The sequence below is a fragment of the Malaya genurostris genome, chromosome 2 (assembly GCF_030247185.1).
Source record: "Malaya genurostris strain Urasoe2022 chromosome 2, Malgen_1.1, whole genome shotgun sequence".
NCBI lineage: Eukaryota > Metazoa > Arthropoda > Insecta > Diptera > Culicidae > Malaya > Malaya genurostris.
The window spans coordinates 179,579,796-179,651,884 of record NC_080571.1 but is presented as its reverse complement, the minus strand read 5'-3'; the positions used below and the strand labels follow the sequence as shown (position 1 = coordinate 179,651,884).

The window sequence follows — 72,089 nt, the reverse complement described above, 5'->3', positions numbered from 1 at the left end:
TGAATCTCTCGAGAGGATTTTAAATATTATTGAAGAAAAAGCTAATAAATTGAATACTGGAAAAATTGCTCTAGCGCTTTCGAATACAATTTTCAATTTTATTAGTATTAATAATTTTAAGTCAGCATGTAATAAACATCTGAAATCACTTCAAATCATACTCTATCAACCGCAACGCGAGATAGATGATAAAAACCTAATTAACAGTATTATCCAAGAAAACCACGACTCTGCAATTGGCGGACACGTCGGAATTAACAGGCTTTATCGAAAACTTAAATGTCATTATATATGACCAAATATGAAAAAATCGATTGCAGATTACATCCATAATTGCATAAAGAAATAAACATACCTTTAGAACAACAGAAAATTTAATTCAAACACCAACACCACAAAAATCATTTTTTTCAATATCTATGGACACAATAGGACCATTTACAAAATCAAATTCAGGAAATAGATACGCATTAACAATTCCATGCGATTTATCAAAATATTTCATAGTAAAACCAATTCCAGACAAACAAGAAGAAACAATAGCCAAAGCTTTTGTCGAAGACTGCATTCTAATTTACGGAACCCCATCTATTATACGAACAGACCAGGGAACCGAATATAAAAATGAAGTTTTTCGCAAAATTAGCGAATTACTCAAATTCACTCAAAAATTTCCGACACCGTATCACCCACGAACTATCGGAAGTCTAGAGAGAAATCATAGATGTCTGAATGAGTGCGTAAGACAGTTCGTCAACGAATCACAACTGGGACGACTGGTTGCCTTACTACACGTTTTGCTACAACACAACTCCTCACACTGACTTTCCATACACACCTTTTGAACTGATCTTTGGGAAAACAGCATGAGTACCAAACGAATTGAAAACCCCAGAATTCATAGAACCGATATATAATTACGATGAATACTATTCAGAATTAGAGTACAAATTAAAAACTGCAGCGTTGAAAGTAAAAGACCTTATAGATAAAAGCAAAACTAAACGAAACTCAGATAAAAATAAATAAATCAAAACCCTCTTCCATTCAAATAAATGATAAAGTAATGTTAGAAAATCACAATAGAACAAAATTTACAAAGGTCCTTATATTGTAAAAAGCATAGATCACCCAAATGCAACTATAGAAAACCTAGAAACAAAGCAAGCTCATACAGTTCACAAAAATCAAATTGTTAAATTGTAATCAAATACAACAATATTATCACATATTACAACAAAAAAATTTTTTTATTAAATCTTTATGAAAAAAAAACGAATTTTACTTAAGAACAAATTTTAATTACTATATTTTATATCATATTATATACCATATAATTATACATATACATATATCATTACTATAGCATAATCAAATTATATAAAAATACGATTATACAACTATACAATTATTAACTCCAAAACATTATCTCATTACTATATCCTTGTTACATTCAAAGCTACCTTATTGTCATTTCTTTACATACCATTATATCACACAAATTACACAAATTTATGCAAGGTGCACATAACTGTGAAAATGTAACTGTTATTTCCCAATAAAAACGGAAATCTAAAAAACAGCCTGAGGTTACGAGAAGGGTCCTGTCATACTTGATAAAATACATTGGATGACAAATTAGAATTAGAACACTCAGGAAACGCGTTGCACGATAAGCAAATTATTCTAAATGGCTTATGCCTTCTGTATATCGCATTCAGTTTTCAAAAGAACGATAATACGTACAATTAGAACCCATAAACACTTTCACTACAAAAAATGTTTGAGAATAAGTTCATTTTCAATTCCAAAGGTGCGATGTGTAGTAAACACTAACGATCCTAACAGTAATCCTCAACTAAACTGAGTGGGAAGACATGGGTATTGGGTGAAGATCGATGCACGCAGAGACAGAATCAAAGGGGAAGATTTCATAGAGATGAATATGGATCTAATTAGAAAAGGTATTACTATGTGTCATGCTGAAGAAACTCATTTCATCGGCGTAAATCATAAAACTACAAGGATCAGCCCCATGGGGTTGTTCGAGCCGTTGATGTGGAACAAGGCAACCAAAATTTCCAATGATTGACATTTTCAATTAATCGTCACACTTTTGAATCCGCAAATGCACAAGAGTCTGCTTAGATTGATCCTTATTAGGAGTCAACACCGAACACGCGAACCCAGAATATAGACCTTATTGTGATTTGTATTTGTTTCGTAGCCGACGAAATTACATCAATAGCCCAAATGTATACAATTAAATGTTTGTACATGCTTGCGATACGGATATCGATATTTAAGCTTCTCTTCACCAAGCTTGTGTTCAAGTTTTGTATGCAATCAGTTATTTTTATAGCGTATCTCTACCATTACTACCATTTTGCGATTTCGATTGAAGCGATAAAATAATACTCATTATCAATCGAGTTCATCTTATATAAATTAGAAATTAGTCTTATGCACTCAAAATTTACACTGGGGTAGTTGTCAATTTCTCAGGCGAAACGACATAAAATGGGATTTCATCCAATCTTGCATGACACAAAATCAGAACATACCAATAAGAGCTTCAAATCGTTTATGGCACTTTTTGTCTTGCTGTGTAGCAACAACCTACCTCTAGCAAGCTACGCATAAGACTGAAACGTTAGCTATAATTTCGCTTCTATTTGTAGATTCGCGTACTTCCAATAGCTATTAATCAACATTTCAATGATATAAAATTAAAAATACATAGCTATGAACATTCAAATCAATACGTAGAAATATTTCCAATCAAATGGTGACATAATATTAATAATTGAGCTGTAATTGTTCAAAACCTGACCACATTTCTACGTGTATTTTTCTTGAGTTTCTAGTTTGCACCGCTATATAGAAAACAAAAATGTGTTCCACATTAATACTACTAGAGCTATATTATTCAAATGGGTATAAAATACTGTACTGTTTGATATGACGAAGAGTTGACGAGATTAGTAAATCCGACTAGATCTTCAACGCTACGAAATTCTCGATGATATCAATGATGATGCTGACATCATACACCACAACTGAGCGGAAGAGACGTTGTCGTGTAATTTACAACAGGGATTCAAGATCTAAAGACTGATTAATCATTTCATGAAACGACAGTCAATGATCCCGTGAATTGTTGAATTAATGATTTTAGTTAACTTTCAAACTTTAAATTAGCTCTTATAATCGTTTTCTTACAGACAACCTGTTCCTTTTTTTAAATTTTTTCTCAAAAAACAAATGACAGTGCTTTTTAAACTCTCATCAGAAATCGTGTTAGCTGCGAAAACCGTGTAAATAAAAACCGTGTTAATTCCGGAATCCGTGTAAAAAAATCCGTGTAAAAAAATCCGTGTATAAAAGAACCGTGCGAAAAAAACCGTGTAAAAAGAGACCTTAGTGTATTCTGCACAGCTTTGGTTGATACTGATAATCTGCTTCGATAGTTCATTCGCTGCACCACGGAAATTTATTCCATTATCCGAATAAATCTCACACGGGGCACCTCTTCGAGCTATGAACCTACGAATGCACATCTTACAGGAATTCGTTGAAAACGTATGGGCCACCTTCATGTGAACAGCTCGTGTGGTAAGCATGTTAATGCCACCCATCGTTTTACGTGGCTGCGCCCAACCTTGACGAGTAACGGCTTAAAGTAGTCCAGTTCAATGTATGTGAATGGTCGCTGGAAGGCTACCAATCTGGCTTGTGGTAACGGTGCCATTTTAGGGTGTAAACTTTACACCACTAACATCGTGCAGTAACCTTTCTAATAAAATTACGTAATCCGGAAATGTAAACGACTTGACTGTCTCACGATTTCGATTGTTGAAACGGCGGTGGTAGTAATCTACGAAAAGAAATGTTAGGAAAGGATACTTAGCTTCGATCGGCAAGTTGGGGGCGACGCCGATACGACCATCCAATTTAATCACTCCGTTATCATTAATGAAAATTGTTGTTTTGATTGCGGGTTGTATATCGGCTCTAGAGATGGTCGGGTATAGAGATTCTTATACTCGAACCTGACCCGTACCCGAGTAAGCAGTAAAAATTTTTACCCGTACCCGACCCGTAACCGATTAAAAATTTAAAAAATTACCCGCACCCGACCCGTACCCGATTAAAATTTTAAAAAAATCACCCGTACCCGATAAAAAGAAAAACTACAAGGACCAGCCCCATGGGGTTGTTCGAGCAATTGATGTAGAACCACGCAACCAAAATTTCAAATGATCGACATTTTCAATTAATCGTCACACTTTTGAATCCGCAAATGCACAAGAGTCTGCTTAGATTGATCCTTATTAGGAATCAACACACGCGAACCCAGAATATAGACTATATTTGTCGTGATTTGTATTTGTTTTGTAGCCGACGAAATTACATCAATAGCTCAAATGTATGCAATTATAAGTTTGTACATGCTTGCGATACAGATATCGATATTTAAGCTTTTCTTCGCCAAGCTTGTGTTCGAGTTATTTTTATAGCGTTTCTCTACCAGTACTAGCATTCTGCGATTTCGATTGAAGCGATAAACTTTTTCTCATTATCAATTGAGTTCATCTTATATAAATTAAAAATTAATCTTATGCACTCAAAATTTACCCTGTCAATTTCTCAGGCGAAACGACATAACATGGGATTTCATCCAATCTTGTATGACACAAGATCAGAGCATAGCAGGATTGTCACATATACAGATTAATCTGTATTTTACAGATTTTTCAGATAAATTTGTGACCAAGATTCTGTATATACCGATTACAGATTTTTGGCAAGAAATACAGATTTCTACAGATTTTTGAGAGTGTGGATTAAAAATTGAATAATGATCGAGTTAAAACATATTGAATCATGGTACTATTGTTTCTCGAAGTAAAACCATTATCCTGATTTTGTGTTAATTCTTCAAAGTAAAACTTACATAAATAAGAACTTCAAAAACAGTAAACACAGATGTCCTATCTGCTAATAAGGATTTTTCTATGCTCACTTCATCATTTCAAAAGGCTCAAACTCAAAAATAACTTCCAGCCATTTTCAAACTACAACATCATAAAATTCAAACTAAGAAAGACTTTTTCACTCCGTTCTGCTTCGATTTCTCACCACATTCCACATACAGATTTTCAATACAGGTTTTTGATCTCCTGATACAGATGTACAGATTTTTCTTCTAAAAACGTGTTTAATCCACCTAGCAGTGAGATGATACCTATTTTTATCAATCCGCATGTGTTTTTTGCATGAATATTCTTCGGTGTTTAAGTTTTCATGACATTATTTTAATGACCCTCGTTTTAAGCGACAATTTGAGATTTTAATCACTCATTACTCTGTAATGTCGAAACTGCAAATCGGATCGAATTTGAATCTAGAAGTGTGATAATCGATTAAACATGCCATGATATGTAAGTTCCACTCTAGAGTTTACGGTAATTTAAGGTACTTCCAGAGCCGGTATTCAGGAACCAGCATAACCCAAACCGATTCGTATGGCCATATGACGAATAAATTACAACAGTTTTGAGTTCAACTTTGAAGCTTTTCGGGATTGTCATCTTCTATATCGGTTTGAATTTTAAAAATTCATCATCATGTAATTCGAGAACCGGAAGTCATAATTGGATAAAATAATTAATTTTTGTATATAAGTTTGTTTTAATTAAAATTTTTGTTTCTGAAATTTGATTAGGCTTTTTTTGAGAAAACGATTGAGCTTTGAGAAACGATTTTATACTGGAACCGGAATTCTAAAAGCGGTATGGCCGAAGTCAGATAAATTCACCTGAGTAGCTGTACACTTTACATTTGTTTCAAAACATTTGAAAATCAGTTAAGACATCTTTGAGAGATCATAGCACGAATTAAATTTTTAGGTGCCTTCTGATCGACAACTGAATACCACTAAAACTGAAAAAGTTAATTTTTTTTATCGACTATCCAAATCTGCTAACCCGATAAACCTGATTAAATTATGTGGAATAGACATTTTTATACAATCCCCGAAACCGGAAGTTGGATCTGACTGAAAAGCAAGATGTTTTATAGAACTTTGAAACTTTTCATTTGAATCTTAGATGATTCTTAGATTTCATTTGCATCTTAGATCGGTTCAGCCATCTTCAAGAAAAATGAGTTACACAATTTTGATTTCGTTTCACATATCATCCTGTAGTTCCGAAACCAGAGGTCGGAACCAAACATAATGCAGGAACTTTGTTTGGGAGCATACGACTTTTCGTATGAATCTGAATTTGTAGAAAAGAAATTTTCCGAGAAAATTAATTGAAGTTATTTGTCACACACGCATTTGCTGATCTCGACGAACTGATTCGAATGGTATATGGATGTTATGTTGTTCCAGCATTTATTGCTGTAAGTAGTTTAAAACAAAATAATTAAAAGAAATTCTGTCATCATCTGGTTTATATATGTCATATTCGAACGATTATGTTGCCAAAAACGAGCCGTGCCAAAATCGGTCCGAGGCTAAATGTCATGAAAAAGAATGCTGTACACAATCCTTTTGGTTCTTAGAAACAATTGTATGTAACAGTATAAAAAATCGTGTTTTCCGTTGCTCCCAAGCATTTCTTTGTCATACAGCGCTCAAAACTCCTACTGCTGGAATAGGGGGAAAAGTCGCTTACAGAAAAATTTCGATATCTCCGTTAAAAATGGACGGATTTTAACAATCTATGGCTTGTTGGATAGGTATTACCGTGCGGAATCTAAGTCTGAAAACATATTCTGTTTTCAAGGTCAATTGTGACAGATACTGTCAAAAAACTGAAAATTTTGACATAAAACTTTGTATAACTCAAAAAGTAAACATCTGATCTCAAAACCATTCAATAGCGTTTTGGGTGACGGGGAGACCTTTCATTTGCGACTAATTTGATGAAAATCGGTCCAGCCATCTCTGAGATCTCGACCTCTTAGTTGACAACACACATACGGACACACACACATACACACACACACACACAGACATTTGCTCAGTTCGTCGAGCTGAATCGATTGGTATATGTCATTCGGCCCTCCGGGCCTCGGAAAAATTTTCGAAAGTTTGAGCGAATTCTATACCTATTTTTTATATATATATAAAAATAGGTAAAAATGCAGATTTAAATGTGGCAACCCTTCAGCATAGCAATTAAAGCTTCAAATCGTTTTATGGCACTTTTTGTCTTGCTGTCTAGTTACAACCTACCTCTAGCAAGCTACGCGTAGGACTGAAACGATAGCTATAATTTTGCTTATATTTATAGCTTCGCTTTTGCATCGCAATCAGAGCTCTGCTTTCCAGTCACGTACTCAGAGAGGGCCCTGGCCCCTCCCGAAATCAAAAACGTATAATTTTTTAGAATGTCTCAGACATGTGTTCCAGAAATAACAACACAGTAAACGTAATGGAATGTAATACAATATCAGTTCCAGTGGAAAAGTTTCAAGTGTTTAAGTGTAGCTATAAAAGACACACCGAGAATTAGGTAGGAGAGAGTGCTCGATTAGCGGCACCCTTTTATTTTAAGCTCATAACTTCTGACTTAGTGCACATTATGCGGACATCTATACATCAATGGAAAGCTAAAGTCCCTAGCTAACAACTGATTAAGAAACTAAGTTGATTCATTTGATTGAAACAAAATTATTATCAATTTGGTAAAGCGATAAATTTTGACCATTTCAAAAAAGGTGTTCGGTTACCGGCACCTCAAGGAATTTCACTAAAAATGGAAAAATATAAGTAAAGACTGCAGTTATCCAAAGAAAAAATGGAATTTATTCTCTTCGGGAGCTTTTTGGACAAAAGCCTTTATTGTGTGATAGTGAATTCGCATTGGCTCTCTAGGTCGAATATTTGGATGGTGGCGTTGATTTGGCCGGTCTTCCACGTTTTTTTCTTAGCCGGAGTATCTGCTGTATGAGCAGCTAGATGTTTGGCCAAAATTTTGGCTTCCTTTGTCTCGACAGGAGCCTGCATATCACTAACAATTTTTCAACACTTGTCGAAAAAAATGAAGTGCCGGTAGCCGAGATTGGTAAACATTTTGAAAATGACAAAACACATCTTTGGTTGCAAAAATTTTGATAGCATTCGGTATTAAATCACGAAATAGATCGATTTCACCTCATATATATATATATTCAATCCACTCACCTTTTCGATTAAGGCCATCGTCCAAGTACCATGCGCGCGGGTGGTTTTAGGAAATTTTCGATGGAAATTTCGAAAAATTTGAAAAAACCAAAAACATACAGACCTTTGAAATACTTTTATCTATCTACAGGGTGAAAATGGCTGGAAAATTCGGAGGATTTTCCGAGTCTTATCAAAAATAGCTCTGAAAAATGAGTGTTTTTGTGATCTTTCACAATTATCTGGAAAAATAATGCGATGACATAAATTTTTTTTTCAAATAAACCTTATGATGGATACAAAGATTACATTCGGACACATTTTTGGAAAACCTTTTCACGCTTTTCATAGAAAATCCACGAATTTCAAAAATTTCCACGAAATCGGTTATATGAAATTCGTTGATTTTCCATGAAAAGCGTGAAAAGCTTTTCCTAAAATGTTTCCGAATGCGATCCTTGTTGTCAGCATAAGGTTTTTTTGAAAAAAAAAATTTCATTCCATCGAATTATTTTTTCAAAAAATTGTGAAAAATTACGAAAAAAGCTCATTTTTTCAGCGCTATTTTTGATAAGACTCGGAAAATACTCCGAATTTTCCAGCCATTTTCACCCTGTAGATAGATAAAAGTATTTCAAAGGTCTGTATGTTTTTGGTTTCGTCAAATTTTTCAAAATTTCCATCGAAAATTTCCTAAAATCACCCTCCCGCATGGTACTTGGACGATGGCCTTAATGCACTTCAATTTATGATACTAAAAAAAGTCAGAAAAAACTTTTGTGTTGATTTTCTCCAAAATAAAATTTGCTTTGAACGCAGCAAAAAGTACAAGCGTCTGTTTGCTTTGGTATTCGGCACAAAAAGAACGTGCTGCTATTACACACACATGACATTTGTCGGAATGACGTTATCTGATTTCTGTCAAAAGATACGGTAGGGTGCCGGCAACCGAACACCTTCCCCTGCATAAGCAATCTTCAGTAACATTATTTTTTAAACTTTGGGCCCTCCCGAAATGAAATCTTGGGTATGGGCCTGCTGCTTCCCCTTTGACATATCGCTCTCTCCTTCAAAACCGTCGACTATGGCAGAGAAATCCGGTATGACGGAGGGTTTTTTTAAACAAAATAGGACACTGCTCGCTACTAATCAAAATTTCAATCATTTATAATTGAATACACATCGCTTGATACATTCAAATCGAATCGTAGAAATATTTCCAATTAAATACTAAGATAATATTAATAATTGATACAGAATATACTAAGCTTTAAGTGTTTAAAACCTTGCCACATGTCTACGTGTATTTTTCCTTGAGTTTCTGATTTGCACCCCTTTATAGAAAATAAAGACGTGTTCCACATTAATGTTTACCCGTAACCGACCCGTACCCGAGTGAGCAATAAATTTTTTTACCCGTACCCGAGTGCGCAGTAAAATTTTTTACCCGTACCCGACTGAAAATAAAAATTTTCACCCGTACCCGACAAAAACCCGTCGGGTACGGGTACGGATCGGGTTCCGGGTAAAATACCCCCGAAGGTTAATTGTTTTTGTCGGTTTTTCATTCCGCTACTACTTCTGGAAAGGAATCAATTTGTCCACAAAGGTGTTTCCGCCTTTCGTTAAAATTGCTGATTTTGCAGTTCAAGTGGTATTGTTAATATTGTTAACAAGATTTCTTCTGCTAGCAAATCGAAAGACGTAGGCTACAGTCCGTAGCAACCTTTCCAATTTCGAAAATCTCGAAACTTTTATTATTGTCCTAGTTAACTTCTTCCGATGGATATTCACTATCCTTGTTCATTTTCAGGTAATTCAGTAATCGAAAATGCTTCCCATTTCTGTGACGGCCATGAATATTCAGGTTTCCAGAGAAATAGAGGCCCCCGAAACCATCTGCTCTCCGGATTGAAACAAGGACCTTGTGCCCATTTGGTGCATCGGTCACGTAAAGATTCGTAGGAACCCACATCCATTCACTAGGGCTCGTTGTGATGATAATCTCGCCTATACGGCAACCAACGTATTGATAATACTTACGATGATCTGAATGGATCCAGTGAAGGACTGTAGATGAGTCCGACCACAAATATCGTTGTGAAATCGGTGGCTTATGATGTTTGATCATGTGTTGCAGCATTCTAGTGCCCAATAAGGCCTCCTGCAGTTCCAGTTGGGGTATAGACAAAAGTTTTAATGGTACCTCTTTGGCTTTGGCCCCGATGAGTGTACATCGTGGCTCTCGATCTTAGATAAAACGGACATAGATTACACACGAGAACGCTGTAGAGCTCGCATCGACGAAAAGGTGTAGTTGAATAGGATGGAAACACTCTGGAATACTTTTACCGAAATATGCTCGAGGAATCTGTACTTCCTTTAAACAAGGAAAAAACCAATCCATCTTTTCCAGTCGGCATAAACGCTATCCTCGATTTGATCGTCCCAGTCGCAGTTCTTACGCCAGATGTCTTGAATAATCACTCTTCCGTGTATCAAAATTGACGCTAGTAAGCCTAGCGAAAAACTTGACGTTTAGTTGGGAGAACGATTTTATCCAAAAGTTGGCCAACGGAAGTAGAAAATTGTGCCGGATACCGAGTACAGACTCAGCATCATTTTCTCTCTGCAAACTCAGTGCTTTGGAGGTCGACGCTAGCTTCACTCATTTGCTATAGAACATAAGTACAGTTTGACATAAACTTCCTTATTTTAAATCCCGCTTGAAGATGTACAAAGCGCACTTCATCTGCTACACGAATGACTTCTGTTTCAATGTCTCTGCTATAAAGAAAGTCATCGACATAGTGACCGTTTATCATGGCCTCTGCTGCATCAGGAAATTCTCCTGCATACTCGCTCGCATTAAGATTTTTAATGTATTGAGCCGAGCATGGTGAACAGGCCGACCCATATATTGCTACATCCATCATATAAACTAGTGGTTTCTTGGTTGGATTATCTCCCCACAAGAATCGTTGTGATTGGTAGTCTTCTTTACGTATTCTGATCTGGTGAAACATTCCTTGAATGTGTGCACACACAGCAACAGCTCGTTAAAATTCTCTGTCTCGAAATATCGTTTCACCAAATCGTGTATTTCTCGGTCGTCTTCAGCAATTTGAGGTTTACTTACGTGGTACACACGATGAATGTTTCGGTTTTGTATGAATGATGTTCCACCATATACGCACCACCCTAGTCTAGTATTGGTAGCAATGGGGTATCCACGAGGACCTTCTCGTATTTTCAAAAAAGCCTCAAGATAAACATTTTCTAAGCCGATAAACAATTTAGGTCGCGATACCTCGTGCTTTTCAATCGGAAGGCCAAGTAGATATGGATAGTGTTCATTCAGATCGGATGGATTAATAGATATCATAGGCAGATCAAGATTCTCAACGGTACGTGCATCATCGTTCAACTATGTTTTCTGTGTTTACCCATCCCGGATATCTGAAGCTTCACTTCACGAGAATTGTTTTCGATTCGAGAAACATTCCCAGTCCTCCGAAGGTGCAAGGGGTCATGTGTATCTTACAAGCCAAATATATCGACTTGTTGATTTTCAATCAAGATTACTTCAGAACCTTCATCTAGTAACGCGAAAGTACTTATCTTTTTCAAACCACTATACAATGTTACCGGTATTACTCCATACAAAACCGTATGATCAGAGCTATGGCGATTTTGCGAACTGCTAAGTGTATTTGAGACTCGGAGAGTGACTTTTCAAACATTTTTCTTTGGAACTGAGTGTCTTGAACTTACTGCAAATATCCACCGCTTGTCCAAATCTACCACATATAGAACAGGCATTTTCAGTCTACTGCTGATTTTTTGCTATACGTACATCGCTGTGGTGATTTACAAAACCTTTTGATCGAACATTACCACCTTTCGCCAGGCATTCTTCACATTTTACACTTCTAATCATTGTTAAATAATGTGTTGTAACTTCATTCGCTTTCCGCTTAATTTCTGTCATGAGTTGTTCAAAAATCTCGAGGGTAACGACTGAAACTGCATCTTTATAGTCTACCCACTTAAGCTTTATATCACACGGTAACTTTTTGACAAATTCTTGCAAAACTGATGGATTAGACAAATGTGCTTCTTGGTGTGCCGCAACTAGATGATCGCAATAATTTTAGACCACCAATACGTACGAGATAAGTATGTCTAATCTCCCCTCGTTCGGAGCAGGAGTATTGCGAATTTGGTTCAACAATGTCGTGCTAAAAATCTCTGGCCTACAAAACAGCATTCGTAAAGTTTCAATCACACGTTGGACTGCTGCTGGTAGCAGTAGCCTACTGCGCACCGCTTCCATTGCATCCCCTTCAAACACCGTTGAAGGCGAATCATTTTTTCCGCATGCGAATATCCACACTCTCTTCTAGAGTTTTCCAAACAATTTACAAATACTGGCAATTCTTCCGGACTACCAGAAAATACTGGTGAATCCTTTAGTATGACTTGGCGCGCTGCCAATTGCGCTTTTGTGAGAGAACATACTCCTGGTTTGTGGGGAGTAGAGCGAACCGATTAACAGTCCGATTTACATGACAAATTCGATGGGTTCTGAACGCTATTTAGCGAAGGTTGATCAAATCTATTTGAAACACGACTTCGGTTTGTCAAATTAAGTAACGCTGACGAGTGCCGATTACGAGAGGGCATTCTGCTTGGTAGAGAAGCCTTTTTAGAGCCTCTTCTCGCAGTTTCTCCTACATCAACTGATTCATGGCCAGTCAGACTCTGCTTCTTCACGGCGTCGCTCAAGCATCTGCGTTCAAATTCTGCTTTTTTCCATTAAAACCTTCAATTGCAATTGGTGTTTCTCTTCAAGGACAGTTTCGCGTTCTCGTTGCTCCTTTAAAATATGAATACGTTGAATCTCCAGTCGTTGTCGCTCATTTAACTGTTGTAGCTCCCAAGCAGCTCTGTTATACATAGTCGTACTAGCTTTGAAACTGAGTTCGTCTTGTTAAGTATTTCCCTGAGATATTTTGTCACCCATGAGACAATTTCATTCGCGCTCTACCTCCGAGTCTCATACTCCCACACACAGTTAATGATACCATTGCTGGCATCGATCGCAAGCCACCATATCATCATCGTCCGGATCTTTAAACAAACCGCAACCATAAATTAGCGTTTTCATATTCTTATTTTCTATTCGTTTACACCGTGCTGCGAATTTACCAATTTACGCGACCGATTTTCACAAACTTATGTTCAAATGAAAGGTCCTCTGGTCCCATACGTAATTCCTGAATTTCATCCGAACCCGGAAATATAGGGTAAAGTGTGTAAAAAATTTACTATCACTGAAAACGGCGAAAAACCGATTTTAATTTTCTAAATCTACCTCAAATCTTATCCGTTTGATAGTTTTTATCAGTAGACGGTCAAGCAAACCGATTTCGGTTATTCTTTTAAGAACCGAAGAAAATTATTTTTAAGAATGTACACAGTAAGGAGTGTATCGACAAGTAGTTAGCAACATTCAAACAGTTATTACTCTGAAATGGCTTAATTTTTTGCAGCGTGTTTTGCGGTGACATGTTTGTTTACATGTCAATAACAATTGCGCAATCGATTGGTTTCGGTACGGTTTATCGTTTCAATGATGAGTCGAATTGATCCGGAAACGCGAATAAAAATTCTGCACACTTGGTGCTCAGAAAGTGGTGTCGCGTACAACGAAATTGCAAAACGGGTGAAAGTGCACCACGCCAGTGTCAAAAATATTATCGAGATGTTCGGTAAGACCCTTTCCATGCAGGATTTGCCTCGATCCGGTAGGAAAACGGGTCCCAGCCAGCCCGGCCGGGACTTAAAAGTGGTTGAGTATATCAGGAAAAACCCATCGGCGTCGACGCGACATTTGGCCAAACAGTTCAACACCAGCATCGGGATGATTCAACGGATTAAAGTTCGGAGCTCCCTGAAAACGTACAAGAAACAGAAGGTGCCGAAAAAGTCACTGGTACAGCAAGTTCAGGCCAAAACAAGAGCGCGAAAACTGTATAACCGAATTCTACAGAATAAAGACGGATGCATCCTGATCGACGACGAAACCTACGCCAAGGAAGACTCTCGAGCGCTGCCCGGACTGCAATATTATACGAAATCGGTGTACCAGGACCTGGACGACGCTGACACCACGGTGGCGATGGAAAAGATTGGGCAGAAGGTGTTGGTCTGGCAAGCAATTTGTACCTGTGGTTTGCGGTCATCGATTTTCTTCACGAAGGGCACAAATAACGCCAAAGTGTACGAGGAAGAATGTTTGAAGAAGAGAATGCTGCCACTGTACAGAAAGCATAAAGCTCCTCCTCTCTTCTGGCCGGATTTGGCTTCAGCTCACTACGCCAACTTCGTTCTACAGTGGTTGTCAAAAAATAATGTACAATTCGTGGAAAAGGACATCAACCCACCGAGCTGCCCGGATCTTCGGCGAATTGAAAGGTATTGGGCAAATGTCAAGCGGCACTTTCGGAAGGAAGGTACAGTGTCCCAAAACATGCAGGAGTTCAAAAAAACTGGACAGCTGCCTCCAGGAAAGTCACAAAAGTAACTGTGCAGAATTTAATGAAGAATGTCAAGTCCAAAGTGCGAGCGTTTCACAGAAACTAGGATTTCCTTCAATATAATCAGTGAAATGCATAAAAATGTATTTTTTCTACAATATATCGAAAATTGATGTCAAAATATGTTTTTTTTTCGCTTTTTTATTCAATAATCAATGTTGCTACCTACTTTTCAATACACCCCTTTATATATGATAGTATGATTGATATGAGAAAGGCCACTAGGTTTTTACTTGTGTCTTAACTGTCACTGAAGTACAGTAGATGAATCGTTGGTATTACTGATTTCAGCAGGAACGTTATCATCACTACCAAGGGTGTGCGAATAGGCTTTCGCTTCCCCAACAATTATTGTTGCTTTTTTGCATTGTTACAAGTCAAATACAATTTAAGTCATTCATAACATTTAAACAAAGGCTTTTAGGTTCTGAAACTTTCATTGTAGTATGCAAGGAGCAAACCATTTATTGCAGTATTTATATCTTTTATTGAAGAGTCAAATTTACGTGCTTAGATGGTGCTAGATGGTGATGCCTTTGACATATTCCATATACAGGGTCCGGCACTCGAAGTGTAACCAACTTCAGACCGCTCGCGCAGCTGACGCACGGGCATCAGCTCTCTAGAAATTTGCTAAATGACAGTTCGGAGTTGTATTGTTTACAAGCGCAAGAAAGCATTTTGCCAAAAGTGAACGCGAAAAAAAAATCTTGATTTAAGAGAGCGAAGGAGTTGCTTTGTTTGGCCGAAAGCGGTCAATTTCCGAACATTGTATTTTCTGACGAGAAAATTTTTCCAATTGAGCAATTCGTAAACTCTCAAAACGATAGGGTTTACTTGACCGACCGTTCATACGAGAATTTGAGTCATCGATTGGCCACCAGGAGGCAGCACCCGCAACAGATAATGGTTTGGGCCGCTGTAACCGCAGATGGGCGCTCTCCAATCGTTTTCATCGAGCCTGGCGTCAAGGTAAATGCGACATATTATCGGGAAAGTATTCTGGAGGTTGCTTTGAAGCCGTGGGCAGACAAACATTTCGGTGGCAGACCATGGACGTTTCAGCAGGACTCGGCACCGTCTCACAAAGCTCGAGTGAACCAAGAATGGCTGAAAAACAACGTTCCGAACTTCATCACGTCCACACAATGGCTCTCGAATTCACCAGATGCGAATCCAATGGATTATTCTCTTTGGGCCATTTTGGAGAGCAAAGTCCGAACTAAAAGATACACCAGTCTCGAGGCGCTGAAAAAAGTTATTGTCCGCGAGTGGGCCTAAATACCTGCAAGTCACATTCGGCAACTTGCGATTCGTTTTTTGACCGTCTCAAGACCATAGTCAAGGCAAAAGGTGGTCATATCGAGCAAAAGTGAATTGATTCTGAATTTTGCATTATTTTTACACATTTTGTACTTTGAATTAAGTAAAAGTAATTTTCCAAACTGAATTTATGGCCTTTTTAATTGGTTACACTTCGAGTGCCGGACCCTGTACAGAGGGGTCGTGTATAACGCGGTTCACCGGGGGCGTGAAAAGCGAATCCTCGATAAACGGCACCCAGAGCATATGGGATTTAGAGTGATTGGGCTGTGAACGGTTACCTCGCTTCAGTCGACAGATAGAGCTATACAATCTTCGGCAAACTTGTTGGAGATATTTAGACCAACAATTTAGTGCAGTTTGACAGACAATTAGTTGAGAACTGCTCCGCCAGGGGCGCTTTGAAAAGGCTATGAAATAATATATATGAATTACAAAAGAAAAAAAACCCTTTTTAATCCACCTAGTGGTGTGATAATGCCTTTCTCTTCTTTCATAACAGTCTCATGAAAATATATTTTGACACCAATTGATTCAGATTGATTCGAGTAGTTCACAAAAGCATGCTTCAGTGTTTATGTCACACAGTCAGCATCATTTTTCCAAACTAGTGCTTGACATTTGCGTTGTCCATTTGTTTGAGACGAGTGATGCTAATCTAAAAAACCCTTCTTAATCCACCTAGTGGTGTGATAATGCCTTTCTCTTTTTTCATAAAAGTCTCATGAAAATATATTTCATACTTATTTAGAGCTGTGCGCCACGCCGCCGCCGCCGATAATTTCGACACGCCGCCAATTTAAGAAAAAGATGATCAGCGCGCCGGTTATCACATTTTAATCACCCGCATAAGCCGAAAAAATGATTTTATCAATGTGGAAAATTGTTTACAGTTTTCATGAAAATTCATTGAAAATTACAGTACAGTTACTTTCCTCCTACTTATACTGAAAATCAGTACTACCGATGTCAACCGAAGCCAATGTCATTTGATTCAAAGTCTATTTTCTGTCTTTATTTGAAAGGTTTTGAGCGCTGTCTGGCAAAGAAATGCTTGGGAGCAACATAAAAACAAGATTTTTTATACTGTTACATACATTTGTTTCTAAGTACCCAAAAGACTGTGTACAGCATGATATTTTGCCTCGGACCGATTTTAGCACGGTTCGTTTTTGGCAACATAATCGATCGAATATGACATATGAAAACCAGATGATGGCAGAATTTTCGAGTTGAAGGAATTCCATAATTATATTGATTTAAACTATTTACAGCAATAAATGATGGAAAAACATAACAGCCATATACCATTCGAATCAGTTCGTCGAGATCAGTAAATGCGTGTGTGACAAATAATTTCACTCAATTTTTTTCGGGGATGACTCTCAACCGTTTTCTACAAGCTCAGATTCATATGAAAAGTCGTATACTCCCAAACAAGGTTCCTGAATTATGTTTGGTTCCGACCTCTGGTACCGGAACTACAGGATGGTATGTGGAACGAAATTAAAACTGTGTAACTCATTTTTCTCGTAGATGGCTGAACCGATCTAAGATTCAAATGAAATCTAAGAATCATCTAAGATATATATCATCCTGCATTCAAATGAAAAGTTCTAAGATTCTATAAAACATCTTGTTTTTCAGTCAAATCCAACTTCCGGTTTTGGAGATACAGGGTGATTAGTATAAAAATGTCTATTTCACATAAATTAATCAGGTTTATCGGGTTAGCAGATTTGGATAGTCGATAACCTAATAAACTTATTTCATTTTTGGTTGTATTCAGTTTTCGATTCGGGAGGAACTCAAAAATTTAATTCGCACTACGATTCCTCGAAGATGTCTACATAGATTTTCAAACATTTTGAAACATATGTAAACTACAGCTACTCAGGTGAATTTATGTGACTTCGGCCATACCGATTTTAGAATTCCGTTTCTTAAAGCTCAGTGGTTTTCTCAAAAAAAGCCTAATCGAATTTCAGAAACAAAAGTTGAAATTAAAATAAATCCAATTTTATCCAATTCTGGCTTCCGATTCTCGAATTATAGGATGATGAATTTTTAAAATTCAAAACGATATAGAAGATGACAATCCCGAAAAGTTTCAAAGTTGGACTCAAAATTATTGCAATTTATTCGTCATATGGCCAAACGAATCGGTTTGGGTTATGCTGGTTCCTGAATATCGGCATGTTTAATCGATTGTTACACTTTTAGATTCAAATTCGATCCGATTTGCAGTTTCGACATTACAGAGTAATGAGTGATTAAAATCTCAAATTACCACTTAAAACGACTGACATTAGAATAATGTCATGAAAACTGAAACACCGAAAAATATTCATGCATAAAACACATGCGGATTGATAAAAAAAGGTATCATCTCACTGCTAGGTGGATTAAGCACGTTTTTTTAGAAACCAGTGTAGTGTTGATTTCTCAGGTACTAGAATGTTTAGTGATCGAGTACCATTTATTTTGGATACTTTATTTGTTATTTCCGGGCATTTGAAAAATGGTATTGAAGAAAGTTTCATGCTCCATTCTAAATAAACGTTAGTTTTCGCACAATAAATTAAGATCAATGTTACCAACTCAAAGTAAAAACATGTTTTTCTACTTCTACTATGACTTTTCAAATGAATTTACCCCTTTTTATAAGAAATCGTTACAAATATGAAGTAATTAAAATTTGAATTTGTAAATTTGATATTATTTTATATATCTGAATGAATTTGAGCGCCAAATCGATTTTATGTTAATTACATACGTACGAAAAAGATATGCTAATTTTTTGAGTTCATAAAACGATTTTTATACATGATAATTATCAACTATGTAAAAAGCGATTTGAAAAATAGTTCCGAATAAAACTTCATATTTCTTTCTCATAATAAAAAAACCCTTTGTATATGAATGAAATATTTATTTAAACAATAGTCAACCATCTCCAAATAATCGCACTTATATTCATCTCAATTTCTCCTCTAATTCGATGCATTCGAAACCATTTACCATCTCTATTCACTACGTTGGCTTTAATGGATCACATAAACATTAGGATCTTTGATTGTAGGTCGACAAAACAATAAGATAGAGAAATAGTCCTGTGTGAATCAATATTAAAATTTTTAATATGTTTATAATTGATTACGCCGAATCGCGCCGCCTCCGCCGCCGATGTTTTCAGGGAATAGCGTCACGCCGATTCGCCGCCGCCGCTGGTCAAAAAGACGTTTCAGCCGCCGATGTTGACAATTTTGATCGGCGCACAGCTCTAACTTATATTAAATAATTTCGGATACCAATTTTGACACCAATTGATTCAGATTGATTCGAGTAGTTCACAAAAGCATGCTTATGTCACACAGTCAGCATCATTTTTCCAAACTAGTGCTTGACATTTGCGTTGCCTATTTTTTTTTTTTTTTTTTAGAAAATGCCCACCACACTCCCCCGCACCAAAAAGCTCACTCAATCGGAGCTTCCTGGTCACGGACACATACATACCTCGGCTCAGAAAAAAAAGTTCAATCAGGAAAGATAAACAAAAAATCGCGACGTTGACAGCTGAGGTATTTACATTTAACGATTATATACTAACAAAGAAGGGAACATACTATTTACAATATGAGAGAGCACCCAGTGGAATGTAAGATTCCTTTTAAGGGGCTCTTAATAAACTAAAATTAATCAATTAACAATTAACAATTAACAAAAATTTTTAAAGCAAAATCTAATAAATTATCTATCGGAGAAGGAAAAAAAGCCCTCTTGAGCTGACTGTGCCACCAGTTCTCGCTCAAGAGGGCACAAAAAACCTCCTCCTTCTAATATCATAATTAATAGCAAAAACTTAAAATAAATAAAATGAGTTTGTGAATGGTGTTATGAATGAGTGCATGAATAAATGAGTGGATTGAATAATGGAATAAGTGAACGAGTTAATGAAACTGAAGTTGAGTTCTAATCGAGAGCTACATACGGTTGATACACATTACAATATATAAGTTACTATTCGTGTTTTCAGGTAATACTTTAATTTTGTTTTGAATAGATTCATATTCGTAATTTGTTTCAATTCGTTTGGAAGAGCGTTGTAAATTGTTGGGCCGTTGAACATGATGCGGCTTTTACCTAAGTTGGAGTATGCTCTGACTCGCAATAATGAGTTCGACTGCCGTGTATTTTGTTGCCGAAGACCAGTGGATATTGAAAGGTTATGATGAAAATCTGGTTGATGAAGAACATTGTGAATGAACGTAAGTTGTCTGGATATCGCGAAGTGCTAACAGTGGTAATATACCATGGGAAGTATCAGAGTAAAGTTGTAAAGTAGGGTGCAAGCAGGGTAGCTTGAAGATGGTTTTCAGACATCTATTTTGTAAAGTCTGTATTCTTTTCAGCTTGGACTTTGCCGCCAGACCCCAAACAATTAGAAGATACTGGATGTGAGAGTGTATACAAGCAAAATAAAATTTAAGTAGAGCTTTCCGTGGCATGAAATAACTTACTTTCCGCAGTGCTCCAGAGAGTGACGAAAGTTTATTTTCCATACTTTTGATATGACTATCCCATAATAATAAAGAATCAAGGTGAATACCAAGGTATTTGAAATTATTTACTTTTTCGATGACTGACTGATTATACATGGGATTTGGATGGTCTTGTATTTTTTTCCTCGTAGAATGGAATATCATATACTTTGTTTTGGAAAGATTCAATGACAAAAAAACTTGAATTGAAATAATTCATTAGGACACTTATATCCTGTTCTATTGAAGCTACAATCGTCCTTGCATCTATACATGGATAAAACAGAGCAGTATCGTCCGCGAAGAGTCGAGGTATTCCTTTTAACTTCAAGTTTCCAATATCATTGATAAATATTAGAAACAGAAGTGGACCAATATTACTACCTTGTGGCACTCCTATGTTGATTGGTCGATACGAGCTATGTACTCCCCCGACCGCCACGTATTGTGTTCTATTTTTTAAGTAGCTGGCTAGTAAATCATTGGCAATTCCTCTTATGCCACATCTATCCAGTTTTCGTAGGAGAATATTGTGATTCAAGGTGTCAAACGCTTTTCGCAAATCAAGAAATAACGATCCAACAAGTTTCTTAGAGTCAATATCTTTAACCGTTGTGCACTCGAAAAAAAAACACCTTTAACCACCCGAATGGGTACCCGGGTACCCATTTTTTTAAATCGCTGTAAGTTGAGCATTTTTCAACCGATTGAAGTAATTTTAGCACTGTTGGATTCAGGAACTTAAGCTCTTTGGGATTGGTACCCATAAAGATGGACATGGTGCTCCTGGTTCCCAGGAACCCGGATATCCTAAATGAGTTCCGACATCGAGGCATTTATACACGGATTTCACGTATTTTTGTAATCTTATCTAAGAATTGCTATATGAAATCAAGTGCTATGCTGAGTTGTTATGTTTATATATTTCAGGGGGCATCCGTTATGTACGTAACATAAAATTTTGAATTTTTCTACCACTCCTTTCCCCCTTTGTCGAGCATTTCTCAATCTTTTCACCATGTATTGTCCAACTACCCTATGGGATGTATGTGCCAACTACCCTTTAGATGACGTCATTTTTCTACAAAAGGTTCATTTTGGTACGGCCTTTCTCAAATAGCTGGTTTGGAAAAGTTTCAAATTAGTAAATGACATTTATGGTGGAAAACACAAGTGTCGGAACATTCTACGGAAATCCGGATTAACGGGAACCAGAAGAACCTACTACAGCAATATACACGGCCATCGAAAAGTGGATAAATTTCTGAATTTACCCGTACTGAAAAAATTCAAATCGGATGGAATTTGCCTTAGTTACAAGCATTTTTATTTGTGGGTACCCGGGTACCCATTCGGGTGTTTACGTAATAAAAAAAATTTGAGCCCCCCCATTCGACCCCCCTTACTGTAAAATGAAAAGTCAAAGCATGAGAAGTTATGGTCCAACTAGTTCTTGGAATTGACCGAATTGCAGAATCTTAGTTTAAACCTAACTCAGAAATTTCTTATTTTGAAATTCGAAAAGATACCCGGGTACCCATTCGAGTGCATAAGGGTTAATAAGACAGTCCATCAACTCTACAACAGCAGTCGTAGTACTGCATCCTTCCCGAAAACCATACTGAAAATCGTACAAAATTCTGTTGGATTTGAAAAAACATAGTAATCTCGCAACAAGAAGCTTTTCTATTACTTTGCTAAACACAGACAACGTTGAAATTGGACGATAGTTACTGGGATCATAAGGATTTCCAGATTTGAATACTGGAACGACTCGAGCTACTTTCAGACAGGCGGGGAAAATTCCTGAAGTTATAATTTTATTGAATGCTTGATAAATGATTGATGCAAACGATCGGGCATTGCTTTTCAATAATGTTGCAGGTATATTATCTGGGCCACTACTTTTATTGCTGTCTAAGTCGTTTATTGCCAGAATTACTTCATTCAAGCAAGCTGGACGTAGATAAATTGAGTTTGAAATACAAGTTGTAGTATTCACAGGATCAATGTTACCACTAGTTGGAATACTGTTAGCTAGTGTGTTACCAATACCAGAAAAATAATTATTAAAAGCTTCACAAACTTCTAGATCATTGGATGTTTGAACTCCATCGACTGTAAGGTTAATTTGTCCCTTTTCTTTTGTTCGTCCCATAATGGAGTTGATATTCCTCCACAGTTTAGAATGGCAGGTGGTAGAGAGTAGATTAGCGTAGTAAGATTTTTTAAGAAATTTTTTCATGTTTTCAACCTTTTTCGAGACATGTTTGAGCAGTTCTCGCGCGTGAGAGTCATCCGGCATGTTTTTCACTTTTTTAAGATAATTGGCTTTAATTTGCATAAATTTCCAAAGATCAAAAGACATCCAGGGACAGTATTCGTTTTTGACTGTCACTTGTTTCGTATAGGTTGTGGTACACTGTGAAAGAGTTTCGTTATATTTAGATATAATGTTGGAAAAACATTCATCGACATCATTAACATTGATTATGCTATTAATATAAGGATTAAATATTCTCTTTAGTTTGTTGTGGTCAATAACTTTTTTAGTAAGAACATGTTTATGTCTCTCTTTCTTTAGCCATATGGTAGATACAATTTGAAGGTGATCGCTTATGTCAGTGTAGATTGTATCGTTTCTTATGCAGGGCGCCTCGCTCAGTTTACATATGAAATGATCAATTATGTTATTACTAGAGGGACGTGTGGGGAAAGTATTTGTGCACGCAAATCCATATGATTCTAGAAGATTACGATATCTTAGAACAACATTATTGTTAGAGAGATTAATTGGCACATTAACATCTCCGACTATGTAGCACGGTTTGTTTTTTTTTAGAGCTGGATATCCATGATTCTAGAATATCATGAAACTTTGAAAAATCAAAGGAAGGCGGTCTATACACACATATGACATCATATAAACGCGCATCAACGTTTAGCTCGACATGAATAGTATGAAGTCCATCTATTTGTTCATTTTTTACTATTCTTTGCCCTAGTTTATCGCTGATATAAACAGCTAATCCTCCATGAGAGCTTTCTCTGCATGAAAAAGTTGCATTATATCCAGGAATATTATAGATAGATGTACGGCCCTGTTTTATCCATGTTTCGCCAATTACAATTACATCAATAGCTGCTTCACAATGATTCAAAAAATATTTTATGCTGTCGAATTTATCTAAATCGTTCATACCTCGTATGTTCCATTGAGCTATTCTGAGACATTTCGATGATTTTGCTGTATATTTAGAATTAAAATCAAATAAATTTTCATGAGATTCGTTTACAACTCTATTCATAGTTCTTGTAAGAAAATAAACATATTAACATTAATAAAACAATCAGTTATTCTTTTTACGTTTGGGAGAAAGAGAAGAGACTGCAGTTGAGTTGTTTAAAAAGCGAGAAAATAATTTACTCAGGTCTTCTCTGCTCTTAATAGATTCTGGCTTAGAGTGTTCATTCTTCTTTACAAGAATAACTCCTCCTCTGCCAGACCAAATGTATTTTAGATTGAGAACTTCCTGTGCTTCTCTTAATTCCTTCATAAGTTCCAAGGAGAGTGGGGTCAGCTCATCACGAATTGATACGTTGGTCGGTTTTCCGTTAAGCAATAGTGATTCATTTATAGACGTGGACAACATATTCTTAAAAAGTTTTTTTTTTGTTCAGAACTTCATCCTTGGATTCTTCATTTTTGAAAATTATTTTAATGGGAATTAATGAACTACCAGGTTTGTTAGTGTTAAATATTCTTGACGAGGAAATAACTGAATCGGGACTAAGACACACACCAATAGACACAAATGTTTTGGAGACGAGATCTGACACATTTTCATTGGGTAACGTAGGAATTCCAAAGAGCATTGCATTATTGCAGGTTGCCTGCTTATTTGTTTTATCAACACTGGATTCCAGCTTATGTACGATCTCGGTAAGAGTGGTATGAGATTGTTTAAGGATTGATATTTCATGCTTTAGTTCTTCGTTCTCAGTTTTCAAGTCCTTAAAATCGGCGACGATGTCATCAAATTTTGAGGATAGAAACTCTTGTGATTTTTCTATAGCATTCGTAATATGCTTCACCTCTGTCCTAACAATATCCATTTCATTAGCAACCGCAGTCGAAACAGTTTTTTCCACCACATTTTTCATACTATTCATTTCATTGGCAACTGCAGTAGATACTGTTTTCTTCAGTTCCAATGCAATGGCCGTAATCATAGATGAGTTGTTTTTACTCGTATCTATTATACGCTGATAAGAGGCCGAGCATTCCGATGAACAAAAGTACGAAGTTTCCCGGATACGTCTTATTGCATTCCCGATAATGTTGCGGCATTTAAAACGCGCGCTTGAGAAGCAGTACTCATGAAAATATGTTTCATACTTTTATTACATAATTTTGGATACTAATTTTGACACCAATTGATTCAGATTGATTCGAGTAGTTCACAAAAGCATGCTTCAGTGTTTATGTCACACAGTCAGCATCATTTTTCCAAACTAGTGCTTGACATTTGCGTTGCCTATTTGTATGAGAACAGTGATGCTAATCTAAAAACCCTTCTTAATCCACCTAGTGGTGTGATAATGCCTTTCTCTTCTATCATAACAGTCTCATGAAAATATGTTTCATACATTTATTAAATAATTTTAGACACCAATTGATTTGGATTGATTCGAGTAGTTCACAAAAGCATGCTTCAGTGTTTATGTCACACAGTCAGCATCATTTTTCCCAAACTAGTGCTTGACATTTGCGTTGCCTATTTGTATGAGAACAGTGATGCTTATCTAAAAAACCCTTCTTAATCCACCTAGTGATGTGATAATGCCTTTCTCTTTTTTCATAAAAGTCTCATGAAAATATATTTCATACTTATTTAGAGCTGTGCGCCACGCCGCCGCCGCCGATAATTTCGACACGCCGCCAATTTAAGAAAAAGATGATCAGCGCGCCGGTTATCACATTTTAATCACCCGCATAAGCCGAAAAAATGATTTTATCAATGTGGAAAATTGTTTACAGTTTTCATGAAAATTCATTGAAAATTACAGTACAGTTACTTTCCTCCTACTTATACTGAAAATCAGTACTACCGATGTCAACCGAAGCCAATGTCATTTGATTCAAAGTCTATTTTCTGTCTTTATTTGAAAGGTTTTGAGCGCTGTCTGGCAAAGAAATGCTTGGGAGCAACATAAAAACAAGATTTTTTATACTGTTACATACATTTGTTTCTAAGTACCCAAAAGACTGTGTACAGCATGATATTTTGCCTCGGACCGATTTTAGCACGGTTCGTTTTTGGCAACATAATCGATCGAATATGACATATGAAAACCAGATGATGGCAGAATTTTCGAGTTGAAGGAATTCCATAATTATATTGATTTAAACTATTTACAGCAATAAATGATGGAAAAACATAACAGCCATATACCATTCGAATCAGTTCGTCGAGATCAGTAAATGCGTGTGTGACAAATAATTTCACTCAATTTTTTTCGGGGATGACTCTCAACCGTTTTCTACAAGCTCAGATTCATATGAAAAGTCGTATACTCCCAAACAAGGTTCCTGAATTATGTTTGGTTCCGACCTCTGGTACCGGAACTACAGGATGGTATGTGGAACGAAATTAAAACTGTGTAACTCATTTTTCTCGTAGATGGCTGAACCGATCTAAGATTCAAATGAAATCTAAGAATCATCTAAGATATATATCATCCTGCATTCAAATGAAAAGTTCTAAGATTCTATAAAACATCTTGTTTTTCAGTCAAATCCAACTTCCGGTTTTGGAGATACAGGGTGATTAGTATAAAAATGTCTATTTCACATAAATTAATCAGGTTTATCGGGTTAGCAGATTTGGATAGTCGATAACCTAATAAACCTATTTCATTTTTGGTTGTATTCAGTTTTCGATTCGGGAGGAACTCAAAAATTTAATTCGCACTACGATTCCTCGAAGATGTCTACATAGATTTTCAAACATTTTGAAACATATGTAAACTACAGCTACTCAGGTGAATTTATGTGACTTCGGCCATACCGATTTTAGAATTCCGTTTCTTAAAGCTCAGTGGTTTTCTCAAAAAAAGCCTAATCGAATTTCAGAAACAAAAGTTGAAATTAAAATAAATCCAATTTATTCCAATTCTGGCTTCCGATTCTCGAATTATAGGATGATGAATTTTTAAAATTCAAAACGATATAGAAGATGACAATCCCGAAAAGTTTCAAAGTTGGACTCAAAATTATTGCAATTTATTCGTCATATGGCCAAACGAATCGGTTTGGGTTATGCTGGTTCCTGAATATCGGCATGTTTAATCGATTGTTACACTTTTAGATTCAAATTCGATCCGATTTGCAGTTTCGACATTACAGAGTAATGAGTGATTAAAATCTCAAATTACCACTTAAAACGACTGACATTAGAATAATGTCATGAAAACTGAAACACCGAAAAATATTCATGCATAAAACACATGCGGATTGATAAAAAAAGGTATCATCTCACTGCTAGGTGGATTAAGCACGTTTTTTTAGAAACCAGTGTAGTGTTGATTTCTCAGGTACTAGAATGTTTAGTGATCGAGTACCATTTATTTTGGATACTTTATTTGTTTTTTGTTATTTGTTAAATGGTATTGAAGAAAGTTTCATGCTCCATTCTAAATAAACGTTAGTTTTCGCACAATAAATTAAGATCAATGTTACCAACTCAAAGTAAAAACATGTTTTTCTACTTCTACTATGACTTTTCAAATGAATTTACCCCTTTTTATAAGAAATCGTTACAAATATGAAGTAATTAAAATTTGAATTTGTAAATTTGATATTATTTTATATATCTGAATGAATTTGAGCGCCAAATCGATTTTATGTTAATTACATACGTACGAAAAAGATATGCTAATTTTTTGAGTTCATAAAACGATTTTTATACATGATAATTATCAACTATGTAAAAAGCGATTTGAAAAATAGTTCCGAATAAAACTTCATATTTCTTTCTCATAATAAAAAAACCCTTTGTATATGAATGAAATATTTATTTAAACAATAGTCAACCATCTCCAAATAATCGCACTTATATTCATCTCAATTTCTCCTCTAATTCGATGCATTCGAAACCATTTACCATCTCTATTCACTACGTTGGCTTTAATGGATCACATAAACATTAGGATCTTTGATTGTAGGTCGACAAAACAATAAGATAGAGAAATAGTCCTGTGTGAATCAATATTAAAATTTTTAATATGTTTATAATTGATTACGCCGAATCGCGCCGCCTCCGCCGCCGATGTTTTCAGGGAATAGCGTCACGCCGATTCGCCGCCGCCGCTGGTCAAAAAGACGTTTCAGCCGCCGATGTTGACAATTTTGATCGGCGCACAGCTCTAACTTATATTAAATAATTTCGGATACCAATTTTGACACCAATTGATTCAGATTGATTCGAGTAGTTCACAAAAGCATGCTTATGTCACACAGTCAGCATCATTTTTCCAAACTAGTGCTTGACATTTGCGTTGCCTATTTTTTTTTTTTTTTTTTTTTTTAGAAAATGCCCACCACACTCCCCCGCACCAAAAAGCTCACTCAATCGGAGCTTCCTGGTCACGGACACATACATACCTCGGCTCAGAAAAAAAAAGTTCAATCAGGAAAGATAAACAAAAAATCGCGACGTTGACAGCTGAGGTATTTACATTTAACGATTATATACTAACAAAGAAGGGAACATACTATTTACAATATGAGAGAGCACCCAGTGGAATGTAAGATTCCTTTTAAGGGGCTCTTAATAAACTAAAATTAATCAATTAACAATTAACAATTAACAAAATTTTTTAAAGCAAAATCTAATAAATTATCTATCGGAGAAGGAAAAAAAGCCCTCTTGAGCTGACTGTGCCACAAGTTCTCGCTCAAGAGGGCACAAAAAACCTCCTCCTTCTAATATCATAATTAATAGCAAAAACTTAAAATAAATAAAATGAGTTTGTGAATGGTGTTATGAATGAGTGCATGAATAAATGAGTGGATTGAATAATGGAATAAGTGAACGAGTTAATGAAACTGAAGTTGAGTTCTAATCGAGAGCTACATACGGTTGATACACATTACAATATATAAGTTACTATTCGTGTTTTCAGGTAATACTTTAATTTTGTTTTGAATAGATTCATATTCGTAATTTGTTTCAATTCGTTTGGAAGAGCGTTGTAAATTGTTGGGCCGTTGAACATGATGCGGCTTTTACCTAAGTTGGAGTATGCTCTGACTCGCAATAATGAGTTCGACTGCCGTGTATTTTGTTGCCGAAGACCAGTGGATATTGAAAGGTTATGATGAAAATCTGGTTGATGAAGAACATTGTGAATGAACGTAAGTTGTCTGCATATCGCGAAGTGCTAACAGTGGTAATATACCATGGGAAGTATCAGAGTAAAGTTGTAAAGTAGGGTGCAAGCAGGGTAGCTTGAAGATGGTTTTCAGACATCTATTTTGTAAAGTCTGTATTCTTTTCAGCTTGGACTTTGCCGCCAGACCCCAAACAATTAGAAGATACTGGATGTGAGAGTGTATACAAGCAAAATAAAATTTAAGTAGAGCTTTCCGTGGCATGAAATAACTTACTTTCCGCAGTGCTCCAGAGAGTGACGAAAGTTTATTTTCCATACTTTTGATATGACTATCCCATAATAATAAAGAATCAAGGTGAATACCAAGGTATTTGAAATTATTTACTTTTTCGATGACTGACTGATTATACATGGGATTTGGATGGTCTTGTATTTTTTTCCTCGTAGAATGGAATATCATATACTTTGTTTTGGGAAGATTCAATGACAAAAAAACTTGAATTGAAATAATTCATTAGGACACTTATATCCTGTTCTATTGAAGCTACAATCGTCCTTGCATCTATACATGGATAAAACAGAGCAGTATCGTCCGCGAAGAGTCGAGGTATTCCTTTTAACTTCAAGTTTCCAATATCATTGATAAATATTAGAAACAGAAGTGGACCAATATTACTACCTTGTGGCACTCCTATGTTGATTGGTCGATACGAGCTATGTACTCCCCCGACCGCCACGTATTGTGTTCTATTTTTAAGTAGCTGGCTAGTAAATCATTGGCAATTCCTCTTATGCCACATCTATCCAGTTTTCGTAGGAGAATATTGTGATTCAAGGTGTCAAACGCTTTTCGCAAATCAAGAAATAACGATCCAACAAGTTTCTTAGAGTCAATATCTTTAATAAGACAGTCCATCAACTCTACAACAGCAGTCGTAGTACTGCATCCTTCCCGAAAACCATACTGAAAATCGTACAAAATTCTGTTGGATTTGAAAAAACATAGTAATCTCGCAACAAGAAGCTTTTCTATTACTTTGCTAAACACAGACAACGTTGAAATTGGACGATAGTTACTGGGATCATAAGGATTTCCAGATTTGAATACTGGAACGACTCGAGCTACTTTCAGACAGGCGGGGAAAATTCCTGAAGTTATAATTTTATTGAATGCTTGATAAATGATTGATGCAAACGATCGGGCATTGCTTTTCAATAATGTTGCAGGTATATTATCTGGGCCACTACTTTTATTGCTGTCTAAGTCGTTTATTGCCAGAATTACTTCATTCAAGCAAGCTGGACGTAGATAAATTGAGTTTGAAATACAAGTTGTAGTATTCACAGGATCAATGTTACCACTAGTTGGAATACTGTTAGCTAGTGTGTTACCAATACCAGAAAAATAATTATTAAAAGCTTCACAAACTTCTAGATCATTGGATGTTTGAACTCCATCGACTGTAAGGTTAATTTGTCCCTTTTCTTTTGTTCGTCCCATAATGGAGTTGATATTCCTCCACAGTTTAGAATGGCAGGTGGTAGAGAGTAGATTAGCGTAGTAAGATTTTTTAAGAAATTTTTTCATGTTTTCAACCTTTTTCGAGACATGTTTGAGCAGTTCTCGCGCGTGAGAGTCATCCGGCCTGTTTTTCACTTTTTTAAGATAATTGGCTTTAATTTGCATAAATTTCCAAAGATCAAAAGACATCCAGGGACAGTATTCGTTTTTGACTGTCACTTGTTTCGTATAGGTTGTGGTACACTGTGAAAGAGTTTCGTTATATTTAGATATAATGTTGGAAAAACATTCATCGACATCATTAACATTGATTATGCTATTAATATAAGGATTAAATATTCTCTTTAGTTTGTTGTGGTCAATAACTTTTTTAGTAAGAACATGTTTATGTCTCTCTTTCTTTAGCCATATGGTAGATACAATTTGAAGGTGATCGCTTATGTCAGTGTAGATTGTATCGTTTCTTATGCAGGGCGCCTCGCTCAGTTTACATATGAAATGATCAATTATGTTATTACTAGAGGGACGTGTGGGGAAAGTATTTGTGCACGCAAATCCATATGATTCTAGAAGATTACGATATCTTAGAACAACATTATTGTTAGAGAGATTAATTGGCACATTAACATCTCCGACTATGTAGCACGGTTTGTTTTTTTTAGAGCTGGATATCCATGATTCTAGAATATCATGAAACTTTGAAAAATCAAAGGAAGGCGGTCTATACACACATATGACATCATATAAACGCGCATCAACGTTTAGCTCGACATGAATAGTATGAAGTCCATCTATTTGTTCATTTTTTACTATTCTTTGCCCTAGTTTATCGCTGATATAAACAGCTAATCCTCCATGAGAGCTTTCTCTGCATGAAAAAGTTGCATTATATCCAGGAATATTATAGATAGATGTACGGCCCTGTTTTATCCATGTTTCGCCAATTACAATTACATCAATAGCTGCTTCACAATGATTCAAAAAATATTTTATGCTGTCGAATTTATCTAAATCGTTCATACCTCGTATGTTCCATTGAGCTATTCTGAGACATTTCGATGATTTTGCTGTATATTTAGAATTAAAATCAAATAAATTTTCATGAGATTCGTTTACAACTCTATTCATAGTTCTTGTAAGAAAATAAACATATTAACATTAATAAAACAATCAGTTATTCTTTTTACGTTTGGGAGAAAGAGAAGAGACTGCAGTTGATTTGTTTAAAAAGCGAGAAAATAATTTACTCAGGTCTTCTCTGCTCTTAATAGATTCTGGCTTAGAGTGTTCATTCTTCTTTACAAGAATAACTCCTCCTCTGCCAGACCAAATGTATTTTAGATTGAGAACTTCCTGTGCTTCTCTTAATTCCTTCATAAGTTCCAAGGAGAGTGGGGTCAGCTCATCACGAATTGATACGTTGGTCGGTTTTCCGTTAAGCAATAGTGATTCATTTATAGACGTGGACAACATATTCTTAAAAAGTTTTTTTTTGTTCAGAACTTCATCCTTGGATTCTTCATTTTTGAAAATTATTTTAATGGGAATTAATGAACTACCAGGTTTGTTAGTGTTAAATATTCTTGACGAGGAAATAACTGAATCGGGACTAAGACACACACCAATAGACACAAATGTTTTGGAGACGAGATCTGACACATTTTCATTGGGTAACGTAGGAATTCCAAAGAGCATTGCATTATTGCAGGTTGCCTGCTTATTTGTTTTATCAACACTGGATTCCAGCTTATGTACGATCTCGGTAAGAGTGGTATGAGATTGTTTAAGGATTGATATTTCATGCTTTAGTTCTTCGTTCTTAGTTTTCAAGTCCTTAAAATCGGCGACGATGTCATCAAATTTTGAGGATAGAAACTCTTGTGATTTTTCTATAGCATTCGTAATATGCTTCACCTCTGTCCTAACAATATCCATTTCATTAGCAACCGCAGTCGAAACAGTTTTTTCCACCACATTTTTCATACTATTCATTTCATTGGCAACTGCAGTAGATACTGTTTTCTTCAGTTCCAATGCAATGGCCGTAATCATAGATGAGTTGTTTTTACTCGTATCTATTATACGCTGATAAGAGGCCGAGCATTCCGATGAACAAAAGTACGAAGTTTCCCGGATACGTCTTATTGCATTCCCGATAATGTTGCGGCATTTAAAATGCGCGCTTGAGAAGCAGTACTCATGAAAATATGTTTCATACTTTTATTACATAATTTTGGATACTAATTTTGACACCAATTGATTCAGATTGATTCGAGTAGTTCACAAAAGCATGCTTCAGTGTTTATGTCACACAGTCAGCATCATTTTTCCAAACTAGTGCTTGACATTTGCGTTGCCTATTTGTATGAGAACAGTGATGCTAATCTAAAGACCCTTCTTAATCCACCTAGTGGTGTGATAATGCCTTTCTCTTCTTTCATAACAGTCTCATGAAAATATGTTTCATACATTTATTAAATAATTTTAGACACCAATTGATTTGGATTGATTCGAGTAGTTCACAAAAGCATGCTTCAGTGTTTATGTCACACAGTCAGCATCATTTTTCCCAAACTAGTGCTTGACATTTGCGTTGCCTATTTGTATGAGAACAGTGATGCTTATCTAAAAAAAGCCTTCTTAGTCCACTTAGTGATGTTTTCATATATTTTGAAAAATCACCATAGGGGGGAGTACATGAAATTTTCGAAATCGAAAAAAAATTTTTGATGCCAAAAGGCTTAGAATTACATGAAACGTCGAGATTTAGTGTCATCTCGAAAAAAAAATTTTTTGAAAAAATCGACTTTTTGGAACTTAGAAAAAATATGAAACTTTTTCTAATTCCCAGAAAGTTGATTTTTAAAAAAAAAAATTTTTTTGAGATGGCACTAAATTTCGATGTTTTATGCAGTTTTAAGAGTTTTGGCATCAAAAAAAATTTTCGATTTTGGAAATTTCATGTACTCCCCCCTATGGTGCTTTTTCAAGATCGAAAATTGCCAAACCTTTACCACCGGGCAGCACCCCTTAAGCATGTCCGATTTAGGTCAAATTTTGCATAAAGGCTTTTTTCGAGGTGCTTAAACTTTTGAGCACTAGAACTTTACGAAAATAGAGTTGATCCCAAAATTTTGGCACCCTTATATATATAAGAGCGGTAAAAATCAACGTGTTTTGTCGGTTACGTCACTTATACCATCATATATCTGGAACCAAAAGTCACAACCATTTGATCTTCGAACTTGATCAACGGCCCGACAGTAGCTTTCAAACGAGCCCAAGTTTGTTAAAATCGGATCAGCCATCTCTGAGAAAATTGAGCGCGTTCAAATACAACGCTTTTTGTCGGTTACGTCACTTATACGATCATATCTCCGGAACCAAAACTCACAACCATTTGATCTTCGAACTTGATCAATAGCCCGACAGTAGCTTTCAAACGAGCCCAAGTTTGTTAAAATCGGTTCAGCCATCTCTGAGAAAATTGAGCGCGTTCAAATAGCACGATTTTTGTCGGTTACGTCACTTATACAATCATATCTCCGGAACCAAAAGTCACAGCCATTTGATCTTCGAACTTGATCAATGGGCCGACAGTAGCTTTCAAACGAGCCCATGTTTGTTAAAATCGGTTGAGCCATCTCTGAGAAAATTGAGCGCGTTCAAATATCTTCGAAAAGTGCACATACATACACACACACACACACACACACACACACACACACACACACACACACACATACACACACACACACACACACACACACACACACACACACACAGACATTTTCCGATCTCGACGAACTGAGTCGAATGGTATATAACACTATGGGTCTCCGAGGCTCCGTTCGAAAGTCGGTTTTTCCAGCAATTCTAATACCTTTCTATAGAGAAAGGCAAAAAGCCTTCTTAGTCCACTTAGTGAAATTTTCATATATCTTGAAAAATCACCATAGGGGGGAGTACATGAAATTTTCGAAATCGAAAAAAAATTTTTGATGCCAAAAGGCTTAGAATTGCATGAAACGTCGAGATTTAGTGTCATCTCGAAAAAAAATTTTTTTGAAAAAATCGACTTTTTGGGACTTAGAAAAAATATGAAAATTTTTCTAAGTCCCAGAAAGTTGATTTTTTCAAAAAAAAATTTTTTTGAGATGACACTAAATTTCGATGTTTTATGCAGTTTTAAGAGTTTTGGCATCAAAAAAAATTTTCGATTTTGGAAATTTCATGTACTCCCCCCTGTGGTGCTTTTTCAAGATCGAAAATTGCCAAACCTTTACCACCGGGCAGCACCCCTTAAGCATGTCCGATTTAGGTCAAATTTTGCATGAAGACTTTTTTCGAGGTGCTTAAACTTTTGAGCACTAGAACTTTACGAAAATAGAGTTGATCCCAAAATTTTGGCACCCTTATATATATAAGACCGGTAAAAATCAACGTGTTTTGTCGGTTACGTCACTTATACCATCATATATCTGGAACCAAAAGTCACAACCATTTGATCTTCGAACTTGATCAACGGCCCGACAGTAGCTTTCAAACGAGCCCAAGTTTGTTAAAATCGGATCAGCCATCTCTGAGAAAATTGAGCGCGTTCAAATACAACGCTTTTTGTCGGTTACGTCACTTATACGATCATATCTCCGGAACCAAAACTCACAGCCATTTGATCTTCGAACTTGATCAATAGCCCGACAGTAGCTTTCAAACGAGCCCAAGTTTGTTAAAATCGGTTCAGCCATCTCTGAGAAAATTGAGCGCGTTCAAATAGCACGATTTTTGTCGGTTACGTCACTTATACAATCATATCTCCGGAACCAAAAGTCACAGCCATTTGATCTTCGAACTTGATCAATGGCCCGACAGTAGCTTTCAAACGAGCCCAAGTTTGTTCAAATCGGTTCAGCCATCTCTGAGAAAATTGAGCGCGTTCAAATATCTTCGAAAAGTGCACATACATACACACACACACACACATACACACACACACACACACACACACAGACATTTTCCGATCTCGACGAACTGAGTCGAATGGTATATAACACTATGGGTCTCCGAGGCTCCGTTCGAAAGTCGGTTTTTCCAGCAATTCTAATACCTTTCTATAGAGAAAGGCAAAAAGCCTTCTTAGTCCACTTAGTGAAATTTTCATATATCTTAAAAAATCACCATAGGGGGGAGTACATGAAATTTTCGAAATCGAAAAAAAATTTTTGATGCCAAAAGGCTTAGAATTGCATGAAACGTCGAGATTTAGTGTCATCTCGAAAAAAAATTTTTTTGAAAAAATCGACTTTTTGTGAATTAGTCTTAGACTTAGTCCCAGAAAGTTGATTTTTTCAAAAAAAAATTTTTTTGAGATGACACTAAATTTCGATGTTTTATGCAGTTCTAAGAGTTTTGGCATCAAAAAAAATTTTCGATTTTGGAAATTTCATGTACTCCCCCCTATGGTGCTTTTTCAAGATCGAAAATTGTCAAACCTTTACCACCGGGCAGCACCCCTTAAGCATGTCCGATTTAGGTCAAATTTTGCATGAAGGATTTTTTCGAGGTGCTTAAACTTTTGAGCACTAGAACTTAACGAAAATAGAGTTGATCCCAAAATTTTGGCACATATATATAAGAGCGGTAAAAATCAACGTGTTTTGTCGGTTACGTCACTTACACCATCATATATCTGGAACCAAAAGTCACAACCATTTGATCTTCGAACTTGATCAACGGACCGACAGTAGCTTTCGAACGAGCCCAAGTTTGTTAAAATCGGATCAGCCATCTCTGAGAAAATTGAGCGCGTTCAAATACAACGCTTTTTGTCGGTTACGTCACTTATACAATCATATCTTCGGAACCAAAACTCACAGCCATTTGATCTTCGAACTTGATCAATGGTCCGACAGTAGCTTTCAACCGAGCCCGACCCGAGTTTGTTAAAATCGGTTCAGGCATCTCTGAGAAATTTGAGCGCGTTCAAATACAACGCTTTTTGTCGGTTACGTCACTTATACAATCATATCTCCGGAACCAAAAGTCACAGCCATTTGATCTTTGAACTTGATCAATGGCCCGACAGTAGCTTTCAAACGAGCCCAAGTTTGTTAAAATCGGTTCAGCCATTTCTGAGAAAATTGAGCGCGTTCAAATACAACGCTTTTTGTCGCTTACGTCACTTATACAATCATATCTCCGGAACCAAAAGTCACAGCCATTTGATCTTCGAACTAGATCAATGGCCCGACAGTAGCTTTCAAACGAGCCCAAGTTTGTTCAAATCAGTTCAGCCATCTCTGAGAAAATTGAGCGCGTTCAAATATCTTCGAAAAGTGCACATACATACATACACACACACACATACATACACACACACACAGACATTTTCCGATCTCGACGAACTGAGTCGAATGGTATATAACACTATGGGTCTCCGAGGCTCCGTTCGAAAGTCGGTTATTCCAGCAATTCTAATACCTTTCTATAGAGAAAGGCAAAAAGCCTTCTCAGTCCACTTAGTGGAATTTTCATATATCTTGAAATATCACCAGGAGTACATGAAATTTTCGAAATCGAATTTGATGTCAAAAGGCTTAGAATTACATGAAACGTCGAGATTTAGTGTCATCTCGAGAAAATTTTTTTTTGAAAAAATCAACTTTTTGGGACTTTTTTTTCAAAGAAAGAAAGAAATTTTTCAAAGTCCCAGAAAGTTGATTTTTTCAAATTTTTTTTTTGAGATGACACTAAATTTCGATGTTTTATGCAGTCTTAAGAGTTTTGGCATCAAAAAAAATTTTCGATTTTGGAAATTTTATGTACTCCCCCATGGTGCTTTTTCAAGATCGAAAATTGTCAAAACTGTAACACCGGGCAGCTCCCCTTACGCATGTCCGATTTAGCTCAAATTTTGCATGAAGGCTTTATTAGAGGTGCTTGAACTTTTGAGCACTAGAGCTTAACGAAAATAGAGGTGATCCCAAAATTTTGGCACCCTTATATACATAAGAGCGGTAAAAATCAACGTGTTTTGTCGGTTACGTCACATATACCATCATATATCTGGTACCAAAAGTCACAGCCATTTGATCTTCGAACTTGATCAATGGCCCGACAGTAGCTTTCAAACGAGTCCAAATTTGTTAAAATCGGTTCAGCCATCTCTGAGAAAATAGAGCGCGTTCAAATACAACGCTTTTTGTCAGTTACGTCACTTATACAATCATATCTCCGGAACCAAAAGTCACAGCCATTTGATCTTCGAACTTGATCAAATGTCCGACAGTAGCTTTCAAACGAGCCCAAGTTTGTTCAAATCGGTTCAGCCATCTCTGAGAAAATTGAGCGCGTTCAAATACGACGCTTTTTGTCGGTTACGTCACTTATACAATCATATCTCCGGAACCAAAAGTCACAGCCATTTGATCTTCGAACATGACCAATGGCCCGACAGTAGCTTTCAAACGAATCCAAGTTTGTTAAGATCGGTTCAGCCATCTCTGAGAAAATTGAGCGCGTTCAAATATCTTCGAAAAGTGCACACACATACACACACATACATACACACACATACACACACAGACATTTCCCGATCTCGTCGAACTGAGTCGAATGGTATATAACACTATGGGTCTCCGAGGCTCCGTTCGAAAGTCGGTTTTTCCAGCAATTCTAATATCTTTCTATAGAGAAAGGCAAAAACCTTTCTTAGTCCACTTAGTGGAATTTTCATGTATCTTGAAAAATCACCATATGAGGGAGTACATGAAATTTTCGAAATCGAAAAAATAATTTTGATGCCAAAAGGCTTAGAATTGCATGAAACGTCGAGATTTAGTGTCATCTCGAAAAAATATTTTTTTGAAAAAATCGACTTTTTGGGACTATCAAATCATCAATCATCAAATATCAAAAAAGTCCCAGAAAGCTGTTTTTTCCAAAAAAATTCGTTTAACATTTAAATTTCGTTTAAAGAGTTTCGGCATCAAAAAAAATTTTCGATTTTTGAAATTTCATGTACTCCCCTCTATGGTGCTTTTTCAAGATTGAAAATTTTCAAACCTTAACCGTCGGGCAGCACCTCTTACGCATGTCAGATTTAGCTCAAGTTTTGCATGAGGACATTGTTCGAGGTGCTTAAACTTTTGAGCACTAGCGCTTTACGAAATTAGAGATGATCCCAAAATATTGGCACCCTTATGTTATATAACAGCGGTAAAAAATCAAAGTGTTTTGTCGATTACGTCACTTATACCATCATATCTCTGGAACCAAAAGTCACAGCCATTTGATCTTCGAACTTGATCAATGGCCCGACAGTAGCTTTCAAACGAACCCAAGTTTGTTTTTCGGTTCAGCCATCTCTGAGAAAATTGAGCGCGTATAAATACAACGCGTTTTGTCGGTTACGTCACTTATACCATTATATCTCCGGAACAAAAAGTCACAGTCATTTGATCTTTGAACTTGATCAATGGCCCAACAGTAGCTTTCAAACGAGCCTAAGTTTGTTAAAATCGGTTCAGCCATCTCTGAGAAAATTGAGCGCATTCAAATATCTTCTAAAAGTGCACACACACACATACACACATACACACACATACATACATACAAACACACAGACATTTTCCGATCTCGTCGAACTGAATCGAATGGTATATAACACTATGGGTCTCCGAGGCTCCGTTCGAAAGTCGGTTTTTCCAGCAATTCTAATACCTTTCCATAGAGAAAGGCAAAAATAGTTTGAACATGATATATTGCGAACATTTTATCATCTGGAATCTTCAAACAACTTTTCGAGAGACTCAAAGTTTATTAACAAGTTGAAATTATATTTCGGATTCACTCCATCAGATGGAAATAGTGTGCAAATTTCAATATCAAAACTATGCTCTAGTGCGAAAACTAAAAGATTTAGAGCGATTTTGTCTTTTACAAAAATGTTCGGAATGTAGCGGTCTACATTATGAAAATCATATTAGTTAAAAACTCACCCACCCAGTAGCGCTAGTGAAATCACAATTTTGCTAAAGAAAATTGATTCTATTATATCTTTATAAATTGATTAGATAGAAGTTTCTTGTTTTCTGGAAGAATGATCCGGAGTTCAAAACAGATCAAATAGTGTGAATAGTAGTTGAATTATATTTCATTGGTAACTAGTGTATTTTCCAGGGTTTAAAATTAATGCAGCTCAAAATCTTGTTGACTTATTAAAATAAACCATATAAACCATTAAATGAATTAGTTTTTATATATCTACACGGTAGTTTTCTGTAGCTACAAATCAGAATTATTTGCGAGAGTGATGTTATCAATCAGTTTTTCAATAAGTTGGTGAAGGATAGACAAACTGAATACTGTTTTACTAGAAGACACTAGTAAGCTACTGGAGTATTAGGATGAATATCGACATCTGAAATCTGAGGTTTAGACTATTTACATAGTTAGATATACTTATAAGTAATCGTGACATGTATTGCTTATTTTATTTAAATTTTTATTTTTTATTGAACTGTGAAACCCAATGAAGCGAAAATTTCATAGTCTCGTTCATCATCAGGCAACAAATCTCTTCATCTTTCATGTCAACGAATTACAATAGCTATAAATGATTACGGTAGCTCCTATAACTGAGCCTACCACAAGAACTAGAAAGGATGATTAAAAATTGGATTGGAAACAATGAATAAATATACGATACATTAAAAAAAGCCATTGCCGTTTCAACCTTCCGAGTGAACGGATGTGCTTTTGTTAACTGCGAAACGCTGAAAACCAGTGCCGTGTGTGATAAAGCGATCGGACAGTCGAAATTGTACCGTTATTGTATAATAGACAATTGTGCTCGTTCCTCTGAGAGGTTTTTTACACATAATACAATAGTGCAGTGGATAGACATTGAATAGTGAACATTTGGAGTAGTGCCGTGACCCGGTGCTGTGTGCTTTTTTCCTCTTAGAGGTTTTTTGCACACAGATACAACAACAATTCAACCAACGCGTGGCCCCAGCGGCCGAGTTTTGTAGCACACCGATTAGCCAAGGCCAGGCATTGGTGGCTATTCATTTTTAAGCTAAGTATCATTCTCTTTCCCTTTTTTATCTGTCCTTGAAATTATCTGGTGGTATCCCAGATTTCTAACCCGTGCGGATACAATTCCGTGCCATGACAAATCCTGAGAAACAAAACCCTGACCCACCAGATGATAAAATGGAGACAACTGTCGATAGCAAATCTCGCATTAAGAGCTATCCCGACGGACTTTGCTCCCGGCCGGACCGTACACGGTTTATTTCCGGCCCAAATTGAATGGAAAAAAATTGAATATTCTCCAAATATCGCCAGAGCTGACGCACAGCGTCCCATTGCAGCAATAAGCCCCGTTTTGTTAATTGTGGGGAGGCTCATGCGGATGGCTCCTGCGGTAAGGGTACTGCAAAGTGTCTTTACTGTAAGGAGGGTTCGCATGACCTAATGGCATGTCCCGCGTACAAAGCGCGAAAGGATGGTTTGAAACGTTCCCTTAAGGAACACTCCAAGCGTTCCTTTGCTGACATGCTCAAGAGTGCCACCCCCCCCCCCCCCCCCCTAACCAATCAACGAATATCTATACATGCTTGTCAACTGACGAGAGCGAGTTTGACGACCCATTGGGAGGTTCATCTTCGGCGGTCCCTCCAACATTAATGTTTATAGGTAGTGGAGACAAAGCTCCGAAGCAAACAGCTCCTGGTCTCGGAAAACTCAATTCTGAGAAGGAATTCCCACCACTTCCCGGGACACCAAAATCACCAAGTGCCTCTGAAAACCCAACAGAGAACCAGCTGGTTGCTGGGCTCATAAAATTCTCTGATGTTGTGAACTGGATATTTAACACCTTCAATATTTCTGTTCCTCTTAAAAGCCTGTTTATGACTTTGATAACTACAGCTAGATCTTTTTTGAAGCAGTTGACTGCAAAATGGCCCCTTCTTTCAGCGATCGTATCCTTCGATGGCTAACTCATCCACCGAGGTTACGGATTCAATCACTGTTTTACAGTGAAATTGTAGTAGTATCATCCCAAAAATGAATTCTTTTAAAATTCTTGTGAATAACCTGAAGTGTAATGCATTTGCATTGTGCGAAACTTGGCTAACTTTTGATGTATCCCAAAACTTCCACGATTTTAACATTATTCGCCAGGATCGAGACGATCCCTACGGAGGAGTACTTTTGGGGATCAAAAAGTGCTATTCCTTCTATCGAATTAACTTCCAATCGATACCAGGTATTGAAGTTGTCGCATGTCATGTCACAATGAAAGGCAAGGACCTTTGCATTGCTTCCATCTACAATCCACCAAGAACCACGGTTGGGTACCGCTGGCTTAGCGATATCACGAAGCTTCTTCCCGTGCCAACGTTAGTTTTAGGAGACTTTAACTCTCACGGTACGGGATGGGGTTGTCTTCATGATGACAACAGATCAACCGCGATCTATGATCTTTGCGATAACTTCAATATGACTATTTTGAATACCGGAAAAATGACACGGATTCCCGCACCACCAGCAGGACCAAGCGCGCTGGATTTAACATTATGCTCAACCTCGCTACGGTTGGATTGCACGTGGAAGGTGATCCCCGATCCCACGGTAGCGACCATCTACCTATCGTAATTTCAATCGCCTGCGGATTAAGACCATCGTAGACAATCAATGTTTCGTATGACCTCACACGAAATATTGATTGGAAATACTACGCAAATTCGCTGTCTGAAAAACTAGCAACATCACAAGAACTTCCTCCGGAGGCAGAGTACCTGTTTATGGCTGGCTTGATTCTCGATACTGCGATTCAAGCTCAGACGAAACGTGTACCCGGCGCGAAAACAAACATCCGTCCTCCTAACCCGTGGTAGGACAAAGAGTGCTCATCACTCAAAGCGAAAAGATCTTTAGCGTTCAAAAAGTTCAGAAAAAATGGAACACCCGATAATTTTCGGAATTACGCGGCGTTAGACAAGCAAATGAAGAACTTAGTCAAAGCTAAGAAACTTGGTTATTGGCGACGGTTTGTTGACGGATTATCAAAAGAAACATCGATGAGCACTCTTTGGAACGCAGCCCGACGAATGCGCTACCAAAACGCCACGAATGAAAGCGAGGAATATTCCAACCGCTGGATATTCGATTTCGCTAAAAAAGTATACCCAGACTCTGTTCCGGAACAGAAGATCACCCGCGCCACGACATCAAATACAAACGAAACACCATTTTCGATGGTAGAGCTCTCACTCGCACTTTTGTCGTGTAACAATAAAGCCCCGGGGCTAGACAGAATTAAATTCATTTTGTTGAAAAATCTCCCTGACCTTGCCAAAAGGCGCTTGCTGAATTTATTCAACAAGTTTCTTACGGGTAATATTGTCCCACACGACTGGAGACAAGTGCGAGTGATCGCCATCCAAGAACTAGGAAAACCAGCATCCGATCACAATTCGTATCGGCCGATTGCTATGCTTTCCTGCATCCGAAAATTGTTCGAAAAAATGATTCTCTTTCGTCTTGACAAATGGGTGGAGACTAATGGCTTGCTTTCAGATACACAATTTGGTTTCCGCAGGGGCAAAGGAACGAACGATTGTCTTGCGTTGCTCTCAACAGAAATTCAAATGGCATTTGCTCGCAAAGAACAAATGGCATCAATTTTCCTTGACATCAAGGGAGCTTTTGATTCAGTCTCAATAAATATCTTATCTGAGAAGCTGCATCAGCTTGGCCTTTCACCAATTTTGAATAACTTTTTGAATAATCTATTGTCTAAGAAACGCATGTATTTCGCGCATGGTGATTTGTCTACAATACGATTCAGCTACATGGGTCTTCCTCAGGGCTCATGCCGAAGCCCCCTTTTATACAATTTTTACGTAAACAACATTGATGAATGTATCAACACATCCTGCACGCTTAGACAACTTGCCGACGACAGCGTTGTTTCTGTTATAGGACCCAAAGCTGCTGAGGACCATTACAAGATACCCTCGACAACTTGTCGACATGGGCTCTTCAAAAGGGTATCGAGTTATCTACGGAGAAAACTGAGCTAGTTGTATTTTCAAAGAAGCGAGAACCAGCACAATTACAGCTTCAACTAGGGAGTAAAACCACACCTCAGGTCTTCACATTTAAATATCTCGGGGTCTGGTTCGAATCCAAATGCACCTGGGGATGTCACATTAGGTATCTGAAACAAAAATGCCAACGGAGAATCAACTTTCTTCGTACGATAACCGGATCGTGGTGGGGTGCCCTCCCAGAAGACCTAATCAGGTTGTACCAAACAACTATATTGTCCGTGATGGAATACGGATGCTTTTGCTTCCGATCCGCGACGAACACTCATTTCATCAAGCTGGAAAGAATCCAGTATCGTTGCTTGCGTATTTCCTTAGGTTGCATGCAGTCAACTCATACGATGAGTCTCGACGTGTTGGCGGGCGTCTTACCGTTGAAAAATCGATTTTGGGATCTCTCATATCGATTGCTAATCCAATGCGATGTTTTGAATCCGATGGTGATTGAAAAGTTCGAAAGGCCTGTCGAGCTCAATTCTCAGACCCGTTTTATGTACTTGTATTTTGATTACATGGCTCAGAATATTAACCCTTCTTCATTTGTTCCCAACCGTGTTCATTTCTTGGATACTTCTGATTCCACTGTAGTGGCCCCCAATATTTTTTATAATAAATTTAGAACAGTCAACTGTGAAAAGATGTTTTACACTGACGGATCAAACATCAACGAGTCACAGGCTTCGGCATCTTCAATCAAAACATCACCGCAGTGATCCAGCTTCAGTTTACGTCGCAGAATTAGCTGAAATTCAGTACACTCTTGAGATCATTGACACCTTGCCCAAAGACCATTACTTCATTGTCACGGACAGTCAAAGTTCAATAGAAGCTCTCCGGGCAATGAAGCCAGGAAAGTATCTCCTCTATTTTCTGGGGAAAATATGGGAACACTTGAGAGCTTTATCTGGACGGTCTTATTCGATATCGTTAGTTTGGGTCCCTTCGCATTGTTCCATTCCGGGCAATGAAAAGGCAGACTCGTTGGCTATGGTGGGCGCATTAGAAGGTGATATTTATGAATGACCAATATGCTTCAATGATTTTTTCAGCATCTCTCGTCAGAAAACTCTCGAAAGTTGGCCTACTTCATGGAGCAATGGCGAGCTGGGTCGATGGCTACACTCCATTATCCCTAAGGTATCGACGAAACCTTGGTTCAGGGGGATGAACGTGAGTCGCGATTTCATTCGTGTTATGTCGCGGCTCATGTCAAATCACTACACTTTCAAAGCACATCTCCGGCGTATTGGGCTCAAAGATAGCGGTCTCTGCACCTGTGGCGACGGTTATCAGGACATCGAGCATGTCGTGTGGTCGTGCGTAGAGTATCGCGACGTCAGGTCGGAGCTACTGGAATTGCTTAGGGTCCGAGGTAGACCACCCAATGTTCCGGTTCGGGATGTGTTGGCGAGTCGGGATAGTTTATATATGCTTCTCATAAACCACTACCTCAAACACATTAATATACAAGTGTAATCCGTAGTATCCTCTCTTTTGTCGAGGCGGAGAATAATCTTCATATACAGGTTCGAGACTAACATTCGCCCGATTTCCGAAATCCCTCGCCTGTCCACAATCTCTGCAGAAAATAACAAGATTTTTTGCTGTCACTAACTTTTTCGTTCCCCATTCCTCCGTTTCTCCACCATCTTGATGTCAACTAATTAGATCTTTATCGTTTTTAGTCATTCGTTCTCATACCCCCTTTTTCACCCCGTTTTCCACAAAATTACTTCTCTATACTTCTTTCATTCTCTTAGGCAACATCATCGCCCACGGGAAAACTGCTTCAGTCGATGACCAACATGCGGGCCACCCTCTGGGTCTCTGTGACCTGGGGGTGTTTCCCGCGGACCCATTGAAACGTATAATCGTCATCTGGAAGACACTAGTGTCATATTTAATCCACCGACCATTGCCGATCACCAGCTGCAGACTGAATCTGCCAGAATCGACCATTGTGACCAGAATTCGCAACTACCCTAAGGATAATACCCTAGTTTTAATATAAGTATTGACGGCTTTCTCAGTCCCAAATCACTAGGCAAACGATTTAATCCTTAAATTGCCCGACGTTTCGGCCGTTTTTTATGGCCTTTTTCAAGGGAAACTGTAAAGTTGTGTTTTTATTATTGTCAAAAAGAAGGTACAAAAAAGTTACATGAATACAAATACTACAAACATATTTTAAACTCACTTTAGTCAATTCGTTTTTGTCGAGTACGTTGATTGCCAACGGTAAGAAGTTTAACAATTTTAAACGGCTTTAATTGCTTCGCGGATATTTGCATTTGGTAGTCGATAGCAGTCACAGACTCTCTGGGTGTACACTTGCTTGACAACGGTCAGTAGAAATTTGGTGAACAAACTGATGTTGCTTGTGTGCTTAGTGAGACACGTGATCCACAATCATTTTGCTCTCTGTTGTGACTCTTTTTCGGCGACTAGTGGTAGCTTTAATTGTGTGTAAAATGCCTGCGTAGATAGTGTTGAGTCCGTCTACATCGGTACGGTGGTTGATGGTATTGGCTGTGTTTGTAATATGGCACATCTCGAGTATGGGTAGAGATGACGATCGGTAGGTTCTGTCGATGATTTTGGCTTGTGCTGTATTAAACGTGTGATTGTGTTGGATCATATGTTGGATCAGGGCAGTTTTTTCCCCAAGATTGTTCATCTGTTCATCGTTGCTGTTTTTACCAGCGTCTCTCAGTTTGTGGTACTGATTTATGTTGCTGTTATGCCCATAGAGCCTTGTTTTTAGTTGATTTCTTGTCATGCCGATATAGCACATATTACAGTCTTCACATGATATACTGTAAATAACATTTGATTGAAGCATGGGGTCTATTGGATATTTGGTGCTAGGAAGAATGCGGGCAATGGTTTTGATCGGTTTTTGCGTTATTTTGACTTGAGGATAATCTGCTTTGAGAATGCTGGCTATTGTCGTACTTAGAGAAGGAATATGTGGTAGTGATCCGTAGGTAAAATCTATGTTGTTGTTTATGCTGGAGCCGTTACTTGATGGAGTGTCAGTTATCCGTTTTATGTTGTTAGGGCTATTGTTGCGAGTCATAAGCCTGTTTATTAGTGATGTTGGATAGTTGTTGGTGCGAAGATGATGGAAGATTACATTGCGCTGGAAATTATGGTCTTGACTCGTGGAAAGACTGGTCACTCTTTTTATAAAGTTTACGGCGACGTTTATTTTCATTGATAGCGGATGAAACGATAGAAAATTAAGAAGTCGGTTCGATGAGATGGGTTTGGCATACCACATGGTTGACATTGTTTGATCTGATTGTCGCGTTACTATCGTGTCTAAAAATGGTAGTTTGTTGTTAGATTCTTCCTCCTTGGTGAATTGTAAATGTGGATTGTATGAGTTGAACATATCGAGTGTATATTGTACTTTGTCATTGGGAATAGCCATGAACAAATCGTCGACGTATTTACGTATCACGGGAATGCCAAACGGAAGTTGTCTGGTTGCTGTTTTCAGAAGGTTTTCCATGACGATATCGGCTAATATGGGTGATAGGGGGCTACCCATGGCAGTACCAAAAACTTGAATATAGTGTTTTTCTTGAAAGCGAAAATAGCTACTTTTTACACAAAACTCGACCAGTTCGAGAAAAAGGTCTAAGTTTATGTTGGTGTGGTTTTTAATATCATTCCAATTCATTATGATATCGTGTGTGATTTGTTCAATCGGTATATTTGTAAACAATGAGACTACATCGAAGGAGACCAGAATATAGTTTGGCGGTAAGGTAATTTGATTAATGTAGTTAACGAATTGGAAGCTGTCAGAGATATTGTACTCACTCTTCACTGATTTCTGTAGAATGTTGGCTAAGTATTTCGATAGTTGGTAGGTCGGCGCCGTGATGTTTGGAACTACCGGTCTGAGTGGCAGATTAGGTTTATGAGCTTTGGGCTGTCCATATATACGGGGGCATATCGATGTTGTTGATTTTAGCAGTTTTACTGTTCCAGTGTCTATTAATTTTAAGTTATGCAATCTGGTGATCAGCATATTATTCTGTCTCTGAATCGATGGTGTGGCGTCTTTTGGTACGAATTTGTATGTTGGGTTCTCCAGCAATGTGGTCATCTTCTGGTCATATTCGTCTTTGTACATTATTACGGTACGGTTACCTTTATCAGCCTGGAGGATTAAGATGTTTTGGTTCTCAGTTAAGAACTTGGTAGTGGTGGTGAATGCGTGTTGACAAAAATTATAAAGCGGGGTTTGATGGTGGTTGTATTTTGATTTAGAAATATAGTTCTGAATTTGTGTTGCAATTTGACATCTGTTACGATCCTGGAGTGTACTATCTGGAGAAAGCCGTAGTATGGATTCGATATCAGCTAGCATATGGTATAATGAAACTTCGGTGATATTTGTAACTGGTAGAGAGAATTTAGGTCCGAGGCTGAACAGTGTCATAGTGTCTGATGGAATTGTTACTGTGGTGGCATTGAGTATTGCTTTATGATTGAACGTAGGCGCACCATTGTCAGGTGAATGCGTTTTTTCAAGCGATTTCGCAAGTTTACCGTTGGTTCTACGTTGCTGTGTTTCTTGTCGATGTTTGAACGACTCATTTTGCGTTGTTATAAACCGTGATGCAATGTCGCTGTTTGTAGAATGTACAAGTTTTTGCTGTATTTGATTTAATTGTCGTTCTAAGCATCCACTTTTGTAAAATGTGTGTTGAATTTCTACATTTAGAATGGCTTTCTTGAAACGATCTGTGATTCTTTGAAGTTTATTTGTATATGGACTGCATTCCCAAAGCTCATAAACCTAATCTGCCACTCAGACCGGTAGTTCCAAACATCACGGCGCCGACCTACCAACTATCGAAATACTTAGCCAACATTCTACAGAAATCAGTGAAGAGTGAGTACAATATCTCTGACAGCTTCCAATTCGTTAACTACATTAATCAAATTACCTTACCGCCAAACTATATTCTGGTCTCCTTCGATGTAGTCTCATTGTTTACAAATATACCGATTGAACAAATCACACACGATATCATAATGAATTGGAATGATATTAAAAACCACACCAACATAAACTTAGACCATTTTCTCGAACTGGTCGAGTTTTGTGTAAAAAGTAGCTATTTTCGCTTTCAAGAAAAACACTATATTCAAGTTTTTGGTACTGCCATGGGTAGCCCCCTATCACCCATATTAGCCGATATCGTCATGGAAAACCTTCTGAAAACAGCAACCAGACAACTTCCGTTTGACATTCCCGTGATACGTAAATACGTCGACGATTTGTTCATGGCTATTCCCAAGGACAAAGTACAATATACACTCGATATGTTCAACTCATACAATCCACATTTACAATTCACCAAGGAGGAAGAATCTAACAACAAACTACCATTTTTAGACACGATAGTAACGCGACAATCAGATCAAACAATGTCAACCATGTGGTATGCCAAACCCATCTCATCGAACCGACTTCTTAATTTTCTATCGTTTCATCCGCTATCAATGAAAATAAACGTCGCCGTAAACTTTATAAAAAGAGTGACCAGTCTTTCCACGAGTCAAGACCATAATTTCCAGCGCAATGTAATCTTCCATCATCTTCGCACCAACAACTATCCAACATCACTAATAAACAGGCTTATGACTCGCAACAATAGCCCTAACAACATAAAACGGATAACTGACACTCCATCAAGTAACGGCTCCAGCATAAACAACAACATAGATTTTACCTACAGATCACTACCACATATTCCTTCTCTAAGTACGACAATAGCCAGCATTCTCAAAGCAGATTATCCTCAAGTCAAAATAACGCAAAAACCGATCAAAACCATTGCCCGCATTCTTCCTAGCACCAAATATCCAATAGACCCCATGCTTCGTTCAAACGTTATTTACAGTATATCATGTGAAGACTGTAATATGTGCTATATCGGCATGACAAGAAATCAACTAAAAACAAGGCTCTATGGGCATAACAGCAACATAAATCAGTACCACAAACTGAGAGACGCTGGTAAAAACAGCAACGATGAACAGATGAACAATCTTGGGGAAAAAACTGCCCTGATCCAACATATGATCCAACACAATCACACGTTTAATACAGCACAAGCCAAAATCATCGACAGAACCTACCGATCGTCATCTCTACCCATACTCGAGATGTGCCATATTACAAACACAACCAATACCATCAACCACCGTACCGATGTAGACGGACTCAACACTATCTACGCAGGCATTTTACACACAATTAAAGCTACCACTAGTCGCCGAAAAAGAGGCACAACAGAGAGAAAAATGATTGTGGATCACGTGTCTCACTAAGCACACAAGCAACATCAGTTTGTTCACCAAATTTCTACTGACCGTTGTCAAGCAAGTGTACACCCAGAGAGTCTGTGACTGCTATCGACTACCAAATGCAAATATCCGCGAAGCAATTAAAGCCGTTTAAAATTGTTAAACTTCTTACCGTTGGCAATCAACGTACTCGACAAAAACGAATTGACTAAAGTGAGTTTAAAATATGTTTGTAGTATTTGTATTCATGTAACTTTTTTATACCTTCTTTTTGACAATAATAAAAACACAACTTTACAGTTTCCCTTGAAAAGGCCATCAAAAACGGCCGAAACGTCGGGCAATTTAAGGATTAAATCGTTTGCCTAGTGATTTGGGACTGAGAAAGCCGTCAATACTTATATAAATTCATCTTCCAGTCGTTACAACCATCATACATAACCTCAATATGGCTTACATACACAACGGCTTCTTTATGCTGATTGAAAACAATTTTGGTCACGATACAGTGCAACTGTTCAAAACATATGCGCAGATTAACAAAAAGGAGTGTAACATGATAGTACGAAAAGATTTTCTAATACAGTGTCGCAAAACAGGTATTTTCCCAGCTCATATAGTGAACTCACTTAAGTGCATTCATCCACTGCTTGAGGAACGCAGTCCATATACAAATAAACTTCAAAGAATCACAGATCGTTTCAAGAAAGCCATTCTAAATGTAGAAATTCAACACACATTTTACAAAATTGGATGCTTACCATATGCTAGCTGATATCGAATCCATACTACGGCTTTCTCCAGATAGTACACTCCAGGATCGTAACAGATGTCAAATTGCAACACAAATTCAGAACTATATTTCTAAATCAAAATACAACCACCATCAAACCCCGCTTTATAATTTTTGTCAACACGCATCCACCACCACTACCAAGTTCTTAACTGAGAACCAAAACATCTTAATCCTCCAGGCTGATGAAGGTAACCGTACCGTAATAATGTACCAAGACGAATACGACCAGAAGATGACCACATTGCTGGAGGACCCAACATACAAATTCGTACCAAAAGACCCCACACCATCGATTCAGAGACAGAATAATATGCTGATCACCAGATTGCATAACTTAAAATTAATAGACACTGGAACAGTAAAACTGCTACAATCAACAACATCGATATGCCCCCGTATATATGGACAGCCCAAAGCTCATAAACCTAATCTGCCACTCAGACCGGTAGTTCCAAACATCACGGCGCCGACCTACCTACTATCGAAATACTTAGCCAACATTCTACAGAAATCAGTGAAGAGTGAGTACAATATCTCTGACAGCTTCCAATTCGTTAACTACATTAATCAAATTACCTTACCGCCAAACTATATTCTGGTCTCCTTCGATGTAGTCTCATTGTTTACAAATATACCGATTGAACAAATCACACACGATATCATAATGAATTGGAATGATATTAAAAACTACACCAACATAAACTTAGACCTTTTTCTCGAACTGGTCGAGTTTTGTGTAAAAAGTAGCTATTTTCGCTTTCAAGAAAAACACTATATTCAAGTTTTTGGTACTGCCATGGGTAGCCCCCTATCACCCATATTAGCCGATATCGTCATGGAAAACCTTCTGAAAACAGCAACCAGACAACTTCCGTTTGACATTCCCGTGATACGTAAATACGTCGACGATTTGTTTATGGCTATTCCCAAGGACAAAGTACAATATACACTCGATATGTTCAACTCATACAATCCACATTTACAATTCACCAAGGAGGAAGAATCTAACAACAAACTACCATTTTTAGACACGATAGTAACGCGACAATCAGATCAAACAATGTCAACCATGTGGTATGCCAAACCCATCTCATCGAACCGACTTCTTAATTTTCTATCGTTTCATCCGCTATCAATGAAAATAAACGTCGCCGTAAACTTTATAAAAAGAGTGACCAGTCTTTCCACGAGTCAAGACCATAATTTCCAGCGCAATGTAATCTTCCATCATCTTCGCACCAACAACTATCCAACATCACTAATAAACAGGCTTATGACTCGCAACAATAGCCCTAACAACATAAAACGGATAACTGACACTCCATCAAGTAACGGCTCCAGCATAAACAACAACATAGATTTTACCTACAGATCACTACCACATATTCCTTCTCTAAGTACGACAATAGCCAGTATTCTCAAAGCAGATTATCCTCAAGTCAAAATAACGCAAAAACCGATCAAAACCATTGCCCGCATTCTTCCTAGCACCAAATATCCAATAGACCCCATGCTTCAATCAAACGTTATTTACAGTATATCATGTGAAGACTGTAATATGTGCTATATCGGCATGACAAGAAATCAACTAAAAACAAGGCTCTATGGGCATAACAGCAACATAAATCAGTACCACAAACTGAGAGACGCTGGTAAAAACAGCAACGATGAACACAATCTTGGGGAAAAAACTGCCCTGATCCAACATATGATCCAACACAATCACACGTTTAATACAGCACAAGCCAAAATCATCGACAGAACCTACCGATCGTCATCTCTACCCATACTCGAGATGTGCCATATTACAAACACAACCAATACCATCAACCACCGTACCGATGTAGACGGACTCAACACTATCTACGCAGGCATTTTACACACAATTAAAGCTACCACTAGTCGCCGAAAAAGAGGCACAACAGAGAGCAAAATGATTGTGGATCACGTGTCTCACTAAGCACACAAGCAACATCAGTTTGTTCACCAAATTTCTACTGACCGTTGTCAAGCAAGTGTACACCCAGAGAGTCTGTGACTGCTATCGACTACCAAATGCAAATATCCGCGAAGCAATTAAAGCCGTTTAAAATTGTTAAACTTCTTACCGTTGGCAATCAACGTACTCGACAAAAACGAATTGACTAAAGTGAGTTTAAAATATGTTTGTAGTATTTGTATTCATGTAACTTTTTTGTACCTTCTTTTTGACAATAATAAAAACACAACTTTACAGTTTCCCTTGAAAAGGCCATCAAAAACGGCCGAAACGTCGGGCAATTTAAGGATTAAATCGTTTGCCTAGTGATTTGGGACTGAGAAAGCCGTCAATACTTATATAAATTCATCTTCCAGTCGTTACAACCATCATACATAACCTCAATATGGCTTACATACACAACGGCTTCTTTATGCTGATTGAAAACAATTTTGGTCACGATACAGTGCAACTGTTCAAAACATATGCGCAGATCAACAAAAAGGAGTGTAACATGATAGTACGAAAAGATTTTCTAATACAGTGTCGCAAAACAGGTATTTTCCCAGCTCATATAGTGAACTCACTTAAGTGCATTCATCCACTGCTTGAGGAACGCAGTCCATATACAAATAAACTTCAAAGAATCACAGATCGTTTCAAGAAAGCCATTCTAAATGTAGAAATTCAACACACATTTTACAAAATTGGATGCTTACCATATGCTAGCTGATATCGAATCCATACTACGGCTTTCTCCAGATAGTACACTCCAGGATCGTAACAGATGTCAAATTGCAACACAAATTCAGAACTATATTTCTAAATCAAAATACAACCACCATCAAACCCCGCTTTATAATTTTTGTCAACACGCATCCACCACCACTACCAAGTTCTTAACTGAGAACCAAAACATCTTAATCCTCCAGGCTGATGAAGGTAACCGTACCGTAATAATGTACCAAGACGAATACGACCAGAAGATGACCACATTGCTGGAGGACCCAACATACAAATTCGTACCAAAAGACCCCACACCATCGATTCAGAGACAGAATAATATGCTGATCACCAGATTGCATAACTTAAAATTATTAGACACTGGAACAGTAAAACTGCTACAATCAACAACATCGATATGCCCCCGTATATATGGACAGCCCAAAGCTCATAAACCTAATCTGCCACTCAGACCGGTAGTTCCAAACATCACGGCGCCGACCTACCAACTATCGAAATACTTAGCCAACATTCTACAGAAATCAGTGAAGAGTGAGTACAATATCTCTGACAGCTTCCAATTCGTTAACTACATTAATCAAATTACCTTACCGCCAAACTATATTCTGGTCTCCTTCGATGTAGTCTCATTGTTTACAAATATACCGATTGAACAAATCACACACGATATCATAATGAATTGGAATGATATTAAAAACTACACATAAACTTAGACCTTTTTCTCGAACTGGTCGAGTTTTGTGTAAAAAGTAGCTATTTTCGCTTTCAAGAAAAACACTATATTCAAGTTTTTGGTACTGCCATGGGTAGCCCCCTATCACCCATATTAGCCGATATCGTCATGGAAAAGCTTCTGAAAACAGCAACCAGACAACTTCCGTTTGACATTCCCGTGATACGTAAATACGTCGACGATTTGTTCTTGGCTATTCCCAAGGACAAAGTACAATATACACTCGATATGTTCAACTCATACAATCCACATTTACAATTCACCAAGGAGGAAGAATCTAACAACAAACTACCATTTTTAGACACGATAGTAACGCGACAATCAGATCAAACAATGTCAACCATGTGGTATGCCAAACCCATCTCATCGAACCGACTTCTTAATTTTCTATCGTTTCATCCGCTATCAATGAAAATAAACGTCGCCGTAAACTTTATAAAAAGAGTGACCAGTCTTTCCACGAGTCAAGACCATAATTTCCAGCGCAATGTAATCTTCCATCATCTTCGCACCAACAACTATCCAACATCACTAATAAACAGGCTTATGACTCGCAACAATAGCCCTAACAACATAAAACGGATAACTGACACTCCATCAAGTAACGGCTCCAGCATAAATAACAACATAGATTTTACCTACAGATCACTACCACATAGTCCTTCTCTAAGTACGACAATAGCCAGTATTCTCAAAGCAGATTATCCTCAAGTCAAAATAACGCAAAAACCGATCAAAACCATTGCCCGCATTCTTCCTAGCACCAAATATCCAATAGACCCCATGCTTCAATCAAACGTTATTTACAGTATATCATGTGAAGACTGTAATATGTGCTATATCGGCATGACAAGAAATCAACTAAAAACAAGGCTCTATGGGCATAACATCAACATAAATCAGTACCACAAACTGAGAGACGCTGGTAAAAACAGCAACGATGAACAGATGAACAATCTTGGGGAAAAACTGCCCTGATCCAACATATGATCCAACACAATCACACGTTTAATACAGCACAAGCCAAAATCATCGACAGAACCTACCGATCGTCATCTCTACCCATACTCGAGATGTGCCATATTACAAACACAGCCAATACCATCAACCACCGTACCGATGTAGACGGACTCAACACTATCTACGCAGGCATTTTACACACAATTAAAGCTACCACTAGTCGCCGAAAAAGAGTCACAACAGAGAGCAAAATGATTGTGGATCACGTGTCTCACTAAGCACACAAGCAACATCAGTTTGTTCACCAAATTCCTACTGACCGTTGTCAAGCAAGTGTACACCCAGAGAGTCTGTGACTGCTATCGACTACCAAATGCAAATATCCGCGAAGCAATTAAAGCCGTTTAAAATTGTTAAACTTCTTACCGTTGGCAATCAACGTACTCGACAAAAACGAATTGACTAAAGTTAGTTTAAAATATGTTTGTAGTATTTGTATTCATGTAACTTTTTTGTACCTTCTTTTTGACAATAATAAAAACACGACTTTACAGTTTCCCTTGAAAAAGGCCATCAACAACAGCCGAAACGTCGGGCAATTTAAGGATTGAATCGTTTGCCTAGTGATTTGGGACTGAGAAAGCCGTCAATACTTATATAAATTCATCTTCCAGTCGTTACAACCATCATACATAACCCTAGTTTTAAGTTAGTCATTAATTAAATTTAGAAAATGCCCTTGGCATCTAAGAGCTTAAGCAGTGTGCCTTCAAATATGTTACTATTGAATAAAAAAAAATACAAAAAGCCATAATCAGATGATGCTGATTGATTTTGCAGGAATGGATGTGATTGAATATAACGAGAGTAAATGTCTAAATTCAGTTTATTTAACAAGTCAAGATAATCAGCTCGAGATTGTAACAAAATCGGCTACGCAAACGGCTTAAGAGACATTTATGTTTTGCTCAGAAACTGGTTCAGGACCACCGCCTCTACAAATAATCAAAATCGTAATCCAACTTTATGGTATTAAATGCAAAATAATTTTGTTCAATTTTAATCAAAATATCACTTTTAGTCTCCACAAACACAACAAACTCTCCGAAGTCAGTTTCTATACTATACTAAATTTATAAGAGTTTTCAAGAAATGTTGATGAAATGGCGAAATTTTAAAAAAGAGTACAGATTCTATCGTCAGAGACATAACTGGATGTCGTGAATACGAATAAAGCTGACACTCTTTCTTTATACTTCCGAATATAAATTAGTTGATCGATTGTGTGAATTGTGCAAGTTTCGCTCTTTTGGCTTCTGAGTCGGTGCTATGAATTTTATATAGCAAATCTGCAGAAAGTTTACTACAAACTATTAAACACTGATTGGATATAAACGATTTTAGACAAATTTAGAACTGAGACAATTGCAAAAAAACTGATCAAATTATCTTAGATTTGCACTACACTCATAATTTTAATTTTCGATTTACAAAGAAGCAATCTTTATAATTCTTTAGGTAACATTTAGATCCATAAGAAGGGCTGATTTTGCAGAATGTTCCCCATTGTTGTCCATTTTCCGTTGTATTTTTTTTCAATGCAAACGACCACCAACAGGATGATGTAATCGATCTTCTTCGAAGGGATCCTGGCTCTGCGACCTGAGCGTTTGAGATTATGTACAACCCAAACGAAAAAAAGAGTTTTCCGCGTTGTTTTCAAATTTTGAGAAAACTAAACTTTTGAGCTGTTTGTGATTTTCTCACACTGTTCAAAATATTATCCTAAATTTCTGACCATATTTTTGATGAAATAGTGAAAGAATTATGTTGCGGCCATTAATACAAGTCAAGATATTCACGATAAAGTTCTGCCCATTCCTTCATATGTTTAATTTTGAAAAGGAACCCCATAGTAAAGTAAGTCGTATTCACGATAAAAAACTATACATATCAGGTAGCCTATCATTATATCTAGTATTTGTCTATCCTCCACCAAATTATTGAAAAACTGATCGATAACATCACTCTCGTGAACAATTCTTTGTTTTTTTTTTTTTTTTTAAAATAACTATTTATTGGAATATGAGTTAAAATTAAATTATTAAGATTTAAATTGGGTGTTCAGCCACAAGTGGTGACTTTTCAGCCCTGTTATATATATATATATGATTTGGTTATTACCATGAAGACATCATTTGCTTCCGCAATTCTGAGATTTTTGTGTAGGGAAAATTCTAAACCTACTTGTATTGTGTAATGGGGAAAAGGAACTTATATACTAACTTACTAACTAATACAGAGAGCGAATCGATTCAATTGAAGATTGCATCGATTTTTGTCGGAATTTGCTTATAATATTATGTGACATTACATCTAATGGTTCTATATTTGTGAGTCTGTGTAACTCATTTGTACTAAACCAGGGAGGACGCTTCAGAATCATTTTCAGAATTTTATTCTGAATCCTTTGAAGCGTTTTCTTCCTGGTGGAACAACAGCTTGACCAAATTGGTACCGCATAAAGCATGGCTGGTCTGAAAATTTGTTTATAAATTAACAATTTGTTTTTTAGACAGAGCTTAGAATTTCTGTTTATAAGAGGATATAAACATTTAATATATTTATTACACTTTGCCTGGATTCCTTCAATGTGATCCTTGAAAGTGAGTTTTTTGTCATACGTTAAACCTAAGTATTTAGCTTGATCAGACCATGTCAATTCCAAGCCATTCAATTTGAGAATGTGATTATTGTTTGGTTTAAGAAAAGAAGCTCTTGGCTTGTGAGGAAAGATAATTAATTGCGTTTTTGCTGCATTTGGTTTAATTTTCCATTTTGACAGATAATCACTGAAAATATTTAAACTTCTTTGTAGGCGACTGCAGATCACTCTTAGATTTCTACCTGTGGCTAACAGACTTGTGTCGTCACAGAATAGCGATTTCTGACAACCAACGGGTAGATTTGGAAGATCAGAAGTGAAAATATTATACAAGATTGGAGCTACACTCGAACCCTGCGGAACACCGGCACGTACGGGTAGCAATTCAGATTTACAATTCTGATAGCTAACCTGAAGAGTACGATCAGTTAAATAATTTTGAATCATTTTGATCAAATAAATAGGAAACTGGAAATCAGACATTTTTGCTATTAAACCTTTGTGCCAAACACTGTCGAATGCTTTTTCTATGTCTAGAAGAGCAACTCCAGTGGATAACCCAGAAGATTTATTTGATTTTATCATGTTCGTTACTCTGACAAGTTGATGAGTAGTTGAATGTTCATGACGAAATCCAAACTGCTCTGGTAAAAAAATTGAATTCTCATTTATATGAGTCATCATTCTTAACAAGATAATTTTTTCAAAAAGTTTACTGATAGAAGAAAGTAAGCTAATTGGGCGATAACTTGATGTTTCTGCTGGGTTTTTATCAGGTTTTAGGATAGGAATTACTTTAGCGTTTTTCCATCTTTTTGGGAAGTAAGCTAATGAAAAACACTTGTTGAAAATTTTAACCAGGAGTCTCAAGGCAACATCGGGAAGATTTTTAATAAGAATATTAAAAATTCCATCATTACCAGGAGCCTTCATGTTTTTAAGTTTTCTAATAATTGATTTAATTTCATCAAAATTCGTCTCAATAATGTCATCGTGTGATAACACTTGGGTTGAAATATGATCATATTTCAGTGAGACTTCATTTTCAATAGGACTCACAACGTTCAAATTAAAATTGTGGACACTCTCGAACTGCTGAGCAAGTTTTTGAGCTTTTTCGCCATTTGTAAGAAGTATTTGATTTCCTTCCTTGAGAGCAGGAATAGGTTTCTGAGGTTTCTTAAGAACCTTAGAAAGTTTCCAGAAAGGTTTAGAATATGGTTTAATTTGTTCAACTTCTTTAGCGAAATTTTCATTTCGCAAAAGAGTAAATCTATGTTTAATTTCTTTTTGTAAATCCTTAACTATGTTTTTCATAGCAGGATCACGAGAACGTTGATATTGTCGTCGACGAACATTCTTCAACCGAATGAGCAGTTGAAGATTGTCATCGATGATAGGAGAATTTAATTTAGTTTGAGCTTTGGGAACTGAAAGATTTCTAGCTTCGATAATATAATGATTCAAATTATCAATTGCTGTGTCGATATCCGCAGAATTTTCTAAAATAGTTTCATGATCCACATGATTTTCAATGTGAGATCTGTAATCCAACCAATTTGCTCTATGATAGTTGAAAATAGAACTAATTGGATTAATTATAGCTTCGTTGGAAAGTCTGAATGTTACAGGAAGATGATCTGAGTCAAAATCAGCATGAGTAATCGGTTCACTACAAATGTGACTTTGATCTGTTAGAACCAGATCAATTGTAGACGGGTTTTTCACGGAAGAGAAACAAGTAGGATTACTGGGATGAAGAACTGTAAAGTAACCAGCTGAGAGTTGATTATGAAGTATTTTACCATTACTGTTATTTTGCCTACAATTCCACTGGACATGCTTAGCATTTAAGTCCCCTATTACGAAAAATTTCGATCGATATCTTGTAAGTTTTTGCAAATCGCCTTTAAAGAAATTTAATTGTTCGCCGGTGCATTGGAATGGCAAATATGCTCCAGCGATGAAATAAATTCCATGAATGGTTTCAACTTCGATTCCCAAGCTTTCAATAACTTTAGTATTGAAAGAAGGTAAAATTCGATGTTTAATTTGCCGTTGGACAAAAATGGCAACTCCACCACCAATTCCAGTAAACCTGTCAAATCGATGAACCACATAATGTGGATTACTTTTCAATTTTACATTTGGTTTAAGAAAAGTTTCTGTCACAATGGCAATATGAATTTTGTGAACTTTGAGAAAATTATAAAATTCATCTTCACTCGATTTCAAAGATCGAGCATTCCAATTTAAAATATTCAAATAATTATTTAACATCACTGTTAAATTTTAAATTCATTATAATATTATTTGCAAATTTCCATCCGATTTGAAATGCTTCAAAAAGTGATGAAGTCGAATTCATTTGGATGATCATTTGAAAAAGTTGATCTTGTAGGTAGATCATTTTATTTTCAGTTATATCGCCTAAATCGACTTCATTTAAAGAAGCGAATGGCATTGAAGGAATATTTGTGGGTAGACTGCCATTAGAAGAAGATGATTTGGCCGGTCTACCTATTAATAAATTGTTTTCGTTAGAAGAAGAACTGCAAGGCGGTCCTGTGTTTTGATTATTTACATTAGAAGAAATAGGAGATAGATTTCTACCTAATATACCAGCATAACTGACATTAGAAGAAGATGATGACGAGGTCGATCTACCTGTCAATAAATTGTTTTCGTTAGAAGACGAATTGGCAGGTGCCTTAGAAGAATTTTCAGGTATGTTCTGTAAATTTAAGGTCGTTGATTTGACTTGTTGTCTAAGCGAACGAGCGTTTAAAATTTTTTCCCTGACAGGACATTTCAAATAATTGGATTTATGATTTCCATTGCAATTTGAACATGAAAATTTATCAGTGGTTTCATTCATTGGACAAGCGTCTTTCGAATGCGATTTACCACAATTCAAACACCGTATATCCATATGACAATTTTTGGTTCCATGACCGAAGCCTTGGCAACGACGACATTGCGTTAAGTTTGCAATACGATTATGCCGTTTATAATGTTCCCAATGAATTTTAATGTGGGAAATGAAACGTACTTTTTCTAAAGTTTTCAAATTGTTTACATCACTTCGATTGAAGTGTATTAGGTAAAGTTCATGGGAAATTCCAGAGCGTGGTTTAGAAGTACCATTCGCTCTTTTTTTCATAAGTATTACTTGGGAAGGGGCAAAACCAAGCAATTCTTTTAGTTCATTTTTAATTTCATCAATACTTTGATCATTTGATAATCCTTTCAAGACAGCCTTGAAGGGTCTGTCTGATTTTATATCATATGAATAAAATTTATGAAGTTTCTCGGACAAATATCGAATAAGACGTTCATAATCTTCCAATCCATCCACCAAGACTCGACATTCTCCTCTTCGTCCGATTTGAAATGAGACTTTTACTTCCGGGAGAAAAGTAGAAAGCTCAGTACGGAATGCTTTGAAGTCGGAAATCATCACCGTCACTGGTGGCATAGATTGATGTTTCTTCCCAGAACGACAAGCGTCCATTTTGGGAATTTTTGAAGAATTTTCTTCTATGTCGCTACAATCGGATTCAGGAAGAATCTCGTAAATATTGTTAGACGGCATAGGATCAACGGAAGGGAAATCCGTCCGTTGTCTTTTATTTTTACATTCAGATTCTATAAGATCGTGAATGCTATTAGAAAAATGTTGAATAACGGATTGTGATTTATTCCGTATTGAATTATTTTTAGCCTTAGGCTTGTTGCCTTTCCGGTTGGACGCAGGCATTTTTGAAATTAATGAAATTTTAAATTAAATTAACTAGGCTAAATTAGTCTTCGATTAGACTCCTAGCTAGCCTTAAAAAAGGCTGATTAATTTCTTAGTCACTCTAATATCACTCTTTGTATCACTTAGTCACTCTAATATCACTCTTTGTATCACTTAGTCACTTAGTTAGTGATTCAGGTAGCCTTGAAAAAGACTGAAGCCTTGAATCAATGAAACTCTAGGTAGCCAGAAAAAAAATTCCAGGAGCCAAGAGCTATACGCGTGCGGTGCGAACGACTGTTCAACACCGACTGATCGTGAACAATTCTGATTTTCAGTTACCGAAGACTACTTTGTGGATACAATTCAAGCCGTTTAGTAAATCAAAGAAACCATCTGAATGAGTTAACATAAATTTCCAATCTTAAATTGAACACTAGCGCCACCAATTGGAGAATTTTCAGATACTGTTTACACTATTTTATCGGTTTTGAACTCCGGAACATTCATTCTTAGAAAAGCAGCATTCTATATCATCAGGGTTTAGAGATATCACATTATGAGTTTTCTATCGTCAAATTGTTAACCCACTAGCGCCATTTGGGGGACAAGTTCTCAACTAACATGTTTTTCATAATGTATACCCTGACATTCCTAACAACTTTCCAACAAAAAACCAATCCGTCTCTGATCACAGATCATAAACTAAAACCAAGCATACAAAAAATCCCAAACACCGATCCTTACATTTTTTATCCTTCAAGCCCCATGCATCCAAATTAGTAACAGGTCGTAAAACACTTGACGATCGATACATTTACCAAGAGTCAACTATATGGTTCACACTAAGTTCCCATGCTAACCAGCCGTGTTGCAACATATGCTGCCACAGCAAGTTCTTTGCATTGATGCACCAATCGATATTCTTCCTCTTTCTCCTCTCTCCAGCTAACAATTTATTTAGCGAACGAATTGTAACTGGCTCCTCCCACCTTTATGTACATCATAGAACATGCAGTAGGTTAGCTTAAGTTTGAATAAACCAATTCTAGATGAACAACCAAACTTTAAGGTTGTAGAGTTTTATTTTAATTACGTGTGAAAGGAAATCACATGACCAAAAGTAAACTTAGAACAGTAAAGGTAGAACATGGCGACAGTGACAAAGTAATAGACAATGACCGCCTGTGGCAGATTTGTGTTAAGCCGTTCTAAGCAGAAGAAAGTGAGAGCTTTTTTATTGTTCAAGTGACCACGCAACGGATATTGTGCATCAGAACGAAGACATAACAGAAAACTATGTATTGTGCCTCAGAATTTTTTGAAAAAGGATCGTTTTTCGTTTCTGACTTGTTATGTTCGGTATTTAGAAGTGAGGTAATAAGAAAATGTTACTCTCCGCAGGCCAAAGGCAAAGGCGTTGTGAAATTCAGAAGAAGGCGAACCCTAAATTTGAGGCGTAGTATTGTGTTTCGCGGAAGTAACACCTGTGATTGGACGAGAGTCGTCGTCGTCGTCTGGCAGCGGAGACATCGCAAAAACTAGAAGTGCGAGCAACGAGAAGAACACCGCAGACGTCAACCCACAATGATGCTGCCATAAAAGGTAAATTAGTATTGACAGGTTAGTAATAATTTAATCTTATTAAAACTTAATAAAATATTCATTTAGGGGTTAGCCTATTAATTAGAATTAATAAAATAATCGAGATATAACGGACAAAAAGGAATTAGAGAAATTCCTAGAATTTTTAGATGATATAAAAAAGGGAAAGGGTCTAAGAACTTTGCCTCCCCCCCCCCCCCCCTTGAGAAAAATTTGTGTCCTAAGTGGAACGATCTAATTAAAAGAATAAAAACTCTGCCAGGGGACGATCCACTAACCTGGATAAATTATGTATAAGGAGAAGAAGATGAAGAACAATCAGAAGTCAATGAAAAGAGATAATAAGTAATTAATTTTTTTTATTACAAATTTATTTTATTACAAATGGATTCAGAAAGGATTTGAAACAGAACAAAACATAAACTCAATCGCTTAAAACCGCACAAATATAATATAAATAAAAAATATATATATAAATATTACAATTTTATCACTTTACTAACTGATGTGATGTTTACTCATAACTAAATGCCTATGACAATAGAGCAACTACACGAAGAAATAAAAATAAATAAAACTATAAAAAACAACTTAAGAAAATCAATTAGCAAAAAAAAATTAAAACAGAAACTCTAACGACAAAATTAAACTACGCCAACGCGCTATATGCACAAGTATAAAGCAATCTACTAAAGAACGAAGACTCAATATTAAACACAGAAATAACATTTCTTGTCAAAGCAGCAAGAAATGCAATTACAGACATTCGTAGTGCTGTAACGTCGAAACTACGAGAAGAAAGACACGGAGTACAAAATGACTTCATAGACTCAGTAAATCTATTATTAGAAATAACTACAGCAGAACACTTACCAATGGCAACAAAATTTATGAAAACACGTTTATCAGGTAAAGCAAGATTGGGCCTACTTGATAATATAAATAAAATAAATGAACTAATAGAAAACGTAAGATCAAGGTATATGGATATTTCAACACCCGAAAACATAATCGCAAAAAAGCAATTCCAGAAATGCTTAGCAGATCATCAGACTCGACCTTCTCCGATTTGGATGAAACATTGCACATGGCTTCAGTATGGCAAACCATAAGTTTTGAACCGATGAAGAGGTCAATCCGACTCACGAATGATTTTTAAAAAAGGCGTATGCATTTTTGCATTTCACAAAAATTACCTTTTTCCAATCGTTGTAACTCCGAAACCGTTAATTGTACAAAAATGGCGTTCAGGAAGAAGTTGTAAGGAATTGATACACTGAAAAAAATTTTTAATTTCTTTTCTCAATAATTACAAAATAATTCGAAAAAGTTAAATGAAACAAAATCAGGGTTTTATTTTTTTGTCGTGAATACGACTTACTTTACTATGGGGCGCCTCTTCAAAATTTATCCTGTACACGAATGGGCAGAACTTTATCGCAAATATCTCTGGATTTAATTAACCCAACAAAATAAATTTTTCTGCAAGCTATGGAAAATATGATCAGGAATTTGTGATTAAATTTTCAACAGCGTGAGATAACCATAAATAAGTGAAAAGCATAATTTTCTAAAATTTTTAGAAACAATGAGGATAACTCATCATGCTTGCTTGCCTTTTTCACACCGGGACGACGGTTTTGAGGTAGTCAAGCACATATCAGTTCCTATTATCTACTAGACGAGTATAGAAGGTAAAATTGGATTGAAAATCGTTCACTTCTTCTAGTGCTTCAGACTGAACTGGATGTCAAGGTAAGGTTCACCCACCATCAATAAAAACAAACCAAGTATAAAGCTTGAAACGCTCAGGTCGTGGTTGGACTTCGATCGTCGGGAGGGGCCATCGGCAAACCTTTTGCATGGTATAAAGCCTCAAATGGACAACAATAGGGAACATTATGCAAAGTCAGCCGTTCTAATGGCTCCAAATGTTATTTAAAGAACTATAAGGACTTTTTCTTAGCAAATCAAAAAGCAAAACCATCAGTGTAATGCAAATCTTGAATAATTTGATTACACAGCTCGAAAATTTTTTATAATTTTACATCTTATAAGATGCACATAACCGGAGCGTCATATTTCACACAAAATTTTATTCAAGAACATGTAAAATTATGTGATTTGAAAATTACATGGCTTGAATTCGAACGAAATAAAAAAACAAAAGTTCGTTAGCAGCATCGCGACTTGAACCGAGAAACATTAGATTACAAGCACATCGGTTACTCGACTGAACCACGGAGCTCATATCTGTTCGTTGAACAATTGATACATATAAATCCAAACAGTGGCACTTTGTAGCTGAGTGCAAATTACATTTGGAGCATGTAAAATTTTATGCGAGTTGAATATTGCGTCATTTAAAAAATTAAGTAGTTGTGAATTGTATCGTTTGTAGAATTCTGTTCTGAATTCAATTGTAATGTTTGTAGAATTCGCAACAGTGTTTAATATCGTTTTTATCATAAAGAACTATACTAGTTATTTAGTAATATTGAATTGTATGTTTGAATGTTTGATGTAACTAATCTGAACTTTAGTTTAGGTGTATCGTTTAAAATTCTAGTAGTGAAAAAGGGGAAAGCTTGCACAACTCACACAATCGATCAACTAATTGATACTCGGAAGTATAAAGAAAGAGTGCCAATTTTGTTCGTACACGGAAAGACCGATATCAGCATTTTGGCGAAAAAATTAGTTGATTTTCTGATTTTAGTTAGTTATTTTTTGAGACAACTAAAAAAATCTTACTTTTGCTAATTTAGATTTTTTAATTCTAATTTCCTTGATAATAATAAAATATTTATTGAAATGGCTATTTTTTTAGTTGAATTCACCAATTGTCATTTCTTAGCTAAGGCACACTTCATATCGATTCAACTAATTTTTTAGTTGAATTAGAGAGATAAAACGTTGTTTTCAACCAACATAAATGGTTGAATTGGTTTCTGCAATTTGCAGCTATATGGCGCTCTGTCGCCGAAATAACGCACCGTATTGACTACTAGCCACTAGATGGCACACTACTACCGAAAAAAATTTCAGTCGCGGTTGTCTTTTCTATATTGGCAGGTATAAATACGATGTTGTATTGGAGAAAAAGACATAAGCGAAACATAAACTTCTTTTTGAACATTTTTCTTCTAAATCGCTGTTTTCTTCATTCGACTTCGCGAAATCGACTCTCTCACTGAAAACTTTGAGCACTCGGAAAATAAAAACCGATTACAAGTCGTACATCAAACGGCGTGGCCCGGAAGATTGGAAGATACAAAAAACATCATTTGACATGTACAATTAGAGTGCAACATTCGAAACTCAATTCACTGTTCCGCGTAAAAACAATCGCTTTAAATGCGCACAAATTCTGAACAAATTCTGAATTTCCACTAACAGTTTACGTCATTTTTACATACCGGTTTAGAAATTTATATATGGATATATCATAACACATGCGTAAAACATCTAAACAATTTGCAAGCAGTTTCAACAAGACTGTCCCTTTTAGCTTTTTATTGGATTGTTTTGTTTTGACACTTTTCATGAATTTTGTGGCTAATAAACTGGTGATAGATAAATAGAAACAAATTTTCTGATTTTAAAAACAGAATTAGTTGTCAATGAGAATTTCGTGTTGGATTGAGATATTGCTGGTTTGTGTCCAGAATATTCGCCAACTAAACACATTCTCTAAAAATAAGAGTTTTTTTCAGCAAATAAATTCTCAATTTTAACTAATTTTATAGTTATTTTGGAAATTTTGTTGTTAAATCAACTAATTCAAAAACAGTAATACGAATTAGGCGCAGAGCTAATTTCGGTCGTTCCGTGTATTCACGACATCCAGTTATGTCTCGGACATTACACACCCTACTTTTTTTTGATAATTTTTTAATTTAAAGCTGTTATTAAAACCTACAGTTTGATGGCTATGCCATCCGTATCTTTTTAAAAATGAAGAAATTACAGCTAAAACAGTTTACGGGTGCATGCAAAAGATCAAGTTCTTCTCACTGTAATTCGGAAACCGTTCATCGTACAAAAATGGCTTCCAGGAAGAAGTTGTATGGAATCAATTGGGCACTCTAAAAAAATATAGAATGAAGAAAAATTATTTCACACATCGCAATACGACTTAGAGGAAGTACCTTAAGCAGCTTCAATCAACTCAGCATCTTCTGGAGCATCAGTCGCGGCGGAGTATTCAAGAGCACACAACATTGAACTCTTCAACAAGAGCATCGCAGGAATCAACGTGTCTCCGATATATACTAAGAAAACCCGGAATGTTAATTATCCTCGAAAAAAATATTTGGATATTTCAAGAAGATTAATAAAGCAAATATTCGGGTTCCCGGCGGATGAAGAATTACTACCAGAATTACTCAAACGAAAGCAGCAGAATTGGATGAAGTGAATACTAAAATGATAAAGCAGTTTGCTAAGCCTGATTGTGCTAGGAACGAAAAAGTGCGTTTGTTATCCGTCGTGAACAACTCGTGGTCAAAGCAGAAAATAGCCAACCAATTCAAGGCGAACAAATCCATTGTGTCGGATGTGAGAGAATGAACGGACGAAAAAACAGCCAAGAAACAAACAGAACGCAGCAGGAACGAAAAGATAGAAAACGAGGTGCTTCAATATTTCAGCAGCGATGACGTCAGCAGAGTAATGCCGGGATCAAGAGATTGCGTCACAGTCAAAATAAATGGTAAGTGTGAACGCAATCAAAAACGATTGCTTTATTCATCATTGAAAGAAATTTATTTGGGTTATAGGGAGCAATTTCCAGATCGCAATATTGGATTTAGAACATTTGCAGCATTAAGAACAAAACATTGCAAGTCGCAAGAACAATGGGTTTCTACTGACAGTTGTGATCTAGAGAAATTTGTCAAACCAGTAGAAGAATTTGCAGCACGAAAAATTAGAAAAACTTGTGACTCATGATTTTATTAAAAATCAGTAATCTGATCTTCTTGTAAAGGCAAAATCTAATTCAAAGAGAGGAGAAATTGTAATTATTTGTGATTTTTCAGAAAATTTTTCATTTGTGCTTCAGGATGCTGTTCAAAGCCACTATAGGAGCAATGATCAAGCAACCATTCATCCGTTTGAAATTTATTATAGAGAATCAGAAGAGCTCAAACATTTAAGTTTCATTGTGATTTCAGAAGTACTTAAACACGATACCATCGCGGTTCAAGTGTTTATTTCACACTTAATGTCATTTTTGAAAGACAAAATTCAAATTAAAAAAGCAATATTTATGTCTGACGGAACTGCCTCGCAGTACAAAAACAGAAAAAAAATGCAAGCCTCTGTAAATTTAAATCAATGTATAACATTGATGCTGAGTGGCATTTTTAGCAACTCATGGTAAAGGACCATGTGATGCACTCGGGGGTCTAAACTACATGAACACCCAATCACAACTGCAAAATAATTATATGAATGGGCAGAGCAGAGACGTCGAGATGCATTCACGACCATGTCTTTTTGTTACGTGTCACAAGAAGAATATGAACGGGGTGTGACCGAGTGCAGTAGTGTTTATAAGGATACCAAAATGATTCCAGGCACACAGAAATACCATTCTTTCGTTCCGATTTCAGAAACCACAATCGTCACAAGACTGTATTCGAATGACGACGCACGTAGTACTCATACAATCTTCAAAACCTTGAACCTTAAAAATAAATAGGAATTATTCATGTACATGTAATAATTGTAGATATAGCAAGCAAATAAACAATTCATGGAAATATAAAAAATGGTGTTATAATTAAATATCCTAGTATACCAAGAACAGCTACTTTTAGAAGAAAGGATATCATGCACAAATTTGTTGCCTTTAACCTGTAGAATAATATTCTACTGTTTAAATGATCATCTTTCATCGAGAACTTGAAATTTCGAATATATCTGTAAATTGTTTCAGCTGTAACATTTTTATTGTTCAAAAGGCACGGATGGGATAGCCATCATTCTGTATGTTTTAATAAGAGCTTTAAAATAAAAATTATCAAAAAAAATCGAAACCCTGTTTTCTTTAATTTAATTTTTTTAATTCATTTTGAAATTATTGAGAAAAAAATCAATTTTTTTTCAGTGTATATTTTTTTAGAGTGCTCTATTGTTTCCTTACAACTTATTTCTGGACATCATTTTTGTACGATTAACGGTTTCCGAATTACAACGAGAAGAGCTTGATCATTCACATGCACCCGTAAACTGTTTTAGCTGTAACTTCTTCATTTTTCAAAAGGCACGGATGTGATAGCCATCAAGCTCATCAGCTGTGAGTCGGATTGACCTCTGCATCGGTTCAAAACTTATGATTTGCCATACTGAAGCCATGTGCAAAGTTTCATAGAAATCGGAGAAGGTCGATTCTGATTTTGTCACTTTTTCGTCTACTCATTCCTGGAATTGCACAAAACTGAAAGCCACCCGACAGAGTGGCCCAAGGAAGTAGAAAACTTAACTACTTCACTCGTACATATCTATATTAAACAAAAAATACCCGCTGAGGTAGCAAAAACAATGGCCACCAAAGCGGGCCTAAATACACTTGTATCAGGAATAAACCAACCTGAAACAAAAACAATACTAAAAGCAGGAAACTTCCGCACAATAAAGGAAGCTATCCAAAACACACACAAAATTGACCGAAAACACAACCACCGCGCAAGTCTGAACCACGCGAGCTAGGCAAAATCTCAATAATTTCAAAACCTACAACCGTTACTCTAGAGGAAACGGGAGAAATTTCATAACCCAAAGCAATTATAGCGCAAATCAATGCTATAACGGACCACACCGTAGTTACAATAACAATAATCAATTCCATCCTAGCAGATCTGAGCGCCCAATCAGCTCAAATTACTCATACTATAACAATAATAATCGATTCCGTGGACATTACCAAGCTCAACAAACTCGATATGGGTCAAATCGATTTCAGCACAATCGATAGAATGTCTTTGTAGCAGGCTCCGAGTCATTACCGTATATACATCCAATGCAAATGCAAACAGCTGTGCCGGTCAATGCACCGAGCGAGCGACAACAACCGCAACAGCAGAACCAACCGATGCAAATCATTTTTGTGGGCAAATGTGTTGACTTTAAATCTAAGCGCTTTTAACTTCATTAAGGTCGGAGTACGAATGACCAACTCAATTTGTACATTACTGATAGATTCCGGAGCAGATATTTCAATCTTTAAAGCAAATAGAATAATATCTAACCAAATTGTGAACAGAAACGTAGGAACAAAACTAACTGGAACCGCAAAAACCGAAACAGAACTAATGTTCGGAAATAATGTAACCACTAGACATCACTTTCATTTAGTTGAATCAAATTTTCTTATTCCAACAGACGGCATATTGGGAAGAGACATTTTCATCTCTCACAAATGCAGATCGATTAAATTATTGGTTATTAAATTTTACTATGAATAATACAAATGTATCTATACCTACAGAAGATAAAGTTAATGAAAATTTTATTATTCCACAACGAAGTGAAGTGATTAGAAAATTAAGCAATCAATCTATAACAGAAGACATGGCAATCTTTTCGCAGGAAATTGAACTAGGAGTTTTCTGTGGAAACGCTATCATATCCCCACAAAACCCTTACATAAAAATTATGAACACAAGAAAATCACCTGTAAATATAACTTCGAATTTGAACCTGAAATGGAACCTTTAGCGAATTACAATATAATGAAATTTAACAATAACCCTCTGAACGATACAAGAAACCATAAACTATTCAACGAAATAGACATGAACAACGTACCTACGTACGCAAAAAAGGAATTTAAAAAATCTAATATTGAAATATACAGATATATTCTCTACTCCAGAAGAACCTTTGACGATTAATAACTTCTATAACCAAAATATCAACCTAAACGATAACGTTCCAGTCTACATTCTAACTACAAAACGATTGATTCACAACACGACGAAATAGAAACACAAGTTAATAATATGCTGAACGACAAAATTATAGAACCTTCTATATCACCCTATAATAGCCCCTTTCTTCTAGTACCAAAAAAAATCAAACGAGGCAACAAGAAAATGGAGACTTGTGGTAGATTTTAGACAACTAAACAAAAAAAACACTAGCAGACAAATTCCCTTTACCAAGAATTGATACAATTTTGGATCAGCTTGGTAGAGCAAAATACTTTTCGACACTAGATTTAATATCAGGATTTCGCTAAATTCCTTTAGAAAATAACTCAAGAATATTTACAGCCTTTTCAACGCAAAGTGGACACTTCCAATTCTAACGTTTGCCAATCGGACTAAATATTAGCCCAAACAGTTTCCAAAGAATGATGACGATTGCCATGGCTGGACTTATACCAGAACATGCATTCGTTTACATTGACGATATAACAGTGATAGGATGTTCCATACAACACCATTTACAAAATTTAACAAAAGTTTTTGAAAAAATTAGAAAATACAACCTAAAATTAAACCCAAACAAATGTAATTTTTTTAATATCGAAGTGACATATCTAGGATATGAAATTACAGATAAAGGAATATTACCTGACGTACAAAATATGACGCCATCAGCAACTATCCGATATCGAAAAACAGCGACGACACTAGACGATTTGTAGCTTTCTGCAATTATCACCGTAAATTCGTACCAAATTTCGCAACAATAGCACACCCTCTCAATCAACTCCTTAAGAAAAACAAACAATTAGTCATGACTAATGAATGCCAAAACGCTTTTAACACATCAAAACTATACTATATCGATTTTGATTGGTTCTTTTCGGCAAGCAATAACTGAGAGAGGC

At 36.7% G+C, this 72,089-nt stretch overlaps 3 protein-coding genes across 3 annotated transcripts; 2 read left to right on the top strand and 1 right to left on the bottom strand.

Annotated features, from left to right (window-relative positions):
• Positions 1-46,074: 46,074 nt before the first annotated feature.
• Positions 46,075-47,244, bottom strand: LOC131429014 (uncharacterized). Its single transcript, XM_058593070.1, has one exon. The coding sequence runs from the start codon at positions 47,242-47,244 to the stop codon at positions 46,075-46,077; it is 1,170 nt and encodes a 389-aa protein (XP_058449053.1).
• A 1,631-nt stretch (positions 47,245-48,875) lies between these two features.
• Positions 48,876-50,045, top strand: LOC131429013 (uncharacterized). The gene has a single exon (XM_058593069.1). The coding sequence runs from the start codon at positions 48,876-48,878 to the stop codon at positions 50,043-50,045; it is 1,170 nt and encodes a 389-aa protein (XP_058449052.1).
• A 1,568-nt stretch (positions 50,046-51,613) lies between these two features.
• LOC131429012 (uncharacterized) lies at positions 51,614-52,777 on the top strand. The gene has a single exon (XM_058593068.1). The coding sequence runs from the start codon at positions 51,614-51,616 to the stop codon at positions 52,775-52,777; it is 1,164 nt and encodes a 387-aa protein (XP_058449051.1).
• Positions 52,778-72,089: the final 19,312 nt, after the last annotated feature.

What these genes read in the sequence shown, in the direction of transcription:
- LOC131429012 (XM_058593068.1), top strand. Translation starts at nt 51,614, where the DNA reads ATGGGTAGCCCCCTATCACCCATATTAGCCGATATCGTCATGGAAAAC.
- LOC131429014 (XM_058593070.1), bottom strand. Translation starts at nt 47,244, where the DNA reads ATGGGTAGCCCCCTATCACCCATATTAGCCGATATCGTCATGGAAAAC.
- LOC131429013 (XM_058593069.1), top strand. Translation starts at nt 48,876, where the DNA reads ATGGGTAGCCCCCTATCACCCATATTAGCCGATATCGTCATGGAAAAC.